Below are 72,089 nucleotides of genomic sequence, written 5' to 3'. Positions count from 1 at the left end.
AATTGCATAAATCCTTGGGTTTTTTCCCTAATGATTATGTATTTTGAGAGACAGTACATGCAAGTTGAGGAGGGGCAGAGAGAAAAGAGAGAGAGAATCCCATACAGGCTCCATGTCACCAGCGCAGAGCCCAATGCAGGGCTTGATCTCAGGAACCATGAGATCATGACCTGAGCCTAAATCAAGAGTTAGATACTTAACCCACTGAGCCACCCAGGCACCCCAGCCACCTTGATTTTTTAATATTGGAAATATTAAAGCAATTGTGCGTTTATTGTTTTATATCTCTAAAGGTGTTATATATACTTTACCTACTCCCTCTGTGCTAGAAAGCCATTTATTTGCTTTCAGCCTTCATGAAAGGATTTGCCTTTTATAGAATTTCATAAAAGTAGAATCAAATATTACATACATTTTTGGTTTGGTTTCTTTCACTCAGCATAATTATTTTCATATGTTTTGAGATTGGTGACTGAGTCCATAGTTCATTGCTTTTTATAACTGAGTAGTATTCCATTGTATGCAATTCTACAGTTTGTTATCCATTGACCTTTAGTTGGAGATAAGGATTGTTTCCAGTTTAGGATTATTACAAATTATATTTGTCAACAAGTCTAGATACATGCTTTCATTTTTATTCAGAGAATAGCTAGAAATGAAATGACTGGGTCATATGATAAAAGTATATTTAACTTCCTAAGGAAATAAAAACTTTTTTAAAGCAGTTGTTATATATGGTGTTTATGCCAGCAGTGAATGAGAGTTTCAGTTGTTATACATTCTCACCAACATTTTAACCCATCACTATTTTAATTTTAGACTTTCTAATAGGTGTGCAGTGTTATCTGGTTATTCTAATTTATATTTTTCCAGTGATTAACAATGTTGTCCATCTTTTCATGTACTTTTTACCATATGTATATATGTATATATATACATGGACATATATACATATTCTTTGATAAAGTGTCTATTCAACTCATTTGTTTTTTTTTAAATTTTTTAACAAGAAATCATTCACAAATTTGTGTGTCATCTTTGTGCAAGAACCATGCTAATCTACTCTGTATTGTTAGAATTTTAGTATATGTGCTACTTAAGCAAACACTCTTTCTTTCTTTCTTTCTGTCTGTCTGTCTGTCTGTCTTTATTTTATTTTGAGAGAGAAAGACAGAGTGTTAGCTGGGGAGGAAAAGAGAGAGAGGGAAACACAGAGCAAGCTCCAGGCTCTGAACTGTCAGCACAGAGCCTGACACGAGGCTCCAACCCACGGACTGTGAGATCATGATGTGAGCCAAAGTCAGATGTTTAACCAACTGAGCCACCCAGGTGCCCCCAAAACTCTTTCTTTTTAATTGGGTTATTTGCTGTTTCACTATTGAGTTTTGAGAGTTCTCTATGTATTCTGAATACAAGTTCTTTGCTAGAGGTGAGGTTTGTGAATAATTTCTCCCCATGTTTGGTTTCTGTTTTCATTTCCTTAACAGTGTTGTTCAAAGAGCCAAAGTTCTTAATGTTGATGATGTTCCATATATCAACTATTTCTTTGCTATATTGTGAATTTGGTGTTACATCTAAGAAAACTTTACCCAAAATCAAAAAGATTTTCTCTCACCTTTTCTTCTAGTGGTTTGTGAGTTTTGGTGTTCCCTTTAATTCTATAAACTATCTTGAATTTATTTTTGTATATAGAAAAAAATCAAGATTTTTAAAAAATAAATGGATACTCAATTATTCCAGAACAATGTAAGAATTCTATTTTGACTTTGTACCTTTTCTGAATTCATTTGACCACGTATGTGTATGTCCATTTCTGTAATTTCTATTATATTCCATCAATCCATTTGTTTACCCTACACCATGATCACACCGTATTGGACAGTGTAATTTTTTAATAAGTCTCAAAGTCAAATAGCCTTAATCTATGAGCAATAAAAAAAAAAAAAAAAACCCTGTTAAGATTTTGCCTGAGACTGCATTACATTTATAGTCCAATTTTAGGAAAATTGACATCTTAATATTATCTTGTGTTTCATTTCATAAATGAGGTATGTGTCTCCATTTATTTAAATTTCCTTCAAAAATTTGTCATCAGAATTTAAAAGTATTCGGTGTATAGGCCTTGTACATAGTTTTCAGATTTGTTAAGTACTTTATCTTTTAATGCTATTGTAAATACTATTTCTTTAAACTTAAATTTCCAATTTTATGTTGCTAGTATATATGATAAAATTAATTTTAGTATATACATCTGGTACTCTCCAATGTGTTAACTTCACCTAGTAGTTCCATTTTTTTAATTTTCCAATCTGGATGGCTTTCATTTATTCTTCTTGCCTTAGTGCACTGTCTATTGCATACAATGTTGAATAGAATTGGTGAAAGTGATCATTCTTCCCTTCTTACAAGTCTTAAGGGGAAAGTTATATCTATACATAATTATGTGAGAATAAATTACATAGTCCTTTGCCTCTAAATATGAAAATAAAGATGTAATCACAGTATAATTATCAATTTCATAAATTTACATTGATATAATATTTACATCTAATTTAGCATCAATACTCCAATTTTGTCAGTTCTAATAATTTCTTTTATACCATTTTCCTTCTTTAATAGAGACCAGATATGGTGCTATCTGCCATCTCTCTGTAGTTTCCTTTAATTTTTAATTTCCTTTAATTTTCCAGCAGTTTTCTTTTATCTTTTATGACATTGACATTTTGAAGAGTAAAGGCCCATTTTTAAAATTTAAATTTGAGTTAGTTAACATACAGTGCAGTATTGGTTTCAGGAGTAGAATTTAATGATTAATCACTTAACATATAACACCCAGTGCTCATCGTAAGTGCCCTGCTGAGTACTCATCCCTCATCTAGCCCGTTTCCCACACATCTCTCTCTGTCAACTCATAGTTTGTTCTCTATCATTGAGTCTCTTGTGGTTTGTTTCCCAATTTTGTTTTTGCCCCCACTTCCCAAATGTTCATCTGTTTTGTTTCTCAAATTTCACAGTGAGTGAAATCATATAGTATTTGTTTTTCTCTGATTGACATTTCACTTAGTGTAATACACTCTAGTTCCATCCATGTATTGCAAATGGCAAGATTTCATTCTTTTTGAAGGCTGAGGAATAGTCCATTATATAGATATAGACATAGACATAGACATAGACATAGATATAGAAATAGACATAGACATAGATATAGATGATATAGATATGTGCCACATTTTCTTTATCCATTCATCAGTCAGTGGACATTTGGGCTCTCTCCATAGTTTAGCTATTGTTGATAATGCTGTTATAAACATTGGGGTGCGTGTACTCCTTAGAATCTGCATTTTCATATCCTTTGGGTAAATACTTACTAGTAAAATTGCTGGATTGTACGATAGTTCTATTTTTAGTTTCTTGAGGAACCTCCATACCGTTCTTTAGAGTAGCTGCAGTAGTTTGCTTCCCAATAACAGTGCAAGAGAGTTTCCTTTTCTCTGCATCCTCAACAGCACCTGTTGTTTCTAGTGTTGCTAATTTTAGCCATTCTGACAAGTGTAAGATGGTATCTCATTGTAGTTTCGATTTGTATTTCTATGATGATGAGTGATGTTGAGCATCTTTTCATGGGTCGGTTAGACATCTGGGTGTCTTCTTTGGAAAATTAAGACCACTTTTTTAAGCCAAATGTTCCTCTTTTATGTTTGTCTGATGTTTTCTTATGATTAAGTTGATGTTATGTACACTGCATAGTCATGCTGTATCTTTCTAACTTATCACATCTGGAGACATATCATATCCATCTATCCTTTATTGGTGATGTCAATTTTGACCACCTCATCAAAAAGGTACCTAAATTTCCATTGTATAGTTACAAGTTTTTTTCCCTTGAAAAATCTGTGGAGAGACACTTTAAGACAATGCAAATATTTACTTATTAAAAATTTGTTTTAGGGGCACCTGTGTGGCTCAGTAGGTTGAATGTCCAACTTCAGTTCAGGTCACCACCTCACAGTTCGTGGGTCTGAGCCCTGCATCAGACTCTGTACTGACAGCTTGGAGCCTAGAGCCTGCTTCAGGTTCTGTGTCTCCCCATCTCTCTGACCCTTCCCTGCTCATGCTCTGTCTCTCTCTTTGAAAAATAAGTATTAAAAAAATATTTTTAAGTTTGTCATACATTCATAATTTTGCCCAATTCAATGTATAACATAATATTTATCAAATGATTATTTTCTAACTTTGACATTCCTTCCACATTGACCAGTTAGTCATCTGTATTGAAAGAAATCTCCTTTCTTCAATTATTCATTTCTCCATTTATTATCATTATAGACCCATTAATTCCCATTCATTTAGTGCATTATAATTCATTAAGGTGTATAATTATTTTGGTACTAAAATTGTCCTAGGTTTGGGCAGTAAGTATCTCTTCACACTGGTGGTTGTATCCTTATAACAAGTTTCCATCACTCTTTTTTTTTTCAGTACTTGTTTACTTTATGGCATAACAAGAAGTGTCAAAAGCATCTTGTACTTATTGTGCACAGACATGGTATCAGATTCTTCAGAGTGCCTTGGTTCATTTTAGGGAAGAGTGGTAACAGAGAAGAAGTTATGGCCACTAGGTGGTTTCACTACTACTGACGTGTCATTTCTTCTTGATCCTTATTGGACAGAGCTGAGCTAAGAAAAAATGCATATATATATATGTATATATATATGTATATGTATATATACACACACACATATATACATACATATATTTACACTTATCTAAACTATAGATACCCACATACATATGTACATGTATACATAAACATGCATATACATACATACTAATAAACATATGTAAGAATGCATAAGTTCACACTAGTATATCCAATTCCAATCCATACCTCTTGGGCTTATACTTGCCTTTCCACCATTCAATATATATTGTTTTTCCAAAGTGAAACATCAAACCATCTACCCATTTATTCAATTATTTAATGCATCTAAAACAGTTTCAGAATGCTTTGCCTACAGTAGTACAATCAATATGCCTGTTAAAAATACTTCAGGATTCGCCTGTGATTCTTCACACCATACTTTGCTCAAGACTGAGGGTATATAAACACTGTGCTCATAAATTATTTTGGTTAGTTTGTTATTTTTCCTGCAGCATGTTTATGGTAGTCAATGGAATTACAATTAGGACATTTATTTCAGTGTTCTTTCAAGTTTTGAGTTACCATTTATATTAATTTATATCTAAAAATAGGTAGAATGTTGTATGCTTTCAAATGTCAAAATTACCAAAAAGGGTACACAGAAAGTGCCTCTCTCTCTTCCTTATGTCTTCTACTTCATTCTCCTTTCAAGGTTTCCTACCATGTTTGTCTTTTCAAACTACCGTGAAACTGTGATTTATAAAGCAAGCCATGACAGCATTTGAACTTGGAGAAAATTCAACATTTATATATTAATTAATAATTTGACTTCCGCTCTTTTTCACTGTTCTCAACTCAATTACAATGGTTTTATTTGGCAACAAAAAGCTGCAAATACAAGCATAAATATAGAGACTAGTGTTTGGCACTACTTGATTGTAGAATTATTGTTCATATTATCCAGAGTATACATATGTGTGTGTGTGGGTGTGTGCTTCTCATCAAAATGAGAACACAATAATATAAAACCTCATAGGGAACACACCGACCTCTGAAAATTCAACTGCTCCAAGTACAAGCTGGATATGTTCTTTTCCAAATCTCTCTTTGTCAGGAATCACAGCATAATTCAGAAAAAGAAAAGAAAAATTGATGCCACCTTTAATAAGTCTATGTATAAGCCAGTTTTTTTTTTTTGCTCTGCAATTGCATACAGGTATATAAATAAGTTATATTTTGAAAAAATAAGTAAATGTTTAGGTTATATTAAATACAATGTGTATATGTTTTCCTAATGTTGTGACTGTGACTAAACATAAGGCAAAACCTGAACCTAACTTACAACCTTTTTAAAGGTTTATTTATTTTGAGAGAGAGAGAGAGACAGAGACAGAGACAAGTGGGGGAGGGCAGGGATGAAGGGAGACAGAGAGAATCCCAAGCATGTTTTGCTTTGTCAGCACAGAGCCAGACACAGGGCTCCAACTCACAAACCATGAGACCATGACCTGAGCCAAAGTTGGACACTTAACTGAGCCACTGAGGTGTCCCTTAACTGACTTTCTTCATGTGAATTTTGGTGGGAAAAGTACTCATTATACAGGGTTTTTTTTTAATTGACCAAAGAATAAATAGAGGTCCAACGATAGTAATCAAATTACAGGTGTAAAATAAAATAGAATTTATCCAACTACCTGTTTTCTTATATCTCTTCCCCCTGTCTTCACTTCTCATAAGCCAGCCGGCACTCGGGCTCCTACCTCACAAACTTCCTTAAGTATTTTTTCCATCTCAAAATCTCACTCCACTCAATTCCTTTTCCAAATTATATCAGATGTTAATTTCACATTCTTTCTTCTCACTGCTCAGATCTCACCTTAACATATCAAGACTTATTGATCACAAAATTCTAGAACTCACATTGCAGTAAATGGATAATTTTGTGATGAATTAATATCCAACATATTATCAGATCATACTAATAATTGCAAAAATAATAGAAAAAGCTACAGGATTACAGTATAACAGTGACAATATATGCCAGATATTTGGCTTTAAATGATAAAGTCTGATAAAATCTTATTTTCTTATATTAATATTTCATAATTGAAGTCCCGTTTCCCACGTTTTACTCTTTTATTCAGTTAGGAAATGATTACTATAGTCTTAGATATCTTATGTAAGCAGAACTTGAGAAAAAGTAGTGCACAATAATGTGAGTTGGGCATAAAAATTTAAGACTCAATAAAACAAATGAGGAATTGAACATTCCTATGTAATCTTTAGTTATTGTTGTTTCATTTTGTTTTGTTAGTGTGATATAATTTTGTCAGTTTGAAATGAAAGAGAATGTTCTATTTAATAATATATGGGAATCCCTCATCCGCATTCTTGTCTTAAGCATCAAGATGGAGCTTAGTTCTCTAATGACATCAGATGCTGTGCTATCCTTAACATGAGCTCATGGTCTGAGGAGAATTGTAACATGTGGCAGACTCGGCAAAGAGATGGATTCCAAATCCTTAACAGAGTTCTGAAAAATGGCAATAATATTTTGGCGAGAAGAAATCAATACACATGGCCTTGGCAGCAGTCCCAGACTCAGACTGCTTCCACACTTTTTCTTCACCTACATTTCCAACTTTGTTTCAGAATGGTTATTGTCACAGCTCTGAGAGGAGGGACGAACAAAAAGCCTCTAAATTGGGCTATACATTGGTGACGCCCACCCAGCCTTTCCTACAACACCATTTCCAGGTCTAGGCAGGTTGGTATTTGAAAGTGCTTGCCTCTGTATCCTTGAAAGACATGAGCGGATAAAAATTTTGATCAAAGTTGGAGGAAGTAAGAGGGAAGCTGATAATTTGGCGGTTTGGAGTTGTTCAAGACATCTGGAAATATTAGAGGTATTGTGGATTCTGCAAAGTTTTGAATAGGTAGTTTGACAACAATTGAGAACCTGTATTTAATACAAGGACTGACAAATGTGGAATTTGATTTCCCAGGAGTTGGTGACTCCTAAAGATAAAACCATTTTAATAGCAATTTTGAAGAAAATATAAATAATATATACATCTGGTTTAGAATTACTTGATTAAAAATCCATTATATTGAGGGCTCCTGGGTGGCTCAGTCAATTAAGTCTGGCTCTTGATTTTTGCTCAGGTCATGATCTTAGAGTTCGTGAGTTCAAACTCTTTATTGAGCTCTTTGCTGTACATGCAGAGTCTGTTTCAGATCCTCTTTCTCCCTCTCGGTGCCCCTTCCCCATTCTCATGCATGCAGACACACACACTTTCTTTCTTTCCCTCTCTCAAAAATAAATAAACATTTTTAAAAAATCCATCATACTGAGATGATCTCTGAGGTTCTCCCATTTATTTCTATCTATGGAGTCACCGTCTGAGTTATAGTGAACACTAAGTTGTGTGAACCATGTCCTAGCCTGGAGGGCATCTTGAACAATCTCACTGAAGTATAGTAAGTTTATTGAACAAACAATCTGTATATATTCATAAAAATACCTCTTATCTGGCTGTAAAGAAAAACAATCTTGTGAGTTATTTTCCAGATATAAATTTGGTATCTGTTAAGGCGTAGGGAGCTATTGGGTTATTAAAACAGTACAGTGGCTTAAAGAAAATTATTGAAATGTTTTCTGCTGGATTTTAGATGCAGTTTTATTATCCAATTAAAAAACCTTTAAAATAAAATTTATCACCATGGGTAATCTAAGCTTGTCTTCTTTTAATCATCCACTCTTACTCCTTCTTCAACTCTTTTAGTTTCAACAAATATCAAATGCATCCTATAAGCTAGGCACCATGCTAAACTCCAGGGACAGGGACGTGGGTGTGAGCAAAACAAACAAGATGACTTCCTTCATGGCCCCAGGAGAAGACACAAAAGAATAATCAACTTAAAGACTGTGTGTGTGTGAAGATTACTTTAAGATAGTGCAAGTGCTAAGTAGGTACTTACCAGGAAAAGCTGGCCTTTCTATGCTTCAGGGAAAGCTTCCCAGGACCAGACCATCTGACAATGAAGAACGAAGAAGAGTCAGTCTGATAATGTGAGCTGTGAGATGTGTGTGAAGCAGAATATATGCTGTGAAGGTTTGGAGGTAAAAGAGAAGGTGAGTGTGAGGAAATTAGTTTCAGATGGTCAGTGAAGACTGGAGTGTGGGCACTGAGACAAAGTGAGATGAGGAAAGCTGAGATGATTTTTTTATAAAGGTAGATTTTTCTTCTAACAGTGGTAAAATGCCACTGGCAAATTGTACATTGAGGAATGACAATTCAGCAGATTTCAGAATAATTTCTCAAGAAAGACATAGAGAATAAATGTGAGAAAAAAAATGAAAAGAAAGACTGGAAATAAGACTAGAAATTAGTTGCATCCAAACCCCGAGAAGAGATGGACTGCACTATCTCTAGGGTGGAGATGCATGGCCTTCAGGAAAGAGGTCAGAAGTGAAGTGAATGTTTAGGGTTTATTTATTCACTCACAAATTTTACATATATTTGTTGAGGATCTACCACATCCAGTACTTGGCACTTGAGTATTAGGTGTTAGCACTGCAGGAAAGAACAAAACGGACAGAAGTCCTTGTCTTCATGGAATTTAGAATCTGGCTTTAATGACCATAACAGAAAAATAAATAAGATATATATCAGAGGATCATAAGTGGTTAGAAAAAAATAATGTAGGAAAAAGAAGGCAGAGGGCTGGTAAGTTGTGAGAGTTTAAATGAGATAGTCAAAGAAGTACTTGCTGGGGTGAAATTTGAGGAAAGACCTGCAGAAGATCAGGAAGCAGATACGCGGATATGCAGATCCTGGGGTGGAGGGATCAGCAAGTGCAAAAATTGTAAATCAGGAGTATGCCTTGTGTCCATCAATCTATGTTGGAGTTTATAGCCATAAAATATACAAGAAATAAAAAGGAGGAGAAGGAGAAAGGGGATGCCATGATAGAAAGATGTCTAGGTACTCTAAATTACAGACATTTAGATAGAACTCTTTCTAACTACATCACAAAATTACCTAACGTGTAACATTTTTCTCTTAATGGTAAACATTATGGAGAGTACTATGGAATAAGGTTTCTTCATGGGCTAACTTTTTGTAGATTTATTTGCTCCTCCTCAGAATGTTTTGAGGTTATTGGGATTAATATCTGGAAAGTAAGAAAGAAAAAGAGATCTGACTTTTAGGTTTCTTCTATCTATCCTCTTCTCTATCTCCTAAACAGGCTATTGGGGTGTCCAACTTGAATGCAGCTCTCTTTGTTATGAAGGAGATGCAAGAAGTATTATGGAAGCTCTTTGATTCTCAGAATCTATCATTGCCCAATTTCACATTTGTAAGACTATTCTGGGTTGTTGAGGAAGTTAGAAATGATACCATGTTCAATCTTTTCCAGATAGTATAGGAGAGGCAGAAGGGTTGCAAGATCATTATAGAGCAGGTTAGGATTGGGATCTAGGTGTCAGTGGATGAATCTCTTTGTGTGAGATTGGTGAAAAATATGAGGTGTCATTTTCTACATTACTTCCTTTGGTAAACCTATCTTGAGCCCTATAGAGGGAATCATGTCCCCTTCTAATGTTTTGGTATCAACTTTATCATGGCATTAATCACCCTGAATAGAAACTGAAAGTTTCTTGTCAGCCCTCTGGACCAGATCGTAGACTCACTAATGACATGGATCAGGTCTGTTTCATCACTAAGCCCTGTATCTAGCATAATGCTAAGCACATAATAGGCACTCAATAAATGTAAGTTTGATTCATGAATGAGGGCATGGGCTAACTCAGCAGTCATATCTCCATGGTAGGATCAACTAACCTATCAAAATTTTTTTCCCACAACTACTACTATACAGCCATATTTCTCCTCACCGTATTATTGTGCAGTTTTTAATGCTTTTACATTAATCTCTTATATAGCTTGATTTAAGTTGATTTCAGTCCACCAATATTCTGACATTTTTATTTTAGTCATAATGCTATCATGCAATATGTAGTTTTGTGTCACAAATTTGATAAGAATTTCTGTGTTTATTAGTTATTATTTTATAGGAATATTAATTAAACTTATTTCACGTCTCCCATTTCAATATTATCCAACGAAGATGTCTTCACTTATCTGACAAAGTTATAGTATGAAAGACTTTGCCAAAATTCTCTAATGGGAACTCTGTAGTATACAGAAGAAAGCTGGCATCTCTAATTAGCCCCAAACATGTAGAACTGTTTAATCATAAGGTATTAAGAGATTTATGTTCTTTCCTTTTTAAGCATATTCACTCTTCTCTACACAAATAAGGGTTACATTATTGTCAGCACTTTCTCAGGCCAGAGTGAAGCATTTGATTAGAAATGCTTGAAGAATGCATGCATGCAAGAGCTTGAGCCTTCTATAGGGCAATATGAATCAGACTCAACTGCTAGGGCTGAAAAATACTACAATGTGACAGCCAGATGAAGACTATGTTTGTTCTAACTCAACACAGCAATCACGAATATGCTAAACACCCACCTCTGAATCATGGATAATAACAGCCCCAATATTTATTAAGTAGTTGATAATATTTTTAAAAACTGTACTTCTTTTGATGTGAATTTCTTTGATCTCTTTGTATAAGAAACATTATAGGTGGAATGAGAAGGTAAGCTTCCTCCTTTGCTTTTCTAAGCTTATTTCACTGAACTGTACACAATAGAAAAAAGTAGATGTTACCTACCATTTGTGAGAGATTCTAAGCTTATTGCATCATTATGAAGCCTCCCATTCAAAATTAAAACATTGATTAGTCAAGCTGCTCAAAACAAAAATGAACTCAATAATAAAAATACATAGTAACAGTACAGATCGTTCAAGAATTATGTATAATTCTCTATTTTAAAGTACAAAAAAATCTAGCATGGCCTTTAAGTGAAAAACATCCACATGTCAGCTCCAGAGAGAGCTTAAATAGCTTAACATCTGACACACACATGCACATACATACACACACACAAACACACACACACATACACACACACACCATGTTTGGATCTCTTTTTATTCTTTAAATTTGTTTATTTTTGTAGTAATCTCTATACCCAGTGTGGGGCTTGAACTTATGACCCTGATATCAAGAGTCATTTGCTCTTCCAATTGAGCCAGCTAGGTGTCCCAAAACATGTTTGGTTTTCTTTACCTGTATTTTACAGTAATGTGCTATTGGAACAAAGGATGATGTTCTGTTAAATCCAGAGAAGAGTTGCATCTATTTCTGTGGGAGCTATTTGTAAAATAGAAACTTGTCTATAAATACATATTTTGAGAGAAAGAAACAAATTTGAATAAATAATTATACCTCTTTTAAATTGGGGGGAAAGCATCCCATATGATTTTTCAAGAAAATTTTTGAATGTTTAAACTAGAATAAACGTCAGTCAAATCATGCTTAACCTTATCATTTCATAAATGAATTTATGCTGAGTGGCTTTATGTGACTTTATGCTAAGGCTTTACGTCTTAGGCTTCTACATTACTTTTTTCTGTTTATACCCTAACAAACTCAGTGTGGTGCCTTGTACACAATAGGTATTTGAGTATCATAATTAATTAAGCCAATGAAAATTGTTGGAACCATCAATTAGAAACCACTATTCACCTGAGGGCACTTGCATGAGTTGCTGGAAAGTAACATTTTTGGAGGCAAAAATGTAGAAAGTGAATGATGTCTTTGAAAATCCAAATTTACAGAGTGAAAGGAAATGGCACATCAATCAAATGATTAAAGTATAAAAACAAAATAAAATTTTAAAAAGAAATACAATAAACATTGGATTTGGTTAGCTGCTTTAATTTATTTGTTAATCCATAGTTGTCTCCCAGTTTGTTTTATGTATTCTTCATTTGCTTCTTGTCACTAAATAACATGTACATCAAAATAAAAATTTCTCTGATTAACAAATTTTCTTTGAAGAAATTGAAAATTAATCAACTCTTTTTTGAAAAAATGATCAAGAGAGAAAATGATAAAGAGAAGGTCAAGTTGAGAAATGTTGGAAAAGTCTAGGGAGTACTGTTGTAAAGTAAAACCTATGATCCTTTGGAAATATTTGTCTCAGTATGTCATTTTGGGACAGCGCCTGCCACGTGTGTAAGTTTTGCTGGAAACTATTCATTTCTGCACTGTCAGGATGGGATCATCTTGTACAGTGTACAACGTGGACAGAGCCTGAGGGGAGGGGAGGCCTAATTTTTCACTTTCTGGTTTTGCTTCTCCAATTCTAACTTAATATTGACTACAGTAAACTTGGACTATCCTTACAGATTCTGAGAAAAACATAAATAGGATTAAAAATATATTATTTTGTAGAGGAGTGAGACTCTTCTCACAACCAGACAGCTCATTATACAGATCTCTGCATTCCAAGGTATATTCACACCATCTCCATGCATAACAGTAGGTTCAAAGGACTCTTTCACTAACTTAAATTCCACAGAGTACTGAGACTTTTTTTTATCCTCTCTCTCTCTCTTTTTATTTTAACTAACACAACTGAAAGGAGACCTCTTAGACTATCTCCTCACATTATTTTTTAGAAAAAACACTTTTGGATCTATTCTATGGAATGGTGTTTTGAATCATTTTAGGAGACATGCAAGAAAAGTGGAACTATTACTTTATATTCACGTTAACTTTTTTTTAATGTTTATTTATTTTTGAGAGCCCATGAGCAGTGGAAGGAGCAGAGAGAGAGGGAGACACAGAACCTGAAGCAGGTTCCAGGCTCTTAGCTGTCAGCACAGAGACTGATGCAGGGCTTGAATTCATAAATCATGAGATCATGACCCTAGTGGAAGGCCAACGCTTAATGGACTGAGCCACCCAGGCACCCCTCACATTTTGCTTTTTGATGCAATTTCACTCAACTTGTTTATTCCTATTTACTTGTCAGAAATTGCAGCAAATTGTTTTGGGTAGTCTAAAAAAATAGAATAAAATAAATAAACCAAAATTAAGCCTGCCCTTCATGGATCCACCAATGGAAATATTCAAAATAATATATTTCAAACAAGAATGCAATTGAGAAAGCAAGCTGAACTAAGTATAGTTACCCAAAATATTTCATTGAGAAAATGCTCATTTAATGTTTCTGATTTCTTTCAAAGAAATTAATGCTACTCAATTCAACATACTATACGGGGATAAAAAGAATGCATTCCAGAACCAGACTTCCCAGGTTTGAATCTTGGCTTTGCATTCATTTTGCATTCACTGCCAAGGTGATCCTTTGCAGGCCATTGTACTCATCTGTAAAACAGGTATAAAAGTATAAGCCCAGAAGGTGGTAGTGAGGATTAAATGAAATACATATATAATATTTTTATATATTATATTTTAAATATATTGAATACAAATACAGTAAACCTCAGATTATGAGTAACTTGTTCTGTGAGTGTTCCACAAGATGAACAAACATTTCCAATAAATTTTAACTTGATGAATGAGTGATGTCTGGCAAAACGAGTAGTATGTGACGCCTAAAGGCACATGATCACAACTGAGCCAATGGTTCTTGAAATGCACTTTGATATACAAGTGTTTTAGATTGCAAACATGTTTCCATAATAAATTATCCTTGCAAACCAAGGTCTTACTGTATAAGAATTGCTATTACCATTATTAAGAAAGGCTTTGCTTATTGTTTTAATTACAATCATCCACAATTATTTTTCCATGACAATACCCTTCTCCATACTAATAAAATAAAAGCATGCAAACCTGCTTCATTAAACAGATATTTACTGAGCACTTTACATGCTAGGAGCCGCATTAAGCTTTAGATATTTGACAGTTTTCAGATTTTATTATGAGATGTTTGGAGCTCTCTGCTTAGCACTTTTTGGGACTAAGTGGTTAGATGACACAGGCAACAACAATTTCTGAGAATATTTTAATTGTGGAAGACTTCTTCTTCACTCAATCCCATTCCTTGCCTTTATCTGTGCAAACCAGCATCAATGGGCCAAGCTTTTTCTTATAAGGCTTTAAAAAAATTATCTCTTGGATATGGATCCAAAATAAACAGTTCAAATAAGATATGTTTGGGAAAATGTTAATAAACTTGCCTCCAGCAAATTATTTGAGTTTCCTTGCATTTCTTTCATTTGGCAGGGATTTTACTTGGGATTAAAAAAAAAAAAGAAATGAAGAAAACTGTCACTGGATTTTACAGATGGATACTTTTATTCTAAAGAGATGACTTTCTTATAAAGCCACTATTCAAGGTTGAGAATTGGGAGGTCTTTAAAATTTAAATTATATAAATTAGACTGGAAAAACAGTGAAATCACTAATGAACTTAGAGTCATTGGCTTTGGACTAGATTCTCAGCGTCTCCTCCGCTCACAGGTCCTTAGGGAGAGATTCTTCTTTGAGTCTGCGCACTAGGTGCTAGAGAAACGGTGACCACAAGAACAGGAGCAATCTGTTCTCCGTGGAGCTTGGTTTTGCAGGAAATATAAAATAATAACTATGAGTGATCAAATAAATTACCATAATAAATAAACAAATATCAGAAAACAAATTAAGCAGTTTGGGAATGTGGTCATTCAATATGGTGCATACCTCGGTGTTCTTTCTCAACGTCTCAGAATCCTGTATCTTACAATTTCTTTACCCCAAACTTTTGATGACGATTTCCCCTCAATTCTAAGCTGTTGAAAAGAGAAAATGAGAAGTGTTGCCCTTATCTTTTTTAGCCGAAGACCAAAAAATTTAACTGCACCAATGAAGTGCTAGGAAGAACAAGAAAGAAAGGGAACACCATGATGGGTACACAGAGACACTAGAGGTGGCTGTCCTGGCTGCTGTTGTTTCTTTCAGTTCATTTGTCACTCTTCCTTCTTGTGAACAGCAAGGAAGGATTTTGCTAACTAGTATTGGCCTCAATCGTTAACAATTTGGTGAAGTTCCAAAATCCACAGCCCCTAGAAATTTTCCTGGATCCCCTACTTGGAGAAGCACTGCAAGGGACTTACAGCACACTAAATCAGAAAGGTTGGCCTGGAAAACCATTTATGTAATTTCTCTGCCTTTGTTTTGGGGAATCTTCCAAAAGAAGTGTCTAGAGAATCAGATATAATTTTGAGCAGGGTATGCTAACGTGGCTTCAACAATGACTTTACTTTTCTTGTAATTTTGTACTCGACATCATTTTTTCCAGTGATGTGTCATGCTGTCCCAATTGACTGTCTGGCCATTTTTTGCTCCGTTGTTTGCTATAGCAAAAAGTGCAGATATAAAATTACCTTCTTCAACTTGATGTTAGTTTCAGTGAAATCTCCCAAGCTGTAACCTCTCCCCCTTTCCCCTACAAAATTTACATGATTTCAAAGAGTCCATCCATTCTTGATTATATCTTGAATAGGAAATAATAACTCTTTGGTATTTTAAAATAATCCAAGAGCCTTATTTTAGCTATGGATTTCTTCTTAATTAGCTAATCATCATAACTAGCAAACATATTTCTTTCTTTCGTCTTCCTTTCCTCTACATAAATGTATGTTGCTTACACCACTTCAAGTTGGGAGACCGGGAGAGTCCAGGAAGTGTCACACAATCCTACCCAGTTTAACCACATACTGCCTCAAGCTACTAACCTTTAGCTGCTGGCTTCCCATTGCTAGTCACACCCTAATTGGAGTTTTAGGAGCAACTGCTTTAGTTCATACCATCAAGAATGATACAACCCTGATGCTGAATCTAGGTCAGAGAAGCTGCCCACTTGTGAGTTAACCTTGCCCCTAACAACCAAAAACTGGAGTCCAATTCCTACACACAAGAGACCTCTTGAGAATACCGTTACCTGACTTCTATTTTTCGGCATGCTCAGCTAACCATGTTGAGGTTTCCACACTGCTCCATGGAATTTAAACCAATAGAGAAAGCAATATAAAACAAAGCATTAAACAGTTGTGTTACATTTTGTGTGGGTGTTTGGATTTGTGGAAGAGAAGGGAAATTTCAGTATTTTGATTTGCTATTTTACACTTTTTTTTTCCTTTTTAAAATTTCAATTGCAAGGAAATTGAGTCAAGTGAAGTAAAACAGTTCAAACAAAAACATGTGAGAACACATTTTTCAAGTATTTTGTTCTCATGATACACATTTATATGCCATTTTTTTGTTTTTACACCATCCTCCAATAAAACACACTAAAATTGTGGTGTATTTCTAGTTCAATTATTTAAATTCATTGTGAAATGACTTATGGCTTTTCTGTAATTTTCTCTTACAATACTTGGTAAATTACCTGTGTTTCTTTCCATTGTACAAATTACTTTTTTTTTTAGTGGTCTCTTACTTGTAATACTTGTGGTAAACACAGAGTTTGACTGCTTTCCATTTGTTTGCTAACCACTTCTATTGTTTATTTTTTCTTATTCTAGAAATAAATTCATAACATCTGGAAGTTTTAAAAATCCATTATAAACCCAAAGACTTCCTATGCTGGAAAGAGTGACCTTTCTTCTTACAGAGTGATAGAAATACTGGGAGTTATTAACTTTTTTGAAAATTACATGAATTCTAACGAATACAAAGAAAATAGATTACTGCGTATGTATTTTGTTGGATTAAGTGTTTCATATTTTAAATCACATGCCATTGGTATTTATTAATCACCTACTATATGCAAGGTCCTGTAACAACTACTGTGGGCTATAAAAAGATGAAAAAACCTAAATCTTACCTTAGAGTAACTTTCCTTTTAGTAAGGGAGATAAAAAGCTGTAAATCAAAAGAAACTGACAACCATGGGTAAAAGCAGGGAAGTTAGGGGAGGAGGAAAATATTTCAACAGGGTCAATCAGAGAGATTTCTTATATTAGGTGATCTGTGGGTTGAGTCTTAAAAATGCAGTAGAGGAAAGCTCATATAGAGATGCATCTACAGATATAGGAAAGGTCATGTCAGACAGAAAGGCAACACAAGGAAAAACGTGGAAACAAATAAATATAGGGTAGATATTAGAGAAAGAGAGCTATTGATTTAAGAATGTAGTGCCTAAGTCAGGATGAATTGCATATTGGGAATTATCTAAAAGTATTTTGCCTCTTGTAGGGGTGGGGATGGGAAGTGAAAAGGGTGGATAGGGACATGAAAGAACAGAAGTAAAGTAATATTAATCTATTCAGTATCACCATCCAGAGATTCGCACTTTGCTAATGCTAAGTGGCATAATTTTTATGTGGAAACATTTTACTTGGAGTGGTTATTTTCATTAGTCAGATGTTTTGACTTAATCACATCATGAAATGTATCTAACATCTGTAAAATGGTGAAGGGTGGAAGCAAATTCTTAGGATGATTCCTGTAAATTTTAAGAAATTCTTATATTATTAAACACCTAAAATTTTCCACACTTTTATTTATTTACTTTTCAGTAAGTTTAAATCCTTGAGGTCTATACCATCATATAGATTCTGTGTCCAATGACCTTAGCAGGAAGGTTTCCTCAGAATTGGGCAGGAACTGTGTCTTGTTTTCACTGGCACCTCTCCCCAGATTACTTTGATTTTGTTTGGTTGGCCACCAGGAGTCACTGTGTTGTCCTTTGTATGCCTAAGAACGTTTATTGCCCAAATAGAATTCCATTTTTATCTTAGGCATAAGTGCTTTCAATTTTAAGAGGAGCTACTTGCGTCCTCTGGTTCTGGAGGCCCCACTTAAGCAAACAAAAATGGTCTTGGACCACACTTTTGCAAAGATACCTTCATTTTAGAAATCCTGTTCCCAGCAGTCTTCCATAGGCCCCAAAATGGCAGAAAGAGAATGCTTAATAGTTTAAATACTCCATTCCAATCCCATAAATTTTTTTCACATTTCCAAAATCCTACTATGTTCAAGGGACTGTGCTGGTTGCAGTGCACGACTTCAAAAAGAGGATGAGGTGATAAATAAGAATGACATAAATAGGAATAAAATAAATACATGAATAAATATAAATATAAAGCTATTAAAATGGCATTGCCATATGAAAACTAATATTCCAGAGGGCTGCACTTGGATCCTTGGAAATAAAGGAGCCCATTTACCATAGCTCCATCCCACCCAAGAATTTAATGTTGATATTATTCCCTAGACCAATAACATACCTAAAGACAGAGCTTCTTAAAACTCAATTTAATGCAAAGTCAAAAATAGAGTCTTTAGAAAATTAAAACAGAATATTTTTTACATGAACACTAATGCTAACCTGAAGACAGTTTAGTTGTATAAAGTAATAGTCACAAAGTTAAACAAGGAAAGGCCACATATTCATTTATTTTGGGGAGAAGGAGGCAGATAGTTCAAAATTTCTGTGTCCTAAAGATCCAGATTTAGGATCTTTTTATGGAGGCACACATAACTCCCGCCCCCCAATGGACATATGAATATGAAAATATTGATAAGAATTAAAGTCAGTCTGCATTTGAAGCAGACAAATCCAACAAGCTCAGCTTCGGCCTATCTAATGCTTCTATCTGTAGATCATGATTTGGGCCTCCTTTTTTATCTGTAGACAGAGTTGGCTACATTTGAAAAGCTATTGCAGCTGTGTTGGATATTGCTGAAAATTCCTAAGTATGACTCAAATGACAAATTATATTTGATATAGAGTCTAGTGGGATTTGCAGAGAAGAGCTTCAATCCTGAGAATGAATAAGTTAACTGAAGACCCAACAGGGAACTCCTAAACTCCTACAAGATGTTGCATCCAAGCCTCCGTCACCTTTGTGGCAAAATTTATAAAGTAATCACACTGTTCAGGGATGAGTCAGTGTGTTAGGTAATGAGATGAATTTCAGTTTTCTATGAATTTTCAAGTATAATTACCATAATAATTATGATGGCAAGTGAATCATCACCGATTCATAAGTATATAAAGACTTCATTCAAGAGGACATACTGACAATGCTTCAGAAACTTTCACATAAATTCAAACATGTATATTAAGGCAACTTCCACGAAACTGTACTTGCTCAAATTTTTGTCAATCCTTAAAAGTACATATATACAAACATACACATAGACACACATGTAAACACATTCAAACACATATGTGAATTCTCCTGCATGCCCTAAGATCTGACACCATCATTCAGTATGATAGGGTTATACTGAATACAGTATACAGTACTTACTCAAAAAATTTTTAATTAGAGCAATACTGGAAATTTTATAAAATTACATAAAAATTAATGAGAAGCCAGAAATCAGAAGAATAGCCATTTTTAAATTGGCTGTTAACTCTGCAACTTTATTCTTTCTCTTCTTTCCATCCTTTTACAATCCTCCCTTAGAAGATATACTAAATTAAGTGCCAAATTTGTGTTCACCCAATTCTTAAATTGCATAAAAATATCTTTACCACAATCAGTGACTAATCCAAGTGGAAAACATTTGAAAAAAAAATTGGAAACTGTGCTATTTAATTCCAATCCCAGTGAGTAATTTTGAGAGTCATGTAACCTCTTTGAACTTGGTGTAATTTTCAGTCGAAAAACACAAAGATAGAAATGCAGAACCTCAGTCGTACCAGCAAAGGATATAAAAAGAATAGATGGGAATAAAGCTATTTAGTGTTTACAAAATGAGTATGTGGTAGCACACTTCATTTTACTGAATGGCAAGGAAATGTGAGTCTTGTCCATAAGTAAAACTTCTAGGCTAGAAAGAACTAGTTATCCATATAGTTCTATGGGAACAAGAATAAGAAGACAAATAATCTGTCATAGTAAATCACTCAAATATTTGCCTATCATGTCCACTACCGATGTCATTGCTTCAATCTTGGATTTATCTATGGTTATATATGCCAAGTTCTTTATCTACACCATGACATTTTTTAAAAATGTTTATTTGTTTTTGAGAGAGAGAGAGAAAGATAGAAAGGCAGAGTGTGAGTGGTGTGAGTGGGGGAGGGCAGAGAGGGCGGGAGACACAGAATCGAAAGCAGATTCCAGGCTAAGAGCTATCGGCAAAGAGCCCGCCATGGGGCTCGAACTCACAAACTGTGAGACCATGACCTGAGCAGAAGTCAGTTGCTTAACCGACTGCCACCCACCCACCCTACACCCAACCACCCTACAACGCGACATTTTTCAACCATATTTCTAGCTCAACTACACACATAGTGGTATTTGTCCAAATTCTTTTAAAGGGAACACAACTCTCCAAATGTGTTTTCACACATGTAAACTAAATGAACTGATCCATCTCTCCACAAATAGCAAAGAAAATCTGCATTGTGTTTTACAATTGGATGACAAATTCCCCTATTTTAGGGTGCAATTCTGCTATGGGTTTGGTATATTTTTAGGTGAATCCTGTCATAGATACATTTTAAAGGGCTTTCCAGTGATTTGAAAACATATAGAAAATGTCCATAAAAATCATGTATCTCCTTGGCTTAGAAAAAGAAATCACACAATGAAGCAGTACAAGGAGACAGTTCTCTTCCATGTGTTTCTCATGATGGAGATAATTGATTTTCTTATTGCAATTGTAGGGAGCACTGCTGACATTCACTGGTCTACTGAGTTCATCACAGCTGTGCTGATGCGTCTCTCCCAGGCTGCGTTTTCCACTGAACTGGAAGAGATTTGAATTTTTGGTTGATAACTTGCCACACCCTCATTTTGCCTCATCTTTCCAATCTCTTTGTTCAAGGAGAGCCAGATTCATCAGTGCTTTCATGGGTGCTGGTGTTTAGATTTGTGTTAAAGCTCCAAATGTAATCCAGAGAGCAAAATGACATGTCTGTGGGAGCTGGTTAATATCAGTGGAGTCACGGATGTATGGAAAAGAATAACAAAATGCAATTGAAAGGGTGTATGTAATGTCTGAAATAAAGCATAGAAAACATTATTTAAAAATAATAGATGTAATTTTTCACACTGCAAAATGATTTTAGTGAAGAAATTCAACAAATTTCAACTTTTATTGACCATCTAAAGCAATAAAATAATAAATATAGATACACAAATTTTTTATGCAACTGTCAAAGACACCTAGAGAAAAATGAATCACATTTCTGGCTTAGTTTGAATGCAAGATCTTTTTTTGTTTGTTTGTTTTGGTTTGGTTTTTGTTTCTAAGTATAGGATGAAGGTTATTAGAAGACACAAAGATGTATGTAACAGTCTTTTCCCCAACATCTTCACTGTGATCCAGTAAAACAACTTGCTTTTTTCCCTGTTACTTTTCTTTTCCCCTCAAGTGATGATTCTCCAATCTAAAACCAGAAGACTTGCAAGAGATTGGTCCAACCAGTTCTCTTTTCCTGTCATCAGATGATGTCATCTACACTGGGACATCTCTGTGCTTTTTGTAACTGGGCCTGGGAGGCAAGCGTACCACTCTCCATCCTTACAGAATAGATATATACCTGATAATATACACAGAACATGTAAATTGAGTAAACATTGAGGAACATGAATTGAGAGAAAGAGAGAAATGAAGGCAAGTTTAAAGAAGGACAGTTTTGAGCTGGGTCTTAGAGAAGTGACTTCCATGAATTGGTGTGAGGTGGAGAGAATTTTCTGGGCACATGGACACATGCAAGGGGCCACAGCTGAGTTAACATGGAAAAAATAAAATAAATACAGATGACCTTGACCAGCATTGAAGAGCCCAGGTAGAATATACAGGTGACTGGTGACTAAGGTATAAAGAAATATCCTCCTTACTAAAAATATCTTGATACTGCAGACAAGCATGCTTTTCTGGAAAAGATTTATCAAAGACTTACAGATGGTATTTGCCCCTCTTTCAAATATGACCCAGAAATTACTCTTTAGACCCAGAACTACACTGAAAGCTGTGTTAACGTGGCCTGGAAATTATACATATGAACATCTAAATTTGGAAATATTTATATCAATCTAGATAAAATGAAAACTTCTACTGGTACTCTTTTGATATTCCATGAGATAAACCCTTTCCCTTCTTGTTTCTTACAAAGTCAAAACATGAAAAAGCTAAATGTTTCTCTAGAAAACTCTCTTCTGGCTTTCACAAGCAGCATGAACATTTGAAATCTCACAAGAAATCGCTCTTTGCCTTGCCAAAGACATTTATGAAAAATAGAAACAGCTACTGATAAGTATCTAACTTTTAAGATGCCATGCAAACATAGCTCAGATACTTAGTCTTTTGACATTCGCCTGAAACTGACTTCTAGGACCCAGAGCGGGTGGATGAGAAAGGACAAACAGAGGCTTTTCTTTCAGTTAATCTCTTACAGTTCCCTATTTAAAATGAGTGAGGGTGGATTCTGGCAAAATCCCAATATAAAAAAGTTCTAGGAAGATAAGATTTGCAAATTAACCATGCCCAAGAAAAGGGCATCAGGCAATTTCTCCAAATCAAGCAGTTGTTAATGTTGTCAAGCAGTTGTTAATTGTCAGGCTAAATGAAAAATATATACATTTAATTCTTTCATCAAAACACAGGGCAGAGCATTTGGGCATATATTCTTTAAGTTATATAAACATGTATGTATATGAATAAAATATGTAGCAAACTTGTACACAAACTGATGCACACAAACTCCAGATGTATTCTTTTTCTTACTTTGTGGGTTGTGTCTTCTATAAGGGGAAAAAGACATATTAATCACTTCTTTTACTGCTAGGGGATGGGTGCTGCTCTCATATTTCAGAAAGGGGCTGGAAAGTGAGGGAAGCCAAACTTTTTCCTATTTAAGGCCAAAGCAAAGGAATCTCAGTGGCTGAGTTTTATGACGGGCCCGGTGCTGAAGGGCAGGGAACATCTGATGGTGCTACTTTGAACTGCTTTTCTTTTCTCCTTTTTGCACAAAGAGTCTCATGTCTGATATTTAGACATGATGAGCTTTGTGCAAAAGGGGACCTGGTTACTTCTTGCTCTGCTTCATCCCACTGTTATTTTGGCACAACAAGAAGGTGAGTAGGTACCGCTTTCAAGAAACTTTATGGGGTTTTTGTTTTTACTTCTCCTTACAAATAGGTATAAGGGGGAAATTAGTCTCTGAGAAGCGAATTGCATCTGTAAGCTCCCAACTGGGAACGTAAAACTGACCGTGATGGTGCTTTTTACACTTGCTTAGAAAGAATGTTGTCATTTTTGTATTTAAAAGTTTTCTGGCTGTCTAAGATAAAGATGTTCTTGTCCTAACTCATTTTCATGTCAGCGGCACTGGAAACTTTTTAAATGGCTTAAAAAAAAGTTCCCCTTCTGGATTGTTAACATCTTGGAATGCTTCCTTAGGCAGTCTGGAAGTTATTGGTCTCTTGTAACACTTTTACACTCTTTTGTATGCTGGATTCTTTGTAAGGATAGAATACCGAGCATTGTTTTCTCAATAAGATAGTACATTTTAAAGACAGCATGCATTAAGAATAATCTAAAGGAAAATAGACACTATTATTGTTATTGAATAGATTTCTATAAAATGGCAACAAGCAAGTATCTTCAGTGTTCTTTAAATGGATTCAAACTGCTAAAAATGTTTCATCACTCCTATATTTATTCTGTTTCAAGCACTTACATGGCTGATTCATACATGTTTTCTAATAACTTATTGCTAAGGATCTAGTGTTTTCCACACATCCTATATTTTAACTGCATTTGCATTAATGAGGATAATATTTAAAAAATGTTTTCAAAAAAGTGTTTTCAACAGGAATATTTGACTTTTCTGCAAACAAGGTAAAAAGATACTGGTGCTGTTTGACTTCAAAAAGTTGATGTATTTTCTAATAACTGCAAACATTGGTTTTCCTGCTCTAATTTCCCCCAAACCACATTTGTTTTCATTATTTGATTATGTGAAAATATTTCTTTCAATTCATATGTTTCTCATAGTCATGAAAATGGTGGGTGCGCTGGGATACAAACTTTCACAGACATAAATACTTAATTGCTAAATTTAAAGATGTCAGAAGAAATCATTGCACATCAATTTCTATTTGCACATAATCAGAAAGATTTCCATATCAATCTAATGTTTGCAAACATGTGTCTGAAAAGAGTTTTTGTGTTGAATTTCAAATCTTTGATGTCCTTGAAAGTCATATATAAGTGGGGGAGGGGGCCGAGGGTACACGGAATGACATCTCTTCATTTGTGATCAGCCTGTGGCCACCAAAGAAAAGAAACATCGATATTGCTTGCTCCTCTCATTTCCTCTCCCCTTTATTCCTCTTTTCCCTTTCCATCCCCTCCTTTATCTCCCCACCCAGTTGGCTCTTTTGAACCTCCTCCCCCTTTTCATTCCTTCACTGGTCACCAGCCTCCCCTTCCTAGGCAAGCCCATGTTTCCTCATGTTTCCTGCTTCTCTTCCTTGACCACGCCCTCCCTGGTCCCCATGTGTCCTCCCTGCGCCTCCGTCTCTTTTCTTTCTTCTTTCCTCTTGCCTCCTCCCACTTTCTTTCCCTAGGACTCTTAATCTTCCTTCCTTTTTCACTCTTCTCTCCTTCCTCTTCCCATTTTGTCCTTCCCAGAACCTGTTACAGCTCTTAGTCCTTGGCAAGTGTACCAAATGCCTACCACATCCCCAGCTCAATAAAGACATTTACCTCTTTTAAAACTCTTAAGTTCTCCTGATTTCCCGGCGGGGAGGGGGAGGGGGTGGAGAATCACAGAGTTGTTGCCATTTATTGGAAAGACTACAAACTTTTGGTGTTTCGTTCAAAAGATTGACAAAATGTTTGCAGTTGATGCAAAGTGATGACAATCTTTTATTAGCACCATGTCTGTTTTACTACTCCATCCAACTTTAGAGGGGGAAAAAAGTGTTTAATACCTTCATTATCTCTACATCACACAATTTCTTTTAATTTTTCCGTTTCTCTTTAGCTACAGCAAATAACCAATTGTTATGAAATTTTGCCATTACATTTGTGTGCTTTTGAGCTCAAAAGTTGAGAGGGACTTTGGTCAGCTAATGATTTTTGTTTGTCATGAGAAAAAGTTTAAGTATTTTAAGATAGTAAGTACTTCTTGTGTTCCCTATAAATTTAACAAGAAAATTCTGCTGGTGGATTAGCTTTGCGGAGGTTACAGAAGGCGGCTGAGTATACAGCATACTGAGAATAGTAAAATATAGTTCTGGGATATGGGTTTCTTATATCTGTCCTGAGAATCTCAAAGAGAAATAGCCCAACGCTGAAGAATACTAACTTCTAGTCTACTCACACAAGTTTTCTGGAGCATAAAACACGTCCCTACCAAAGAATTTTGGTCCTTTGACAAATTTATAAAGTTCTATTTAATTCATGTATTTTATTCCACCAATGGAGAAATGTGGTCTGTTTTATATTTCCTGTAGTTTATAAAGATGCCAAATTTTAAGCTCAAAGACTCGCCACCTAGCGGCTGACAGTGTTACCATTTACACGACCAATGCCAACATAAATGTTACCCAGCTGGATTCCATATTTTAGAATGAGATTTAAAAACATTACATGTGTGAATTTTAAATATGAAACATTACTTTCCTAAGGAAGTAAGTGTATTACTGATAAAATACTGCCAAACACGCATACAAACACATGGTAGCAATATTCAAAGACTGGAAATGAGTTAGAATGTTATGGCCATTTTCAAAATTCCACATTTTGAAATAATAGATATTATTAAGTAATAATGCTTCATTAGGGTAAGGAGATAAACTTTATTTTAATTAAAAATGTTCTAATGAAATAGCTTATATTTTGCTACCATGACAATTCCACTGTAATAATGAACTGTGGGACTATAATTGTTTTAGGATTACAAAATAAATGGATTTAAGAGAATCAGTTCCCCATTACAGGTTATGAGAGTATTTTCCATTATGCTTAAGGAGAGAGTTTGTAACCCATCAAGTAGCAATCAATTTTTCTGGTTTGTGTTGCCCCCCAAATTAAACCTATCTAATGAAGAAAATATGGCGTAACATCATGAGAAACAATTCTCCTTCAAGAGGAGAGAATGCATTATCACTCATGTATTTCAGAGTCAGTAATCCTACATGGGTTTAGTGCGTTCGTTGAGATTCTACAACCAGGAAATGACAGGGTTAAGACAAGAACCAAAATCTGTTAAATGTTAGGCAATTAGAGAACACAGAACATACATTAAATCTAGAGTATCTGACTTTGCTCATTCTTGTAACTTTGTCGTTGAAAGGGAATACTAAAAAATTGCATACTATCCTAGAAAATATATGAACGAATGCATTTCTAAATTCTAAAGGGGAAAAAAGTTAGATTTTTCTCTGCTTAACACTCTACTTTGAAATGGTAAATCTATTTTTAAACAAGAGAAACAGAAGTCTCAGTTACGATTTAACCAGAAATTATCTTCAGTTCTGTACTCATAAACATTTTAAGTAAATAAAGTATCGATACAAAGTTTTGTGTTTTTCATTCATGACACCTTGCATTTTTTACCATCCACAGAGTATTCAACATCAGATGATCTAAAGACACATAGGTAATTAGATCTTCTGATTAAATTCTGGAATTAAACATCTCACTATCATAAGTGGAAAGAGTAAAGTCACTGAAACATTTCTGGGAAAGAAGGAAAGACTGGGATAATGTGCCTTTTGACTAATTCAGTTTCCTGGGATTGATATCTTATCTCCAGGCTTATATTAAAAGGTTAAGAATGGTTGGCTGTGAGTTTTCCAGGAGTAGAATCAAGTAAGAGAAAAGCCTCTGTTTTCTACCTACAGAGTCACTTGCCAGACCTTGAGTGGTCACTCAGAGAAGAGTGCCATCTACTGAAACCTCATGGTTTTCATTGCAGATGACTCTGGTGCAAACTTCCAGAGGTTTTGTAGCCCAGTCTTTTATTTTGTAACATCAAATGATATCACCGCCTTGAAGTCATTAAAGTGGATTGCTTAAGAGTTAAAGTTTTAAAGATGAAAGATGTTATTGCCTTTGCTGGACATGAAGAACATTTGTAAAGTTTCCAGGTCTGCAATAACTTTCTGGAAATGTCTCAGTGTACTGTTTCTTGTAAAACAGTTTTCCCTGGAAAAAAGCTCAGTTCCATTGTTTTCCACACTCAAAAAAAAAAGAAGAAGAAGAAGAAGAAGGAGAAGAGGTGTAGTGCAAAAAAATCCAGCATTGTCAAAGGGGGAACTTTGCCTGTTTCATATCAAAATGACAACGGAAAAAATGAGATAGCTACTCTTACACAAATCATTTGTTAACTGCAGCTTGAGGAGTTACATGAACCACTAGAATGTCTGTCTGTGTCTAATGAAAACACAGCAGAAGTGAATTCCTTTCAGATTAACTAATAAAACCCTTGTATTTTCCATGACTGGGGTCAAGGACTGCCATTTAAAATGTAAATTAATGAACAAAATGAAAAGTTCAAAGAAGAGGGCCCAAGTTAAAATGCCCAAAAGATCTAAAAATCAAAGACAAAGGATCCAGAACCTATTAAAAGTTAAATTTGCTTTGAAAACTTGCAGTGAGAAATTCCTGTTACAGTGAAATGGCATTTATTTTCCTGAACCTATGCTTTCTATCATATTTAGTGTGGAGGATGACAAAAGTGAACATGTTTCTCAAGGGAATTAAAATCAGAGTAACACTCTTTGGAGCTGCAGAGTATGTTCATAATGTTCAAACTTAGAAGGGAAGCTCTAATGAAGTTAGGAGTTGATCAATATGAAATATTTAGAAAAATAGATTTTCAGAATCAGTATCTTGGTGAGACACCCTAATTATGTTTTGGGGGTTTTTGTTTTCGTTTTTCACACTGGATACCTAAACCTTATCTGTTTGTCCTGTTGCTGTGAGAATCAGCCTTCTCTGTATACTGTAAAATGTATGCTGGGCTTCCCAGTCACACGTTAATCATGTTGGGGGTCTGTATCCCATTAGGGGAGCCTTGGAGACATATATCTCTGTTTCATAAGGTCAGGAGAAAATAAACAACAGAATTGAACTCCAGATGCTATCTTCTTGTTTTGAAACCAGATAGAAAAATATTCTGGAGAAGAATGTTATCCCTTAAAAAAAGAAAAGAAAACAACCCACTGTCATGTTTAACTCTGATTTTAAGCTTGCAGGGCTTAGAAATCATAATGGGATAAGGTTTTGAAGTTGCCCTTGAAACTGCAGGAAGAGAATACAATATAGGAGTTAAGAGTATCAAATTTAGAGATAACTTTCCCAGGTTCAACTCTTAGCTTTGCTTCTACCACGTAACCTTGGTAAAATTACTAAACTTCTCTGTGTCTCAGATCACTCAGCTTTAAAATGAAGATTATGACAGCACTCACCACAGGGCCTTTGGGAAGATTAAGTGAAACAGATGTTCAAAGCATTCAGAACAGTGCCTACCACATAGGCAATTATACCAGCTCTGCCTAGTATTAGTTTTACTGGCAGCGCAAAATAAAATTACCATAGGGAATTAAAGCACTTAGTGGCTTAGTGATAAGGAAAGTAAGATGTAAAATCTTGGTGATGAGATGTAAAATTTGAAAATGTTTGCCAATTTTAATAAAATAAGTAGAATATATTTTCTTCAGTCTTGCTATAATTTACTAATCAGTTTATATTATAATGCCATTGCTGATTGTCAGATGCTTTGAATTCTAACACTCTAATTATTTTTATTTTTCACAGGACAAAATGTTAATCACCTTAAAGGAAATTACTAATGGGAGACATAAAAATCATATATCTATAAAGAATAAAACAAGGAAACATCTAGAAATGATGATTCATTAAGCTTTTTGTTTTGTGGTTTTTCTGGTGGGGACAAGAATAATCAGGATCCACCTTGGCCATGTAAAACATTGTGAAATTGAAGTTATCCACCTAGATAGGATGTATAGATATTTCCTTGAATTTCTTTTTGTTAACTCATCTAACATATTTTAAAATGCTCTGGTAGATATAAGCAGCAGAAATATATTTAATAAAAATGTATGTTTTCCAAAAAGTATCATTTAAAAGCAAAACATATTTCAGTTGGGAACTATATAAAGTCTACATATTCATACTTACAAATATTCAACTTTCTCAAATAACAGGGAAAGAATGTTATGATAATTTGCATATCACATCTGTTATTTTTAATTTTCAGATTAAAGAACACCTTTTCCCAGAAAAGAATTCAGTAAGAAGAGAAGAGGAAAAAAAAAAAAAAAAAAAGAAACCTATCATTCAGGCTAAATTAACAATTTGATTGGATGCTTTGGGACATATTACTTTTACTCCAAAAATGGAATTAAGACAAACATAATTTACATTATTTTTTAGTCACAACAATAAAACTTTAGCAAATCAGCATAAATTAACATTTAAAGAATGGAAACAAAAACAATAAAAAGGAAAGTGTTATGCATATCTAAAAATACTAGATTATGTTACTTGGTTTTCTTTCTCTGGAGTTTTGAAACACAGCTAAGCAATAAAAGAAGCTAAGAGTGGATTATGTCATTTACTAACTTCATTTTGTTTTATAATTTTGATGCCAATAAGGAGATGATTTAGTCTAATGCATTGTGTGTGTGGCCACAAATAAATTTGAGGACTGTGTTTTGTAATAAGGAACAAAAACATCAAATGACGTGAGAGGTGGAGTTTAAAATTAATTACATATTGGAACAGGGAGACTTAGTTTAAGCAATAACAGTAAAGGAAGTAATTGGAAAATCTATTACTTGTCCAATAGAAAAATGAGATTATTTGTCTTTGATTTACCATTTTGAATTTCTTAATCCCATTTTCTAAATGCTACAAGTGACAAACTAGAATATTTTATTCCTCTTGAAAACAAAACATTCTTTCTCCTGACTCTCCCATGCTTTTCCCACACACTATTAGACAGAGGTACTAAACCAGAGGGCCCTGAGACATCTGTGTAAGAGGTTTAGCTTCTTGCACAAAACAAGAAATTAGAGGAAACTGCATGAAAGTCTCCATTCTTTCAACAAAGGTGACTGAGATAGAGCAACAGAGAAAAGTCTGACTTCCAAGCACGTTTCTATGGAAACTGACTTCAGGAGAGCCACATTTCTTTTAAACATGTGAAATAAGTATGGCAATAAACAAACTGCATTAATTCTTATTTTTCAAACATCCCAACTTTCTTCTTTATCCTTAGAACAATATCACTTATGAAAACAGAGATGTACACTAAGGTAACTCAGCCTTTATATTGAGACCTCTGTGTTTTTAAAAGCATAATACACATGGTTAATAATAAGATTTGGAAACAAGAGGCGAAGTAGTCATTTTCATTTAGATAACATTGGGTTTAACCCAATTCTAGCAAATTCATTTCTACAATTTTAAAGAGTCAAAGATTGTGCTTCCTTAATAGTTTACTGAGCAAATGGAAAACACTATTTTAGTGATGTGATGATTCTTTGAATGAGACATAGACACAGGAAGATGAATATACAAGGAAACTTTATGTTAATTTTAGGGCAGATTAAGAACTTAAGAAAAGATATTTACTATATGAGATGCTTGACTCTTACTTTAACTGTTACTATCATTTGTTTTTCATAAATCATTAGTATTCAATATCTAAGTTTTGTAACATAGGTCCTGTGTTAATGTAGAAAGATATTCCTGATCCAGAGACAAAGACCTGAAAGAATCATTAGTATAAACTAGTAGGTTTTTTTTTCCTTTTTTTCCTCTCCTTAGCTTTACTGAAGTATTACTGACAAATAAAATTGTTATGTTTTTAAAGTGTACAACATGATGATTTGATAAAAACATACACTGTGAAAAATTACCACAAATGAGTTAGCTAATAGTCACCCCGCATAGGTTCCTTTTGTGGGTGGGGGTGTGTGTAAACACTTAAAATCTCTCTTAGCAAGTTTTGAGTATACAATACACTATTATTACCTGTAGTCAACATGCTGTGCACCAGTGGTATTTTCGAGAAGGCTGGGGAGCCTGAAATCCACATTATGAATGGGGAAATCTTGAGCTAAAACTAATCTTTGGGAATGTGACATGTAATGTTAATTTAGAGAAAGTTTTAAAATGATTCATTTTAAGAATGAAGCCAATGCTAAAACTGAAGAATGTGTTTCATGAAATTTTACTAAACAATCTTCCATCTCATTAAAACATTCAGACTTTTTGTGAAAAACAGTGTACTTAGGTCCTAAATATAAAATATCAGTTCCACTTAGAGAAAAATGAATTTGATGCCTCTACCCTCTCTTATTATTTTTGTTCATAATAATATGAAAAAAATTATGCTTTTCTTAAGCATGTCTTTCATAACACCATTTAAATAGACCTACTTCATTTGCATTAGGTAAGCATTTTGGCATTCAGCTTTTAGGCTCACTCAGTAGAAAAGAATGCTCCTCCAAAGTCTTGGATGATATTTGTTTCCAAAATTCTCATTTATCTGCTTCAAACATGGAGGAAGAACTAGAAGAACTTTTTTAAATAAACAGATTCTTGCCTTCTTAAAATTGCAATTAAACAAACAAACTTTCTTTTATTAGTTGTAGACCACACTGGATAATTGTAACACAGTGAGAACAGATTTTACACTTCCTAAATTGATCAAGAATATTGCGCTAGATCATGAAGGTTGTATCTGTACACAAAAATGGAAAGGAGGAATGGAGGCAATTTCAGTATGCTGTAGAATCTATAGGTTCTGCAAATACCTTTTTGTGTGTGAACTTTTGCTAAACTGGCAAAACCTTTGAGCCGAAAGTATTTAGCATGAACTTAAATCATTATTACTTCAGATATGAGAGTATGTAGAAATGGGACCTTATCAAGGTGATCTTCATGGTTGTAGGCAATATCCAGATGGAAAAACTTCAGGACCCCCTCAAAGACATCTTGGCCACAAGGCAGCAAAAATATGGTTGTTAAACCACTTGCTTCCTCCCGAGCAGGCCTCTTTCAGCAGACATTTTAAAGATCTTGGCTCTTAGAAAATAAAATTCCACTGTTTCCCAAAAATATAAATCCTGAACAGTACATCATTTGTTGTTTGTAAAAATTTTTGCAGATGTTTAGAAACTTCTTACTTATTTACTCAAGTACTGGCAAGCTATCATAGTAATCCTCAAGAACTAAAGTTGTATTTAACCACAATCCACAGCTAATGCTCTAAGAATTGAGTGCAGGTTTTGTTTTGGCAATCCCTGAGCTGATTCATTGTTAATGGCTGCTGAAATGTGGGTACCTTACATATAATTAGGAAAGAAGTTTAAAACTTTGGTTGAAGCAAATTTTTGACCATTTTAAGTCACAAATGCACATGGTCATGATTCATATATTTCCTTTTTATTTTTACTTATCCCTTGCCCATATTTATTTTTAAAAAAACACTATTTATTTTTAGTGATTTGGAAATCCTTTTACATCTATACAGGACATACCATATATTATGTCATATCACGTTCACCTACTAATGCCCAATGGAGCAGAATGATATTCTGCATACGTACAATAAGCATGGCTAATGCTTTCTCAAGAATTTGGAAGAGTTTTATGCAACCAGGAGTATCTGTTTTCCACTGAATTTCTTAATTAGCTTAATAATATCCAGAAAGTTTTCAGAGTTAGTGACAAAATCATCATTATAGTTTAATACTCTTATCTACTGTTAAAGCAAAGGATGGTGATGGCTAGAAAGGCTTGTTTTCAATTACACAATGAATCAATACACGCTTAAGTGGTTGGTATTAAATTCTTACTATAATTTAAATTAAAACATTTACTGGCCTTAAGGAAAATTCACTATGACGTGCCATTTTGAAGTTTATCAACAGATTTCGTATTTTAAGCAATCTCTTACCAGTTAGCAAATTCTGAGGAGAGAATGTGATGTGCTTGGTAATTTAATGTGTGGATTCTTTTTTTTTTTTTTTGGCAAAAGCATGCTTATAAGAACATACAAGTTAGTTTACTAAAAGGAAGACATTTTTTGTTTCAAACTAGCTCCACTTTGGTTATTGGAAAATCGTGATAGCGTGACAAAAATCCTATTTCACCAAAACATAAGATAACCTCACACCCTATCTAACTTATTTTCCAGCTGTTGATGGAGGATGTTCCCACCTTGGTCAGTCCTATGCGGATAGGGATGTCTGGAAGCCAGAACCTTGCCAAATATGCGTCTGTGACTCAGGATCCGTTCTCTGCGATGACATAATATGTGACGAACAAGAATTAGACTGTCCCAACCCAGAGATCCCGTTTGGAGAATGTTGTGCAGTTTGTCCACAGCCTCCAGCAGCTGTGAGTTTACAAAAAATCTGTACATCTTCAAGAGTCATGTTGTAACACATGAATAGTTCCTATATCATAGAAGCCTGAAAGGAAAAGAAAGTAATGTCTGCCAAACAATCGTGTTGGTATTGCAAGTAAAAGGTGAACATTCTGGCTTAAAACTAGGGATTGGCTATGATTTGGGATAAGAAATAAATATGCAAATTGGGACACACTTCATGGGAAAGATGTTCTTATGTCTTATTTAATCTGTACCTTTTCCATTTATTAGCCTTCTCGCCCTCCTAATGGTCATGGACCTCAAGGCCCTAAGGGAGATCCAGTAAGTAAACATTCTTCAGTGGGTTGAACTGAGTTCCTTTAGTAGTTTGCTTTTTTCCTTCTTCCAACAGCCTTTTCATATTTGAGTTTTCATCATTCAGATACTTCTTTTACTACTATATATTTAAATAATGACACAAAAGAACTCAAACTGAGAATCCATAATTGTACATGTGAATATTTAAATTTCCCAAACTTTAATAATATCTTCACTTCCAATATCAATTTGAGAAGTAAAATATAGGTCAATATACAATACAATAAATCCCACTGAAATTATTCACGTGATTTCGATAAAAGTGTATGAATTCTCGAGAAAATATATATCACATATATTGATTCCTCATCTTACAGGGCAGAGAAGCTCCAATTCGGTAATGATTCTGAATCACTAGGATTTTACACTGTTTTATGAATTTTTGTCTCTGATTCTTTTAGGGCCCTCCTGGTATTCCTGGGAGAAATGGTGATCCTGGTATTCCAGGACAGCCAGGTTCCCCTGGTTCTCCCGGCCCCCCTGGAATCTGTGAATCATGCCCTACTGGTCCTCAGGTAATAAATTCCTGGACAAAAACATCCTCCCCACCCCCTTTAAAACTACCTACTTCGTTTTCTTTAGCCTATGTTACATCTCACTTTTGTGGATTCCTTACATCTATTCTCTGACTTTATGTATTTAACAAATTCTTATTTAGTGATTCTAAGTGAGGAGCAGTAATTTAAGTGCTTTATAGATTTCACTTTTTCTCAAAATGTCAGTGCTGCTACTATTATCTCAGCAAAATTTCCCAACTTCTCAGCAGGCATAAAATATATCACTATGGTGGTGAAATGAACCATTAACTTCCCAAATAATTAACCTGGAGTATTCAGGAATTGCTGCAACTGTGCCTTATTCTATTCATAACCTTAATGGTGAAGCCTCTGAAAGTCTGGACAAAAAGCAGCTGAAGAGCTGCTAACACTCCTTGTTGACTTCAAGTCAACAGGATTATTCAAGCCTATGTAGCTACTCTTGCCAAGCCTTCAGAGCACATCCTGCTCCTCCTAAAAAACATGGTAACCAACTAACTCTGCATGTAAAGCAGCTAACCAAAACAAATAAATAAGATAAAATGTCTGCTACATGGGGTTAGGAGAATAAGAAACCACATATGCACAAATCACTCTGAGTGTAAAAAAAAAAATGCTGTTCAAAATTCAATTCAACAGAAAGCAAAGCATATCATCTAACTTATTCTTATCCTGGTACCAGACATAACTCATTTGTATTCCTGAAATTCAAAACAAAATAATCTGCAAAGAAATCCAATAAGCAAATGAACTTTTCTCATATTCTTGTGCCTATTTTCTATGGGGATGTTTACTTTGGGAGGAGGTAATTTGATAGGCATGTAAACCAGAAGCCAGGGGACACAAATTTTACTTGCATCATTAAATGTTGGTAATGTAATTTGACCTCTTCATTTTTTCTGCTCAAAATGAGAAGATCAGACTATATGATCTCAAGGCTCTTTCAAGTAGTATATGATCAAATAGTATATGATCTTATATTTCTAATGCTGCGGACATAACTTAGAAATAATAATTTGAGTGAGATCATATAGGAACAAATTATTTGAGATTAACATTGCATAGACTTAGTTGAAAGATCTGTGCATCTCATAAGGAAGTATTTCTGTAGGGTAGCTACTCTCCGAAGCTACAGACAGATCACATACTCTGACATGCAGAAACTTTTTAGCAGTGAATCATAGATGTTACATGCACCTCTTCTAAATGCTTTTGGAAGGGACTATGATCTGCATATCAAAATGATCATATCTATCTGTTCTCTTTGCTGCAGAACTATTCTCCTCAGTTTGAATCATATGACGTCAAGTCCGGAGTAGTAGGAGGAGGACTTACAGGCTACCCCGGGCCAGCGGTATGAACAAATGTTTCTCAGCATTTTAGAGCTTTATTTAGCTTCCAGTCTGTTCATTCTTGAGTGGTTGTTTTTCTAGTAATACAGTATTACTGCATACTTGTACAAAATAGCTTATTTTCCATTAAGGCTGGGAATACACACGGTAGGATTCTCATGATCCTTCTATCCGAAATCATTTTTTCCTCACCCCCTTTCGTCTCATGCCTGTTTTGTCACCCCTTCCTTCTTTACAGAAACACCCCTACCAGGGGCCCATCTGCCTTCATGGTTAGGTCTCACACTCATATATTCCCTACTTTTAACCAAATTTTGTTATTTTGCAATTTAATTTCCCCTTTTTCTCCCTAAGTTATTCAGAATCTTCTTTTTATGAGCTTTCATCAATTAACTGCTCCCTTCTAGATGATAATCTGAGTGAGAAATTGTCCAGTACTACAATCTGCCTCACCTAAAACCCTAAAGTCGAATACAAATATTTCCAGAATTTATTAAATCTTTAAGTTCTTCTATTACAATTGGTAGCTATTTGCATTTTACTCAAAGGATTTCCTTGAATGTAAATGACCTGGGGTTTTAATAGAAGAAAATCATTGAAACCTGGGCACCTTGAGATGATGCATGGTGTCCCGGGCAAATGATCCTTACTGTAGGACAGGTTGTCAGGAAAAGTAACGTGAGGAAAATTATGCCTTCCCTGCCAGTAACAGGTGTGTAAATATAAATGAAACATGACACTGGATTCTAAGGATTATAGACAATTGCCCCCCAGATCATTAGACACCACATCTGTGACTTCCAAAACTAGAGAAGACAAAATGTTAACGAATATATCCAAATGGCCACTTTGGAAAGACCCTTAAAATTGATATAAATTATAAAAAGAGAACTTTACAAATCTCTAAAGTTTTGGGGGATGTGATTTTTTTTTTTTTTTTGGTTTTTTGCTTTTGTTTTCAAAGCCAGAAGGAGGCCTATATTTTTTAAGTTTTTATTTATCTATTTTTGAAAAAGGGAGAAAGAGAGAAACAACACAAGTGGGAGAGGGACAGAGAGAGAAAGAGAGAGAGAGAGAGAGAGACACAGAATCCAAAGTAAGCTCCAGGCTCTGAGGTGACAGCAGAAAGCCCAATGTGGGGCTTGAACTCACAAATCATGAGATCATGACCTGAGCCGAAATTGTACGCTTAACCAACTGAGTCACCCAGATGCCCCAAGATGGAGAACTGTATTAACAATATAAATATCTGGTCTTACTCAGCTTAAATCAAATTATGAATCCTAATTTTTAATCCTATACATAGTTTTTACTAAAAACAACCCAAAAACTAAAAAGAAAACACTTTTTATTAACGTTCCAGAAAAGAAATTATACGAGAAAATGTAATTATAACCTGTATGTTTGTATCTTTATTGTCAGTATTTAGAAATAGCATGCTACAAAACTGAAGGTTTTCTAGTTTAATCTGTACTCTGAGCAATGATAAATCAATTGGTTATTATTGTAATGTGTCATTGTTCCATGTATGATGATTCTCATATGGACATCTAGACCTGCATGTCAGCATAATTCAGTGATGTAGTTAAGAACTTCTGGGTTGATTTACATCATTATTTTTAGAAACTTGGATTTGCAGTTTGCAGATAAATATTTTTCTACAGGGAGTTGGGCTGGCAGGCAAATAAAAGAAAATGCTTCTTTCACCAGTACCAGTTTCATCCTAATATTACAGGGACTCTTTTAGCATTTTGCATGGATTTTTCCAGATTTTGAATTCCTTTTGGGGGGATTATTAATAATTTTACCAATAATTTTTAATAATTCTGTAGAAATTCCACTTAGAGTGATGCTTTTAGTGATATCTTCACTGTATACCTAATAAAATTAGTCATATCCATGAATAGTTACCATATAACAAGGTATGCTTTTCTTATTGCTTTAAAATATTTTTAATGTTTTTATTTATTATTGAGAGACAGTGGAGACATAGTATGAGCATGGGAAGTGAGAGAGAGGAGGAGACACAGAATCCAAAAGAGGCTCCAGGCTCTGATCTGTCAGCACAGAGCCCAACATGGAGCTCAAACTCACAAACCGTGAAATCATGACCTGAGGTGAATTCGGTTGCTTAACCGACCGAGCTACCCAGCTGGCCCAAATTCTCATTGTTCTGAATGTAGTCATTTCTAAACAGAGGTTTTTCTTTGATGCCTGAATAAAGTGTATTTCAGCTGCATTTATTTTGTATTTATTCTACAAATTTACATTCCAGGGTCCCCCTGGCCCTCCTGGTCCCCCTGGTACATCTGGTCATCCCGGCGCCCCGGTAAGTAGAGCCATTGGTGGTGCTTTCTTTTTTCATGCATATTATATAAATCAAGGTAACATGGATCTTGCTCTAATTTCGCCATTCCAGCATGCATAATCACAATTCAGTAGAGAAACCACAAACAAAAACTATCATTTCTTCAAAGATGTGGGGCTTTCATATGTAATTCCTTTCTACCAATAACTATGATCAATTAAAACCTTGGTAAAATTAAGCCATGGGCTTTTCAAAGCCAGAAGGAGAACTATATATTTTTTAAGTTTATTTATTTATTTAGTTTTGAGAGAGAGAGAGAGAGAGAGAGAGAGAGAGAGCGCACGCACAAGTGGGAAAGGGACAGAGAGAGAGAAATACAGAATCCAAAGCCATAGGCTTAATGTGCATGTAATATGGCTCCCTGTTCAAAAAAGATTCAATTTCATTGGAATGGAGTGAATAGAATGGAATAAATTTGCTTTATTCTGATCTGCACATTTTTTATTTCCGTATTTATAAATTGGAATAAAATTCACTCACTGCCTTCATGAATCCTGATTTCCTACTGTCTTCATGATATAAATGCCTGATATGAATATTACATTACTTTTAAAATATTTGCACATTATTCTACCCACTAGGGTTCTCCAGGATACCAAGGTCCTCCTGGTGAACCTGGGCAAGCTGGTCCTGCAGTAAGTAACAATTATATCTATATTTAAGAAATTGACATATAAAAACCACTTTCATTTTCTAAAACATAATCACAAGTTCTAAAATGTATAGGTTAAATTTAAGCTCAAATTTTAAAGTTATAACTGATTTTTTTTATGATAGTTGAACTAGTTTCAAAGATCTTTTGGACTCATTTAATGGTTTAGATTTCTTAGAGACATTTGCTATTTAATCTAGGAATTTATTGGCTAATTAGCCACCATAATAGTTTACCTCCTAGCGTGGATGCAAATCTTCTTTCCCTTAAATATAGATTTAATTTTCCTGTAGCCAGTCAGTTCATCTTCCTATCTACTCTTCTGACATATAATTTTTAAAACTTAATTTAACAGAAATAAACATAATTTAATAGAGCCTTCCAAAAAAACATGCTGTATAAACAAGCAAGTGAGGTGAAGTTAGTTTAATATTTCAAAATATTTGGAAATACCTAGATATCAAAGATTCAATATCTTACAAAATATAAAAGTCCATATTGGTTTATAAATACACACACGTGATATAAAACGTGGATACATTAAAGAGTAAAAACTTGATATAATATAGGCATAATATTAACTCAAAGTGTCATTTTCAAAATGAAAAATGTTGAGAGTATTTTCTAAAAGGAGGTTTCTTTGAGGAAAGCACATAATATAATACCATCAAATGTTGTAACGGAAGAACCTACAGATATATTTGTATTTTATTTCCTTATTTTCAGGGTCCCCCAGGACCCCCTGGTGCTATAGGCCCATCTGGTCCTGCTGGAAAAGATGTAAGTTTTTAAAGATTGAATGGGGATATGTCAAAATTCAGGTTGGAATATCGGAAGTGGCATATATTGTATACTAAACTCAGAAAGCCCTCACTCAAAAAATTGTGGCTTATCCTAATGACATTTTAGCTCATATTAATTTTTGAACATGTAGTATTTGTATAGCTATATATACATTATTTTTTGAATTCCAAACTAACAGAACCCCTACATGTGCTTCTTCAGTGTCAAGAAGACCCATCCAGTGAATATATCACTTAACTGAAGGAGAAACAAGTATCTTCTCTCTGCCTCTTGTAATGGACAAATTGATATCAATACTTTATGAATGCGGAAACTTAAAAGCACCTTCAATATTGTGCCATTCTTCCTCTCCCATTTAATTTCCAATGGCAAATTTTTCTCAGTGGATTGAGAGATAGTCATACTATTTCAAGGAAGAGTAATGCCTGCATTATTCACAAGTTCATATGGAGATGGGAGAGGCCCTCCCCGTTCCTTCTACAAGGAAAGCTGTCCTAACAACTATAGGCTTAGCTTCACTTTCATGAGGCTTTGGGGAGAAAAAAAACTAAGTAATTAGTTGGCTAATTGGCTACAATGTGTTTACTCTTACACAAGCATCTATGTGTTTTTTATTTCTCCATCTAGGGGGAATCAGGAAGACCTGGGCGACCTGGAGAGCGAGGGTTGCCCGGACCTCCAGTAAGTCCAGTTTCTAACGAACTAGTTGGAGTAATCACAATGATCTTAGCTTGAAAATGATCATATAATTAAATGGGATTAAACTTAAAAATAGAAGACATTTTACTGTTGCATTGTGATTCTATTTGAAAGTTCCTTAATATCTTTTCTCTTCCTTATTTTTAGGGTATGAAAGGTCCAGCTGGCATGCCTGGGTTTCCTGGTATGAAAGGACATAGAGTAAGTAGAGTTTCTAAACTGACTATAAGCTGTTTCATTTAGTTACTTTTACTTGCCTAACCAATTTTATTGGGTAATTGAGTATGTGTCAAAAATATACGTATATATTTTTTGACAGCCAGTTGATTTGGTTTTTTATCTATCAACTTTGTTGACCAAACCAACTAATTATTTTACAGATAGATTAAACCGATTTTAAATGTATGAAAAGGCTTGGGAGAGAAATATTTAATTTTCTTATCACCACTTTCAGAAAAAAATGAAAATATATTATTGAGAACTAGACGTTATTCATGGACCTAGTCAATGTGATTTCCAATTGAATCAAGCAACTTTATTCTATGCAAACATTAGGTAGATTCAACCAACTGACTCCCAAATCTAACAACTTAATAGAAATAAAATCTATGAAGCTGATATTTGCTATAGTTAAGGCAATAGTTCCTAGTTGAACTGAATTATACTTGCTAATTAGTTAAGATTTTTTACCATAAAATCAAAGTCAAATGTCTTCAATTCATTTAAAAGAGCCTTAAATTGTTTATGTCAATGTTGAAAATAGTGCTGTGTGGTAAAAACTAGTTATGAAAAATTCAATGTAAACTTTTCAGCCATTCTGGATAGTTAATAGATCTTAATATTTTTACTACTTTTATACATTTTCTAGGGCTTTGATGGACGAAATGGAGAAAAGGGTGAAACAGGTGCCCCAGGATTAAAGGTAAATCAAAAGAAAATCACACTTTCATAGGTAAATTCATTTAGATGTTATAGCTATAATTAAGATTTATATTTTGGGGCTAACTTTTTTCTGAAATTTACCTGAATTTTGTACTTTGGGAGATAAACAATAGTGACTAGTTCAGATGGTCTATTCAAGCTTCTATGAAAGCTGATGCCTTGAACTGTCTCGATTGGAAATGATTGTGCATCTCTGAGTAACTCCTTGATACCTTCTGTAAGTAGTAAGATTACATCCTCAAGTTTTCAAAATGCAGATTGAGATTTATGATACATAAAATGCTAACAAAAATTTGATGCTGCTAAAACATACATCTTTTTCTTAGGTTCTGTAATATTCTTCATAATATGCTGTGCTTAAAAAACTATAAATTGCCCTCCCCGTTCTACAAAATGTAACACATTTTACATGTTTCTAGGGTGAAAATGGCCTGCCTGGTGAAAACGGAGCTCCTGGACCCATGGTAATTCCATTTCTCATGTAATTTTCAGTTTTATTTTCTTAGACTCCATCTAAAACAAAACTTGCCTTGCTCTTTCCCCAGCTGTTCTTACCCAGGTCAGGTTTAAAGAACGACCATTCTTTCCATTTTATTCTGTAGGGTCCAAGGGGAGCTCCTGGTGAGAGAGGACGGCCAGGACTTCCTGGAGCCGCTGTGAGTTCAGCAACCCGCACTGTACAGCTCCCGCCCACAGTCACGGATAAGGGTCTCAGCCAAGTTTTCAGGCTGTGACAATCTTCTAGAAAATCTTCTCTATAAAATAGCATTTAAAGAAACCTCCATAAAATTTTAGCCTTAATGGTAGAGAAACAAACAAGGGTTTTATAGATATTATCTTTTTTTAAAAACAATTTTAAGTGTTAATTTGCATACGTTGTTAGAACCATATTCACATTCAGTTCTGTTAAATGCAGAATCCAGTTCTTCCATATCAGATCATTTCCACGTACATCAGAATTTTAATAATTTGACTCTAAAAATATATACTTGATAAGCAGATTTGAATACACTGGAGGAAAAGTCAACTAACTCAGTGGAATCAGAATTTTAGTCAGAACATTACTTGTGACTAGCTCTTCATAATTAAGAAGATATTTGAGACAAAATTCTCTTTTTAGGGGGCTCGAGGTAATGATGGTGCTCGCGGAAGTGATGGACAACCAGTAAGTAACTTTTGATCTAACCCTAAGTGGCTTCAGGGTAGTGACTGATTACACGGTATGGAATGTTGGAATGATGTGAATGTATAGTGCTTACAGTGTCTGTTAATAGGGCTTGACAATTAAGAGGGCCCTGCAAAATAGATAATAATGTCACCTCTATTTTATAAACAAAAGTATGAGAGCTCAGGGATATGTAAATTGCACAAAGTCACAGAATATGTGGCAGAAGCATTTTACTCTCTCTTTATTTTATCACAGTGTTTCTCCACATAACACTCATCCATGAATGATAAATACTATTTTATCTGCATAATAGTCTTGTATTGTGTATGCCTACACAATACACAATACCCGAATTGTGTATGCGCGAACTTATTATTTAGTAGTTTGTGTAGTGTTTGCTCTTGTTATACTTAAGAGCTCTTGAAATTATATTTAATTTTTTCAGGGCCCCCCTGGTCCCCCTGGAACTGCAGGATTCCCTGGTTCCCCTGGTGCTAAGGTAAGCATGTGTGTCTATAATGGGATATAAAATAGATCTTGGGGAGTACAACAGAAAATCATTGGATTGCTTCTTGAAAATAATTTTCTCTTTGTTACCCATCAAGTACATGTATTTTTCCTACTCAACTTTTTAAAGCCTCGTTTTTTTATTCCCAAATGGGTTACCCCTGGCATTCAACTATTCTGATATTTCTTCATATGCCTTTTCTCTTTCCCCAATCTCTTTCTAAAGAGCAGATAACATAGTCTCACACATAGTTACCATTTTTTCTGCCTTTGTGATTAAGGATTCTTTGCTTTTGATAGAATATACAGTCCTACTACTTCAGCCTTTGGGAGATGGGTTCGAACTAGCTTAATGATTAGAAATGGCAAAAGAAACTGACTACTCAGGGTTTTATCCCTTAGGGTGAAGTTGGACCTGCGGGATCTCCTGGTTCAAGTGGCTCCCCTGGACAAAGAGGAGAACCAGGACCTCAGGGACATGCTGGTGCTCCAGGTCCTCCTGTAAGTAACAAATACAGCCATTGTGAACTGTTGCTACACTTATTTCATGAAACCATGAAACGTTGCTATCGATTAAAATATGTTTTTGAAAAAATGTTGCTTGGTTTTCAGAAATGACTTTACTGTGGTAAAAATTGATTAGATCAGTGCTAAAAATCATGTTTTTGAGGTTTATGCTCTTCTAGATTTATGAATTATTCATTTATATGACCAAGTGAAGTTGAGGATGTCTAGTTATCAGATACTTCAAAGAATGTGCTCCAACTAATCACCAATTACAGTAATTCAGAGAAGAAGCAGTATTAAAAACCTCTTCTATTCATTATTGAATAAGTTAGACCAAGTGCATATGATCTTTAATTTATTCAGATAATGATAATTCTTTGCCTACATTTTATGTGTTGCTCTGTAGTTGGAAGAATCACCGAATCTCTATAAAGCGCAACACCCACCACTATATTTACAAATATACTCTACCACTATATTTACAAACGCATATTTGCTATTTGTGTTGTTTTCAATATGCTCTTTTTCCCCCTCTAGGGCCCTCCTGGGACCAATGGTAGTCCTGGTGGTAAAGGTGAAATGGTAAGACGCCCTCACCCCTCACTCTCATTTCACCCACACACGTTATTGACTTCCCTTGCATTGTTCATGACAAGACATTTGTGATGTTCAAGTGAGTTATTCAGAAATGAAAGTTCATGCTTGACTAATATGAGTGTCCCTGGGCTACTTTTAGGGTCCCGCTGGCATCCCTGGAGCTCCCGGACTGATAGGAGCCCGGGGTCCCCCTGGGCCATCTGGTACCAACGGTGCTCCTGGACAGAGAGGTGCTGCAGTAAGTTGCCCATTTTTCCTTTGTTGCCTGACAGGTGTGGCTTAATTCCCTCACCAAAAATATAAACAACAGACTTTTTGTACTCGTTCAGCTGAATTTAGGGCTGGTTTCATTCTGGTTTTATAATTGGATCAGCTGTTGCTGCTACTGATTTTGTTCGTCTATTCTCCCTGTTTTTACACCAAGATTTTGTGTCATTTAGGGTGAACCCGGTAAAAATGGTGCCAAGGGAGAGCCAGGGCCACGTGGTGAACGTGTAAGTATTTCCTCAACAGAATTGGTTATTTCTCATTTCGGGTGAAAATTGTGCAACCAAGTCATTCCTTTGTTGACGACCTTTCTCAGGGTGAAGCTGGTTCTCCAGGCATCCCAGGGCCTAAAGGTGAAGACGGCAAAGACGGTTCTCCCGGAGAACCTGGTGCAAATGGACTTCCAGGAGCTGCAGGAGAAAGAGTATGTTTCCCATGAACATCAGTCACATCACTATCACCCACATAGAACGTCACCTTCATGGGGAGACAACCGTGATGTTCCATCCCAAATACTGGTTTTGAAGCATTGTATAATATGGGAACATATTGCTTCTCAAAAATTATGAAAGAGTTTTAATGCTTTGGGCTGATACATTTGCCTTTCACTATTCCCAGGGAGCTCCTGGGTTCCGAGGACCTGCTGGAGCAAACGGCCTTCCAGGAGAAAAGGTAGCTAATTTATTTTCTATTTTGTAAACGCTGTTCCTACAACTGGTTATATTCTTCTGTACAGGTCCCCATTAACTGAAACCTAAATATCTGAAAGAAATATACTGGAGTTTAAAAATAATAACAATTCCCAGTATAAAACAATGATTCCAGCCCCTGCTCCATCATTCTCCTAGCTTTTAACTAAAGCAAATCACTTAACTTCTATGAGAATTCTTGAGCTTACCTGAGAGTTATTTATTTCAGTATAATTGTAAGAATAAGATAAATTAAAATGCCTGAGGGTTCTTTGAAAACCATAAAGTCCTATAGAAATATGATTTCATAGCATCAAATTTGTATTTATATGCACAGATTTATATGCACAAATTTATATGCACAAATGTGTATTTATACACATAACAATATACATTATTATGCCCACTGAATATTGCTGGCATGTGATGTTCATCAAAGTTGCCTCAGAAGATTCCCAATATGATCATCCAAGCTAATAGATAACAGTGATTTTATACAGGGCATGTGAGCAACACACCAACTCTCTTTAAGAGACAAAAGGAAGTTTTCTAGTTCTAACCTAAATATTATCAATGTCGAGGTCAATGAAGTTTCTTTTACATATTTGCTGGTTGATTTCACCTCGTAGGGCCCCGCTGGGGATCGTGGTGGTCCAGGCCCTGCAGGGCCGAGAGGAGCTCCCGGAGAACCAGGCCGAGATGGTGTCCCCGGAGGTCCAGGAATAAGGGTACAGAGAAACGCTCGTTTGATTGACACTGCCATTTAGCGAGAAGAAAGGCAAATAAAGGATTAAAGGCAAATTAAAGCAGACTATACTTTCATAGCCTCCAAACAAAACAAAATACTCTTAAGATAACTTAGGGTTAGGGGCGCCTGGGTGGCTCAGTCGGTTAAGCGTCCGACTTCAGCTCAGGTCATGATCTCATGGTTCGTGGGTTCGAGCCCCGGGGCAGGCTATGTGCTGACAGCTCAGAGCCTGGAGCCTGCTTCAGGGTCTGTGTCTCCCTCTCTCTCTGCCCCATCCATGTTCATACTCTGTCTCTCTCTGTCTCAAAAATAAATAAAACATAAAAATTTAAAAAAAGATAACTTAGGGTTAGAATTGACTGAAGAAAACCAGAAAATAGAATATTTGACTGAGAGACTTTACATGCAGAAAAATGTGTGGAAATAGAAGGCTATCCATGAAACCTCAGAATTTTACAGATGGCTATGTATTTTTTAATTATCCTTTTAAAATCACCTGACTGGCTGACCTCTTCAATTCAGGGCATGCCCGGAAGCCCAGGAGGACCAGGCAGTGATGGGAAACCAGGACCTCCCGTATGTACATTTTAACATCTCATTTTATAAGCCCAGTGAATAATGGAATGCACAGTGTGGCCTAGCCTTGATATATATTGAATAGCCTTGATATGTGTATTGTATATTTTGATGAGATCTTTATCAAACCTGTATCAATATAATGTTTTTCTCATTAGGGAAGTCAAGGAGAAAGTGGTCGACCAGGTCCTCCAGGCCCATCTGGTCCCCGAGGTCAGCCTGGCGTCATGGGTTTCCCTGGTCCTAAAGGAAATGATGTGAGTTCCTTCCTTTATTTTTTCAATAAATATTTGACAGAAGGCTTTTACTTTCCATATGGAAGTGTGGAGATGGCCAAAATCTGATCTTCACTTCAAAGCACAGAAGAATATATGAAAATCAAAATACCATGTGGGACAGGGAGCTTTTTTTTTTCTTTTCCTTTTTTTTTGAGTTCTGGGGAAAGAGTGGCAAAGTTTATGGAAATCTAGTTCTGGAAAGTTGTTTTGGGTTGTGGATGTGTGTGTGTGTGTGTGTGTGCGTGTGTGTGTAAGAGGCAGATCAAAAATAAAAGGGGACAAGACAATGAATGATTTTCTTTTGAGAATTAGTAATAACTGGCCACTTCTTTAGGGTGCACCAGGCAAGAATGGAGAACGAGGTGGTCCTGGAGGTCCTGGCCCTCAGGTATGTAGCTTTCATTAACTTCTTTCCAACTTTCTATAGATGCATTCATTTCCAACCTATGAGTTCTATTATCTCTGTTACCTCTTCCCTAACTGCTTTATTTTTTTAGGGTCCTGCTGGGAAAAATGGTGAAACTGGACCTCAGGGCCCCCCAGGACCTACTGTAAGTTCACTCGCAGAAGATGAAGAAGAAAGTGAGGGGGAGTGGGGCGGGGAAAAGGCCGCGGGAATTGCATCATCTTTGACACTACATCATTCTAATTCACCAGAGCAGTTACGGGGCTTGGTTGCTTTGCTAACTGAATGCTGTATGACTAGAAGCAGAGATTAGATCGCATGTCTCCCTTGCATCAGTTCCGTTAATTCGTTTTTAAATTAAGTAATGAGCCTGTTGAAAGGAAAACTGTGTCCACTAAATATGAAAGGCTATTTTGCAATAGAACTTCTCATTGTATCTTTCTACATTAGGGGCCAGCTGGTGACAAAGGAGATGCAGGACCCCCTGGTCCACAAGGATTACAAGTAAGAACTTGTTATTTAAACTGGACTCCTGCTTCAACCAGACAATTCAGTACTTTCCCTCAAGAGCTGTATCTTTGTTGAGCTAATTGACAGTTCATTTTTTTTTGTGACACTTCTAGATTATAATACATCTGAAGCAAATATGTGTGGGTCTGTCTTCCACCTTGAAATAAAATGACAGGCAATGTTAAGAGACAGGCAAAACTTCCACATCTATTCCAGAATTAATTTTTTAAATTAAGTGTGCATAATTATTTTTTTAATGTTTATTTATTTTTGAGACAGAGAAAGACATGGTGTGAGTGGGGGAGGGGCAGAGAGAGAGGGAGACACAGAATCTGAAGCAGGCTCCAGGCTCCGAGCTGTCAGCACAGAGCCTGATGCAGGTCTTGAACTCACAAACTGTGAGATTATGACCTGAGCCGAAGATGGACGTAAAACTGACTGAGCCACCCAGGCGCCCCCTAAGTGTGCATAATTCTCTATGCTTCTACTTAATTTTATTATAATTTAAGTTCACATAGCTACATCCATTTTACCATACTTATTAATTCATTTTTATATACAGGGAAAATTAGAGGCAGATAAACATAAGTTTGGAAGAGATGATTGTCACAACTCTGTCATTCAATTTTGAAAGCCACACGTTTCCTAGCCTTAAAAAGACTGCTAAAACCATTCCGAATACCTTGCAGAAGCCTACATAGGAGAAGCTTTACTGTAAGCAGTGTTTGCCATGATCCCACAATGCAAATATGATCCTTCGTAGGGCTTACCTGGAACCAGTGGGCCTCCAGGAGAAAATGGAAAACCTGGGGAACCGGTAAGTCGCATGCCTTTTTTCCAAAACTCAGAAACCAAAAGCATACATCCTAATTGTGCCACACCATGGTTTCTGAGTTTAAACATTTAGCTTTTAAACATTATCAATTGAATATTATTTAATCATTGCAATCCCATGGAAAGTTTCAATTTTACCATAAAGTAAAAGAAAGCATACGTAGCTCAAGATTTAACAAACTGTACAAAATGCAAGCAAATCAAATGTGTATTTTGCCTGTATTTGTGTAACATGCATTCTGATATAGGCCTAATCATATGATGACAATCTTCTAGGGTCCGAAGGGTGAAGCTGGCTCACCTGGGACTCCAGGAGGCAAGGTAAATATTTCAATTTATTTTCTAATTTCTTCAGCCTGTTATAGAACAATTGATTAGTGATTCATGTTTAGTATACCAAACCAAATGGTCTTTTTTTTTTTTTTTTGGAAGCACAACATTTCAAATATTTGGTGACTACATTCAGGGTAACTCAAGACATTTCCAGTATATTTGCTTCATCTGGAAAATCAATTTTTCTGACTATAGAAGCAACTAAGAAATTGCAAAGGAAAAAATCTTTCCAGTGCATTGATTCTGCATGAAAACCGTTTCGGTGGAAAAACTTTAAATATTTGCCTTTGTGAATAAAATAATAACAATAAGAAACTATTCATCAGAATAGGGTTCAAAGCTACCTCCTTTACACCGACTCTTTTTTGGTTTCCGTTTCTCATTCTTTTGATAACTATAAAATTTTCCAAATTGTTCAAAAATATAACTTAAAAAAACCAGCGATGTGCATCAGAATAGTACAATTTAGGGTGTTTCTGTTTTATTTTTAGCGTTGAGCTTTCTAACAGAGCTGTTCCATTTTCTGCCCCCAGGGGGATTCCGGTGCCCCCGGTGAACGTGGGCCCCCCGGCGCCCTCGGGCCCGCTGGACCGAGAGGCGGAGCTGGCCCTCCTGGTCCCGAAGGAGGAAAGGTAACTCCACGTCATTCAATTTTCCCAGATTTCACCAAATGCACCCAATCTGCTTCTTGCAGTTGACTATTTCTCCTCTAATTTCAGGGGCCTGCCGGTCCCCCTGGGCCACCTGGCGCTGCTGGTACTCCTGGTCTGCAAGGGATGCCTGGAGAGAGAGGAGGCCCTGGAGCCCCCGGCCCCAAGGGTGACAAGGTACCACTTATCTGCTGTTAATTATGTCGTAAAACAGACTCTGTAGTTGAAGGGAAAGAAACATTGCTGTAAAGTAACTTCTTTTCGAAATTAATGTCATCATTTTAATAGTAAATGAAATTTGAGACTTATTGCTAAGGCAACTATCAGAACACCTACCTTGCATCACAGCAGACCGTTAGGGTTGCTCTTCTTCTTGGCAGATTTTCATTGAGGATGCTTCTAATCAGATGCCATTGGCTTTCATTTGACAGGGTGAACCGGGCGGCTCAGGAGCTGATGGTGCTCCAGGGAAAGATGGTCCAAGAGTGAGTATTCGCACGGGGGAAAACCAGGACCTATCTGTACATGATGTGGAATAATTCCTCCCCTCAACTTCTATTTGCTCTAAAAACGCATCACGATACCTTAGACCATATTTTCCAATTTTCTGGCCATTAAGAATGCCCAAAGGACTTGATTGTTAAAATTCCTGATTTATATCAATCATTACCTGATAGCTCAATGGTGACCTGAGAATAGAAAAATCTCAAAAGTATGAGAAAGGTTATTTACAAATTAGAGCCAGAATGAGTCGCTAAAATCCAATCTAATCAATACTGCTCATGAAGAAAGTTTTTGATTTTATAAACAGTACAATTCTGTGGTACAATCCTACCCTGGAATACTACTTAGCAATAAAAAGGAATGAACTAGTCATCCGTGCAACAATTTACACAGACCTCAAGGACACCAGCGTGAGTGAAAAAAAGTCAACCTCAAAAGAATACACGCTGCCTGATTCCATCCATGTAGCACTTGTGAAATAACATAATTAGTGATTGCCAGCAGTTAAGAATAGGGGAGAGGAAGATGAGTGTGACTAAAAGGGGTGATGCGAAGGAGTCTTGAGGTGATGGCACATTTGAGTATCACGATTATGGTGGTAAGCATGTAAGGCTGCACTTCCTAAGGTTGTATAGAACTTATGCACACCACCCTCACAAGTGAGTGCAGATGTAACTGCTGAAACCTGATTAAGCTCTACAGATCAGACCAATGTCAGTTGCTTGGTTTTGATATTCTTTGATAGTTGTGTATGATATTAACATGGAGTGATGCTGGGAGAGAGGTGCACAGGGTTTTCCTGGAAACTCCTTTGCAACCTCCTGGGAATCTATAACTACTTTAAAATAGTGGTTAAAAACAAGCAAAATGAAAAAAAAAACCATTACCATTAATTCTATTCACATTAGCAAACACTCTAGATATGACTGCAGCAAGTAAGCACGATAAGTCATTAGACAGAGTTACACTTACTATAGTCGCCTTAAAGAAATTCATAAATTCACTTTTGACAGACTCGATGGGTAAGCCATCAACCAATTAAAAACACCTAATATCTCATTTATGTAATATAGGTAAAACTTTCATATTTAAAAATGTCACTCTGAAAACTTCAGTGTGTGTATTTATACTCCGAGTAGTTCAATTAAACATTTTGGATTATCAAGCAGTTGGACAAGGCAATGTACCTTAATTTTTAAAAAGAGATTACTGTAAGATCTCACAGCACATCATTTATCTTCTGCAGCAGAAAGAGAAATGAATCAATAAATTGTCACCGAATCTTACGGTCCTTTAGAAACATCTGCCGAGAATCTTATATTTATTAAGCTCTGCAGGATTCACACTCTAAGTGAAGCATATCATTGGAGTCGTAAAAGAAATCCTCTTATCTAGTTGAGTAGATGAATGTTGTGTCTATATTCCCTGTTTGATTAATAGGGAAAAGGATACTTTTTATCTTTAAAATTAAGAATGTATTTCTATTTTCTCCAGGGTCCGACTGGTCCCATTGGTCCCCCTGGCCCAGCTGGTCAGCCTGGAGATAAGGTAACACTTAATACTCCTTAGAAACAAAAAGAAAATGTCCTTGGCTTTTTGGATGCAGGACGATATATTTTTCGTCTTTTTTTTTTTAGGGTGAAGGTGGTGCCCCTGGACTTCCGGGTATAGCTGGTCCTCGTGGAGGCCCTGTAAGTGTTAAAAAACCCATCCTCAGTGTGCTTGTTAACCCCATGCGGGCAGCGGCTACATGCATTTACTTCTTGGGCAATTCTGCCCCAGGGCTCTGAGTATCAACGGTGGGATACCGTTTGCTTAGGAATCATACAACATGTAAAGGAAGGCCAAAGTCCTTAAATCTACGTTTCACAAGAGACCATTTTAAATCATATCTTCTCTCCTAAAAAATTCTGGAAAAAATATAAAAAAGCACACAAGTATATATATTTTGTCGATTAATATTTCTCAAACCTACAGGATCTTTGCCTGAGGCACCTTCAAGACCTAAAATCCTCTACCTTCAGGGTTTGCAACTCAGGACAGATAGACAGTAATTGGTTTTAATTCATGAATTGATTTCTCAGTGAACTCTTTTACTCCATTTTTAAATACTTCCGTTGTTTAGAAGTTACGTGGTTACACTTCAAAATTCTCAGTTATGTTTCTTGTAAATAATAGAACCACCAGAGGCAGAAAGAATCCAGGGTTCTGGTGTTGTCCACTCCTGACATTGTTGAGAAATGGAAAAGTCTGCAGAAGGCAAACCGTGTCAGTTAGCTTGGCGTGCTCCCCGCTTAAAGGAAAGATAAGATAATACAGAGGGTGATATGTCATTGTCCCTTTGGGAAGATGTCTTCACTGTGCAACGAGAATATTTTTCACTTCAGGGTGAGAGAGGTGAACATGGGCCTCCGGGACCTGCTGGCTTTCCTGGTGCTCCCGTAAGTATGAACCCATACGTGTCATGCAGCCCACAATCACTGTCTCGCTGAAAAATAACACGTTTGAATCTGGATTCCAATCAAGCCTCAGCTGGTCCTTCCCCGTAGGGTTGTTTTACCCACTGCTTTTTGTTTTTTACTTCATTCACACTCTTTAAGAGATGGAGATAAAAATACCTTCCCTGCCTTTATGCCTCATCAAGGAGGCTCACGAGATACGCTAGATTTTAAAACACTCTGAGAATTTTAGAAGTTATTCCATTATAAATGATACTACTTCAAATGTGCTCCAAACCTCATCTTTCTCAAACGAATCCATGGGTGCTTATTTGCAAAGCATAATCCTTGGAGAGATTTTCTCCCTTAGGACAAATAACACGCATTTTAACATTTTCTCTACTTTTCTTGTATCACTGAAGTATTTTGATGGGCTTCCTTTTGCCATGCCTTCAGAAAACCTTCTCTTCCGATTTTGTCTCAACACCTCACCACCTGAAGAATTCTAGTTTCCAAAGAAAGAGTAGGATCGGCCACGTGTATTCTGAAGGGTGTCAGCTCACGGGTGCTTCTCATTTCTGAATGTAGGGACAGAATGGTGAGCCCGGTGCTAAAGGAGAAAGAGGTGCTCCTGGTGAGAAAGGTGAAGGAGGCCCCCCTGGAGTCGCAGGACCCCCTGGAGGTTCCGGGCCCGCTGTGAGTAATCTCCTTCAGGAAGCTTTTGAACAGAAGCACTCACGGTTCTGGATAGTCTGGTACTTCATACTGAGGGAGGTCGTCATGGTGATGAGCTTAGAGTCTTCCAATAGTCTCAATCAAGTTGCTTTACCCACGTTGTGGTTACTTTTTGTTGATTCTTGTTTGTTTGTTCATTTGCCGGCCTGTGTAGCTTTTCCCCCGGTTTCATTAAGATGTAATTGACAAGTAGTAGGGTACAAGTTTAAGGTGTTCAACATAATGATTTGATTTGGGTTCACATCACAAAATGATTATCATTGTAAGTTGAGTTACTGGTTTGCAAAGACTTAATGCTTCTCTCAGATTTTGATTTTGGTGGTGTTCTGATAAACCGTTTCTACGTCCATTCCATATAGGGTCCCCCTGGTCCCCAAGGTGTCAAAGGTGAACGTGGCAGCCCTGGTGGTCCTGTAAGTCTTGATTCTCTTAAACTAGCATTCGCTAAACCATTATTGAAAAGCATGAATTAATATCAATCTGTATAAAAACTGCTTTGAAAGCACTAGATCCCTATAGAGAGTATACAAACTATAATCCCTTAATCATATACGTTACAGGTAAATTCTAAGAGGGAAAAACAAACCAGAAGTGATTCCAGAGTAGAATGCAGACCCTGGCACATTTCTCACATTGGCTATTTGTTTTTAGCAGTTTGTTAGTCATTCTGCTTAACTTCCGAAATTCAAAAACATTCTCATTTCACAGGGTGCTGCTGGCTTCCCCGGTGGTCGTGGTCTTCCTGGTCCTCCTGGTAATAATGTAAGTATTTTTAAAAATATTTTTTCTACGGGCCACCTGGGTGGCTCAGTTGGTTAAGTGTCTGACTTCGGCTCAGGTCATGATCTCACGGTTTGTGAGCTCCAGCCCCACGTCGGGCTCTGTGCTGACAGCTCAGAGCCTGGAGCCTGCTTCAGATTCTGTGTCTCCCTCTCTCTCTGCCCCTCCTCCACACTCGCTTGCTCTCTCTCTCTTTCTTCCTCTCTCTCAAAAAATAAATAAACATAAAATAAAATAAAATATTTTTTCTTTATCCCACAAAGAACATTCATATATGCCTAAAATGAGAAACCTACCTTTGCTACTTTTCTTTGTATTAAATCTCATATAAAATGTGAGTAAAAGAGGGAAGACAATTCACTTTTTCATTATAAAATACTCAAGTTTCAAAAATTTCTTTGTAGGGAAACCCAGGCCCCCCAGGCCCCAGTGGTGTTCCAGGCAAGGATGGGCCCCCTGGCCCGCCTGGTAGCAATGGTGCTCCTGGAAACCCCGGAGTGTCTGGACCTAAAGGTGATGCTGGCCAGCCTGGCGAGAAGGGACCTCCCGGAGCCCAGGGCCCCCCCGTGAGTGGTTTCATTGCTTTATTGATTGACAGTACTGTTTAATTTGTAATTTCAAATTCAATAGAGGAAAACATGGGCATATAAAGAAGAGCTAAGGCTTTATTATTTGTTCGACAGGGAGCTCCAGGCCCACTTGGACTTGCCGGGATCACAGGAGCGAGGGGTCTTGCAGGACCACCAGGCATACCAGGCCCCAGGGGAAACCCAGGCCCGCAGGGCGTCAAGGTGAGTGTGGCCGGCTCTCACTGGACCCTTGTTTCCTTGGGTAGCCTTTGGAGATCTCTTAACCATACAAGTATGTGATGAACAAGTTTTCCTGTAATCGATGCAAATTCTTGATACTTTCATTTTTTCATATTATGAAGAGGCTGCGGAACACAAAAACAGTGCACATCACAAGACAGCCTCGAACGTAAACACAAATAAATTGGTATCAGAGAACATACCTGGCCATCTTAAATACCTCTATTAGGAGACTTGTGAGCATCCTTCAGTTTGTTGACTGTCAGTTTTGAAGAGGGAAGTAGTTTATAAATCTATGAAAGCCTTTAATTAATGCCAGTTGTCCATTAATTCAATTTATTTTGCACTCCGAATTTTCTTTCATTACTATTACTGTAACATCCTAGTGCTTGGAATCTTAAGTATCCATTTAGCAAACGGGATAATATAATTCTGTATTATTAAGGCCCACATTTTGACACTTTGAGTACCTCTTTAAATAAAATGTCATATAATATTGTAATGAAGTTAAGATACAGTATTTAAGTGGATTCAATTTATATGAACATACTTGATAAATGTATATTCTTTATATAGAGCCAAATGTCGAAAGTAACCTAATTCTGATGGTCGTTATAAACCTATAATTTCATAATGGTTAATCATTTTTTGTTTCCTACAATGGTTATGTCTATTTATACATCTTACATTAGAATGTATTCTGAATAATATGACCATGTAATTACTCGGCTGTTTGGTATCCAGAGTCACCAGGCAAGGTGGAAAGTACAAACAACTTACTTCCCCATAGCTTTTCCTCAGTGGTGGGGATAGTTTTAGCGAAAAAAAAATCAATAGAATTTTAATAAAACAAAGTTTTTCCTTAAAAAATAAGGACATCTCATAATGTTACGTTAATTGATTGCTTAAAATAAACTAGGAAAATAAAACGTCTTTGATTTCTTTGTGCACAGGGTGAAAGTGGGAAACCAGGACCTAGCGGTCACAATGGAGAACGTGGTCCTCCTGGACCCCAGGGTCTTCCTGGTCTAGCTGGTGCAGCTGGTGAACCTGGAAGGGATGTAAGTACTAGCTCTTAGGAAATATCCTATTATCCAGGTAGTATTTGGTAGTTTATTTAAGCAAGGGTTAAACTGTGCCTTGATGTCTAAGAGTGTAAATATTGCCAAATGCCAGAGTTCCCCTTCTTGCCTTAATAACATATATCCTTTCTATTACAATGTAGAATAATCTTAAATGTTCAAGTTCATTAATATTTACCTGATGAATGACCATTAGTGGAGAAGCATATGAATGCTATCTAAATAGAGAAACAAGTTGGGGATGGGAACACCCCAATTTATAGCATCCCTCCTGTGTGAAAATGTGCTGTGTGTTATCCATGATTAAGGTTTTTCTTAAATTGTGGATTTCCATTATCAGCTTAAATTACTATTTCCCAAGCTTTTAAAAGAAATTATTTATTTACTTATTTTGAGAGAGATACAGAGAAAGAGAGAGAGAGAGGAGAGAGAATGTCAAGGTGGAAAGACAGAGAGAGAAGGTGATAGAGAGAATTCCAAGCAAGCTCTGCACATGTCAGCACAGAGCCTGATGTAGGGCTCGAACTCACAAACCATGGGATCATGACCTGAGTTGAAATCAAGAGTCAGATACCTAACCAACTGAGCCACCCAGGTGCACCCGTTTTTCAAGCTTTTCTCTATTATCTCTTTCCTAGGAATTCCTTTTAAACATTTTTTTCCCCTAATCATTCTCCCCCTCTCATCTGTGAAATTTTAGTGCTATAGGCATACTGCTTATCTATTTACATATTGTGACCCTTTGAAGGGTCATAGCCATTGTAATATCTAAGATTTTTCAGTCCTAAGAACCAGGTGTTCTTTTGTTTTTTATTTTAACACTTATTCAGTTTTCAGAGACAGAGAGAGTGAGGGAGGGGCAGAGAGAGAGAGGGAGACACAGAATCTCAAGCAGTTTCTGAGATGTGGGGCTCGAACTGTCAGCACAGAACCTGATGTGGGGCTGGAACTCATGGACCTTGAGATCATGACCTGAGCCGAAATGGGCCACTTAACCCACTGAGCCACCCAGGTGCCCTACTGAGAACCAGTTTTTATGCTCTTTGGATGCTATTGCTACCATTGAGAATACATGGCTTGGATAGTATTTGAACGGTTCCAAAGAGTTTGATTTCTTTTCTCCTTTTTTTTTTTTTTTTTTTTTTTAACCAGGGAAACCCAGGATCAGATGGTCTGCCAGGCCGCGATGGAGCTCCTGGTGGCAAGGTATAATAAACCCATAATCCAGGTCTGTGCACTAAAAACAGTAACTATTGATCATATTTATTTTGGATCTGTGAATGTGTCCTCAGGGCGACCGTGGAGAAAACGGCTCTCCTGGTGCTCCCGGTGCCCCTGGTCATCCAGGCCCACCTGGTCCCGTCGGTCCAGCTGGGAAGAGCGGTGACAGAGGAGAAACCGTGAGTCCTAATGAGCACTCTTTCTTTGTTTACCTCTTTTCCTCCAGATCTGCCAACCAAATGATCTACTATCATTTGTTTTAGTTTTTATGCTAGTCGTTCCTTAGGTAACTGTGGTAATAGGGGGTCTGATAAGTTTCTGGCAGGAATCAGTGAGGAATTCATTAGTAAATTCAAAGCAGCATTAACCAGACCAATTGTATATTCACTGGGTTCATACAAGGCTGAACTAACAAGGCTGCTTGGCTTTCCTGTTTAGATCTCTTGGTAAGGATGTGCACAGGGAACGCTCTTTGAAGGAGAAAATAGCACTAACTTTCAATGCTAGTGTGCATCGCATTCTTCCATCACCATGAAATGATTCACTCTTAAAGAAAACAAACCAGATCAATCAGTAAACAACTCCCTGTTGTTTGTTTTTATTTCAGGGCCCTGCTGGTCCTGCTGGGGCTCCAGGTCCTGCTGGCTCCCGAGGTGCTCCTGTGAGTTGTTTTTGTTTTTGTTTTAACTCATTCCACGGTATAAGACATGTTCTATTGACTGGCCTGTTGGGGAAAAGGAGATGACAAAAGACACGTCTATGGAACAGAATTTTAACTTTCCTTTGATGATACAGAAAGCAGTTCAGGATCTAGAAGTTTCTTGGGGCCAAGGGCTTATATATCAGACACTGGGGTTTTATGCCATGATCCGTCCAAAAATCATAATGACAAGAACAATCTTTAGTGTTGCATGTATGCAGTGTCGATGGGATTTGTAGCTAACAGAATGTCATCAAATGGACTTAATTGCTATAAATGGTTCTGTTTTGCCAATACATATGTGTGTTTAAGACCTTACCTTGAAATGTGTTTGTAAAGGGTCCCCAAGGCCCACGTGGTGACAAAGGTGAAACAGGTGAACGTGGTTCTACTGGCATCAAAGGACATCGAGGATTCCCTGGTAATCCAGGCGCCCCAGGTGCACCAGTAAGTACATCCCTTTTGTTAGAAAATTCCCTTCGGTGTGTGTTAACTGAGGAGATAGGCAAATCATAGAGGCCAAAGAAAAATGCTCATCTTTAAAAGAATATGCTAACAGAGGTGAGAAAGGGATTCAAGGGCTTATTTGAAATAGTAGTTGGCATGAGACAATGGGGAGATTAAGGGAGGGGGAAATCATACTCCGTAACGATCCCCATGTTTCTTGATTTGATCTTGAATGTACAGTTTCATAAACCCTTCAAAAGTCTTCATTCATATTCACACTTCTCTTCCTTGCAGGGTCCTGCTGGTCACCAAGGTGCAGTTGGTAGTCCAGGACCCGCGGGCCCCAGAGTAAGTGCCACAGAACGATATGGGAAGATCGGTGTTTTTAAAATGTTAGCGCGGGAGAAAGATACTCTAGCATTGTGATATCATGACACTTTTAGGGACCTGTTGGACCCAGCGGGCCCCCCGGCAAAGATGGAACGAGTGGACATCCAGGTCCCATTGGACCCCCAGGGCCTCGAGGTAACAGAGGTGAAAGAGGATCCGAGGTAAGACATCACTTGCAAATATGTGTATTTAATCTGCTACAAATCTTCACATTTTCAGAAACACTTTGCAAGAAACTGAGATAGTGAGTTAAACACAACGTAAGCATCCAACTTAATTTAGAAAATGAACAATGACTTTAAGACGTTCTCTACCACGTTAAGACTTTCTCCGGCACACTATAACCACAAGAGAAAAAACCTTTTTACAGTTGGATCAGAGAGCAGTTATATCAGAATAAAGGCAAGAGCCCAATTAACCAAATGAACTCTGCCAGCGTTGATCTCACACTAGAGATCTCACACTTATGATAATCCTTATAATTTGCAAGCATGTGGTACATCTCACTTCTCAAACAGCTTCCGTGACTCCTGTTTCGTTACTGATACCATCACTCCTACTACCTTCCTCTCCCATGTCTTTGGCATGAATGGAATGAAATTATTATCTGCCCCAAGTTACATATGTGATAATTGAAATGCAATTCAGTGATCACCCAAAGACACAAAGTTAATGGCAATTCTGGGGTCAGGATCTAGGTTTCTGATCACATTCCGTCTGTCACATAAGAATTAGAATTGTTTACATCATTTATTCAGAAGGAAACGTGAAAGAGTAAAGTTTGTGCTCTAACTCTACTGATTCATATACAGGGGAGCACAATACATTTTATGGTAACGAATTTATTATAAATTGGTTATCATTTGATTATAAAACAACTCAAATAAATCTTTCTTAATGTAATTTGATGACATAACATGACTATTTTTAATGCATTTTATTGGCCTAGCAACATATTCTTTCTGCGAAGACCAAGTACACCTCACTGATGCCTGTTCTTACCCATCCTAGGGCTCCCCAGGCCACCCAGGACAACCGGGTCCTCCCGGACCCCCTGGTGCCCCTGGTCCATGCTGTGGTGGTGCTGGTGGCGGCGCTGCCTTTGCTGGTCTTGGAGCTGAAAAAGCTGGTGGATTTGCCCCATATTATGGAGATGAACCAATGGATTTCAAAATCAATACTGAGGAGATTATGACCTCACTCAAATCAGTCAATGGACAGATAGAAAGCCTCATTAGTCCTGATGGGTCCCGGAAACACCCCGCTCGGAACTGCAGAGACCTGAAGTTCTGCCATCCTGAACTCCAGAGTGGTATGTTGGGGAGTCTTTCGCACTCATGGCAACAGGACCCCAGAGAAAGCTGCTTATATTAGAATTTGGGGAAGAAAAAACCTTCACTGAGAATAGAAAAACTTTTATAGCCAAAACAGTACTTAAAGAACGCTAGTTGAATTGAAACTGCTTGATACTTTAAGAAAATATAAACTGTAGGTGTACCTTAGCTGTAGCATAAACGCCTTGAAAATATTCCAAATGTAGAAAAATTTAAAGACAGGATTTTGTGGAAATTTTAATATAAATCATAGTTTGGTATGTTTCTGCATATCTTTCCAAAGTTCTTTTGAGTGATAAAGCAACATATATCACGGTGTTTACAGGATAAAATTTATATAATCTGATAACAGACATCATCTGCAGTTTAACTCTTGCAATATTTATTTAATGCAATTAATTTTTAAATAAGTCTAATTATTAGATTTTTCATATTAAGAAACAATTAAATGAAAAATCCCAAATTTATATAAAATAAAATCCAGTACTGTAATATTGTAAGGTTTTGCATATATTGGGTTAATTCTTTCTGAAAGGCAAAGATTATTTCAGGCTTTCAAGTATCTTGGCAATGCAACATTGCCTTTGTTAGGAGTCATTTCTGAAAATTACTTAAAATAGAGACTAATCATCAGTCACAGGGACTTTGAGTTAAACCAACTGGCATAGCTCTAAATTAGACAAAAAACATACGTTATTTAGTAAATCCACATTAAATAGATACTTATCTTAAAAAAAGAGAGAGATTTCAATAAATACAAAATACCAATCAAAATGCCTTGGCTTAGTATGTCATTATTGTTCAATATCAGGAAGCTATATTTTACTCCCATGCTTTCTAATTAACAAACTAACCCTTTTTACCTCAAGAATTTCAATCTAAAAGTTTCTGTATTATATTGTATTATAAAATACAAATGCATTAGCAGGTGGCATTTTGTATACTTTACCAGGTAAACAAACAACATCATTCTGGCCCAAACTTAATTACTGGATTTTATAACCAATTTCCATTCTTTTTTGTGTGTGTGACTCTTCAGGAGAATACTGGGTTGATCCTAACCAAGGCTGCAAGTTGGATGCTATTAAAGTTTTCTGTAATATGGAAACTGGGGAAACATGCATAAATGCCAGTCCTCTGAGTATTCCACGTAAGAACTGGTGGATAGATTCTGGTGCCGAGAAGAAATATGTTTGGTTTGGAGAATCCATGGATGGTGGTTTTCAGGTATAAAGGACATATTTTTTTTAAACTAAATCATTCTTATTTACCTGACTTTTCTTGTTTCCACCCAATTTTTTATCACAAACAAGTTAGTTAATAAATAGAAGAGCCCAAATGATTTTATGTATTCAGGTGACTAATTTTATAACTTATAACTTCTCTCCCAAAGCCAGGTTAGATTGATTTATTCTTCTAGGCAACCACCTCTCCTTCAATTCTTAACACCTTTTTTTTACTCTATGCACTTCATGTTATACATGTAATAAAAACGTATATATTTAATTATATAGACTATTCATGTATGAAACCTACATTATAATGACCATACTATACTGCATGAATCCCCTAGGACATATGGTTGCAACTAAGACATTCAAGCAGTCCTGTTTGTTCCCTTCCACAGTTTAGCTATGGCAACCCCGAACTTCCTGAAGATGTCCTCGATGTCCAGCTGGCATTCCTCCGACTTCTCTCCAGTCGGGCCTCCCAGAACATCACATATCACTGCAAGAATAGCATTGCATACATGGATCAGGCCAGTGGAAATGTAAAGAAAGCCCTGAGGCTGATGGGGTCAAATGAAGGTGAATTCAAGGCTGAAGGGAATAGCAAATTCACATACACAGTTCTGGAGGATGGTTGCACTGTAAGTAATAACATTTTTAAAAGCAAGGGTCACAATGATCTCAGCATTTCTAGTTTAATTGTGCTATTTTGAAAAGCAGAAAGGAAAATAATGATGGTGAACACAAGATGGCATTTGGTGCAAGTTACACAGAATCTACTGATTCGTTGCAAAAAATATATCTTCTCAACTTCCAGGTGAAACCAGTTGAAATGAAAGCAATTAAAATTTAAATCCATAATATAAACTTTATCAGATAATCTGGGTGGTTACTATACATTCTGCATAATAGCCATCATATGGACTCAAATCTAAAATCTCTGCTTTCTTTTCAATTTTCAAGGTTAACTTTATATCTGTTCTTTGTTATTATCACTTACAACCAAAGGGAGAAAATACTTCTAATATCACAAATTCCATTATGAGAGATCTATTCACTTTTTAGTAAACCTACCGTATACCCAGTAGCAGTGACCAGACAGAATCAGGCCTCCTGAGAATGTGCTGGCCTAATAGTGATCTCTCTGCTGGGTTTACTTTGAAGCTCTGTAAGGCTTTTGTTGAACAATATGGCTTATTATCTGGGATGATTATAGCTTTAAAATGGAACAGATGCATGGAAGATAACGTGGCAAGTTGGCAATTCCCTTAGAGCAAACTATTTTTTTTGCAATTTGGTCAGTCGGAGGAAGTTTTAAATAATTGTAATGTCATGATCACTTACATTGTTTTGCTTTTTTTTACAGAAACACACTGGGGAATGGGGCAAGACGGTCTTCGAATACCGAACACGCAAGGCTGTGAGATTACCTATTGTAGATATTGCGCCCTATGATATTGGTGGTCCTGATCAAGAATTTGGTGTGGACATTGGCCCCGTTTGCTTTTTATAAACCAAACTCTATCTGAAACCCCAGCAAAAAATTTCACACTCCATATGTGTTCCTCTCGTTCTAACCTTGTCAACCAGTACAAGTGACCAACTCAATTCCAGTTATTTATTTCCAAAAGTTTTGGAAAAATTATAATTTGGCAAAAAAGGATACTTTTTTTTGCTCTTACACCAAATACAGTTCAAATGCTTTTTGTTCTATTTTTTTACCAATTCCAATTTCAAAATGTCTCAATGGTGCTATAATAAATAAACTTCAACACTCTTAAAATAACACTGTGTTATATTCTTTGAATCCTAGCCCATTTGCAGAGCAATGACTAGGCTTACCATTAAAAGATAACCTTTCTTTCTGAAATAGTCAAATATGAAATTAGGAAAGACCTCCCTGTTTCAACTACCTCAACCTGGTCAGAAATACAGTTGAACTATAGAAGTCCAAGAAGATGAGAAAAATTATATAAACTAGCAAAACTTATGAATTTCACTCATTCACTTCCCAAAACATTGGTAAAAAAAAACAGTATAGTACAAGAATTTAAGGAAATATTTTAAAATCTACAATTATTTGAATCTTGGCTATCTACTGCTTTTAAAGGTGCTTTTCTCTTTTCTTGTCATTGCTCAAATGATCAAGATTACCGATATTTGGGAAGGCTTTAAAGACACATATATGGTGCTAATGTACTTTCACTTTAAAAACTCTAGGTCAGAATTGTTGCCTTGCCTTCAAAACATAATTGCACACCATCTGTACCTGTCTCCTGTCAAAATGATTTATTGGCGTGTCACTTCAGAGGACTCTGTCCCTTGATTCTGTAAAAGTCAACAACAACAAGAAACAAATGGGGCTGCTGTTGTCACAGTAACACAGAGAATGTGTTGAAATTTAACTTTGTAAGCTTGTATGTGGTTGTTGATCTTTTTTTCTTACAGACACCCATAATAAAATATCATAATAAAACACTCCTGGTTTTTGTCACTTTTCATAGCTATAAGAAATGGATGTGTACACTCAAGAACCCTGGAGCATATTGAATTCTTCAAGCATACTTGAAAAAAGCATGTTGAATTCTAACTCTCTAGCTTAATAATGCAACGACCTCAGGAATATGAGATAATAATCTCTGAGCAGAAGAGAGATAATGCTCAGTGGGGAATCTCGCTTATTTTTACATCAGATTTAGTGAAACTCTGGGGCATACTGAAAACTGAGGACATTCTATTTGAGTCAATCCCTGGAAATAATAACATTGTAAATTCGGTGGTCTCCAAAGTGGGAGTAATCAAGGAAGAGGATGCTGGTAATTTACTGGAAGTAAGTAGGGTCTGGGAAAACAAACATTAGTATTAAGAATAATTGCAAGTTGAGGCTTTTCTATCACCACTGCACACTGTCTCATTGCCCTCTTGAGTCAGGCCCTTGTCTACCATCAAATTCTTTTAGTTACTATAAGTATAGTCTTGCACATTTGACTTTATAGTTTGAAGTTTGCTTACTCTATGTGATTTATTTATTTAAAAAATGTTTTTAAAATTTTCAATGTTATTTATTTTCGAGAGAGTGAGAGAGCATGAGCTGGGGAGGATCAGAAAGAGAGAGGGGAGACACAGAATTGGAGGTAGACCCCAGGCTCCAAGCTGTCAGCACAGAGTCCAACGCAGGGCTCGAACCCACGAACTGTGAGATCATGACCTGAGCTGAAGTCAGACACTTGACTGACTGAGCCACCGGGTGCTCCTAAAATTTTTTTTTAATGTTTATGTTTATTTATTTATTTATTTTGAGAGAGAGCAGGGGAGGGACAGAGAAAAAGGGAGACAGAATCCCAAGCAAGCTCTGCACTGTCAGTGAGAGGCCCAACATGGGGCTCAAACCCACAAACTGTGCTGATACATATATGTGTGTATATATCTCTTTCTCGTGTAGAGAAAAGAGAGAGACAGAGACAGAGAGACAGAGAAAAAGCCACTTTACATTACACATTAAAATTAAATGATGTGAAGTTTTAAATTTAGGCATCTTCAAAGCCAGAAATATTTGGCTAAATCTTCCTCACATTGCATCACTCTAACATTGACTCTCCTCTCTCTTTTATTTATAAGAATTCTTTTTTTTTCTTTTTAATTTCTGAGAGAGAGCTAGAGAGAGACAGCGTGAGCAGGGGAGGGTCACAGAGAGAGGGAGACACAGAATCCAAAGCAGGCTCCAGGCTTTGAGCTAGTTGCCAGCATAGAGCCCGATGCGGGGCTCAAACCCACGAACCGTGAGATCATGACCTGAGCCAAAGTCGGACACTTAACCGACCGAGCCACCCAGTTGCCCCATCAGAATTCTTATAATTACATTGCGTGGAACTTTGACCATTTCTGATAATCTCCCCATCTCAAGGTCAGTTGATTAGCAATCTTAATTCTATCTGCAGCCTTATGCCCAAAATAGCATCTAATGTTCAGTGCTATGAAGGTTTCACCAAACTGCTTTTGGGGTATGATTTTGAATATGGCTCTGAATGTCAGCATTCTCTTCATTTCTGCTGATTTATGAGCCTGGGTTCTATAACTTTCTCTGAATTTCCTCGAACATTAGACAAAATCTATATGTTACATTTCTACTTAAAACAGCCTAAGTTGATTTAGGTTGTTTGTAAAAAAGAACCCCAACTAGGCAGCAATTGGTAACATCAGTGATGGCAGTTAACAGATAATCAGGAAAATGGAAAAACTCTGGTATCAAATGTTTATGCTGGTTAGGGGTAAATATACGAAAATACAATTTGTATGCAGAAATGAGAATTTGGCAGCCTATGGAGATAAGACTCACATCTGTGATCACCCAGGATGATTTGCACTTTGAAGCTAAGGCTGAAGAGGATGAGTGACATCTGCTACACAGCAGGATATTTAAATTTCATGAGAAATTGCAGGACTGCATGTGAGTGTGTCTGCTTCATTGGTGATGCACAGGAAGAGAATGACAAGTTCATATCCCTAACTTCTTGGCTCAAGGTGCAGGAAGAAAGTTATGGCCTTTCTCTAACTGTGCTAAAATAAAATAAAAATAAATATATAAATATAAAAAAACACATTTTAAAACACATGTATTTACACATGTTTGAGATAACCAAAAAGCAAATATAAACCTTAATTTTGCAGATCAGCAAAATCCAACATAAATCTAAATGGGCTTTCAAATTCCTTGTATAACTAATATGTAAGTAGGAAATAATAGGACCCACAAGTCTGCATGAGATTTTTGAAAGAATCCTCTTCAAATATTCCTATTTCACATTAAATTACTCTAGCTATGTAAAATAATACCCTTTATTTCCTTCCTGGTAATATCTCTGCCTTTCTTGAAATGAAAATATGTCTATAATAGAACGATTCTCCTCATGTTTTGCTCCCACCACTGCTTATTGTCTCCAGATTTATAAGTAGAGTCAGAACACATTGAAGGACAAATGTACAATTAAAAAGTCAATCGCAGGAGGAGACTTAAGAATAAAAAGAAAGAAAAAAATAAACAATATGTTCTAAATCTAGATAATATGTGTGGAAGTGGGTTTTGAGGTACCAGACAAAGAAGAATTGTGCAATTCAGATCAGACAAAATGTACCAATATGTGAAAGTTAACAGAAAAACCTAGGTTATAATTATTAACATGGTTGATTGACTGAACCAGCCCTCTAAGGCAGCCCAAATTGAACAAAATGATTTGAGACATCACAAAATTCCTTCCAGCTGGAGAATTAAATAACTTAAGATAGAAATGTTTGAATGGCTTACCTATGTGAGACATGACATACTTTCTAACCATATTCTCAGGATGGACCACCAAGGGCTCAAGAGATACAGAGTGAAGTGTTGCCAGTGCTTTGGAAAACCTCCGCATAAGTGTGTTTTTAGTCTGGAGATGGAAGTGGAAAAAAGACCAGCTGAAATAAACTCCTTGGTTCAAAGAAGATGACAGGAGTGAGCAGAGGCCGAAGTGCATTTCTAGATCACCAGGTCACCAGAAACAAAGTGAGAATAACAGTTCAAAGTTGTTAAGAGACAATAAGGCTAGAATGGTAAAAAAAAAAAAAAAAAAAAAAAAAAAAATAATATAATATCTTTGGTGGTGGGTAATTGAATNGCATAAGTGTGTTTTTAGTCTGGAGATGGAAGTGGAAAAAAGACCAGCTGAAATAAACTCCTTGGTTCAAAGAAGATGACAGGAGTGAGCAGAGGCCGAAGTGCATTTCTAAAAAAAAAGGTCACCAAAAACAAAGTGAGAATAACAGTTCAAAGTTGTAAAAAAAAAAAAAAAAAAAAAAAAAACCTGCATAATATAATATCTTTGGTGGTGGGTAATTGATAAAGTTCCTATTATTTGCATCCTATTTGATGGGCTGACTGTGAGAGTTGGACATAGTTTTTTCTAAACAATTATAACAGAAAATTTCATTGCGCATAGAAAGAGAGCTTGGGTGAACAATCATGCAAGACATGACTTTCCACCCAGTTTCCCGACTATGAGACAATTCATAGAGCCAGCGCCCTGAATTAAATAGAAGTTCAGAGCTTTGGAGGACGTCTCCTATGATAACAACATAACTACTGAGCCAAGCATCATGAATATGGCTAAGCATTGTTCTAGTCACTTTAAATTTATTAATTAATGTACAATTCACTCCAATCCGATGAGTACTATTATCTTCATTTTATTTTATTTTTTTTAAAGTAAAAAATCATGAAAAATTAGGCAAATTGCTAATTGTCACTTAGCTAGTAAGAGGTTAAGGTCTGGAGTTAAGATTTTAACCCAAGCAATCTAATACTACAAGCCATGACCACAGCCTAAAAGTTACCGTGCTAGTGGTGCACTGGAGAAAGGGTAAATGCAGGTATTGGGGGAAATTCCTTCTCCATCTCCATCATCTTTGTCTCATCAGTCATTAGAGTGCCATTATTCTCTCTAATGTCTCCCCTGCACAATCTTATCTATGCCTAAAACTTTAGTCAGGACTTTCACTGAAGATAACTCACAAATTTACATCTGCATTTAGTAGAACAAATGAGCCATGTATTCAATGGCTTAAATGAAATCCCCACTAAAATTTCCAAATATCTTTCATGGAGCAAGCAAGATGGATACCTTGAAGAAGATCACTTCAGAGAGAGAGAATAGCAATTGCAAAGGTCTTGAGAGTAGGATGTTCTCGATGTGTTCGAGGGACAGGAAAGGGAGCATAGTTGGAGCAGTTAGCATGTGGGAGAGTAATATGAGAAAAGACCAAAGAAATAGACAGGAGACAGATAGTATGGAGTCTTAGAGGAAGGATGACCATAGGCCCAGCTTTTCCTCAGAAAGCACTGTCTGTGAGCATTTTCTTGATGTCTCATGACATTCAGCATCTTAGAACTCTTGTAAGTATTCTGATTTGATTATATTATATGGCCACCTACTTTTATTCAGCCACTGCAAGGATCTTGGCCTTTGCCCTCTGTAAGATAAGAAGTCATTGAGTAAATGGACAGCATGATCTGACTTACAGTTTTAGAGTGTTGCTGTAGTTGCTCTTTTGAGATAATAGTGTGTTGGAGCAGAATCAAAGAGAATGATAAGGAGTACATCACAATAATCTGGGCCAAGGATCATGGTAGCTTTCACCAGGATGGAAACAGTGGAAGTGATGAAAAGTAGTTGGGTTCTAGATATATGCTGAATATGAAGACAACAGGAATAGTTAATAACTTGGTTTTGTGATCTAAGAAGAAAGGAGATGTCAAGCATGAATCCAAAGCTTTTGGCCTGAGTAACTGGAAGAAGAGAGTTGCCAATAGCTGAGGTAGAGTATACTGTCAAGGTTAATGATTTGAGGGGTTCAAGATTCTAGGCTGGGTAGGTTATATTTTGAATGCCTATCAGTTATCTAAATAGACTTGCTGAGTTGATGGTTAGACAAATTTGGAGGTCAGAGGGGAGGTCCAGCATAGAGAAACACACTTAGGAGTTTCAGCATATGTATGGCCTTTACATTCATGGACACAGATGTGATCATCAAGTAATTGAGTATATTTTTTAAATTAAAAAAATTTTTTTTTTAATTTATTTCTAGGAGAGAGAGAGAGAGACAGTGTGAGCAGGGGAGGGTGAGAGAGAGAGGGAGTCACAGACTGAAACAGGCTCCAGGCTCTGAGCTGGCTGTCAGCACAGAGCCTGATGCGGGGCCGAACCCACAAACCGCGAGATCATGACCTAAGCGAAAGTTGGACGCTTAACCGACTAAGCCACCCAGGCTCCCCATCAAGTAATTGAGTATAGGAAGATAACACAAAGTGAATAAAAACTGAACTGGGGTATTCCAATATTTACAGGCTGGAGAAATGAAGAGGAAATGAAGAGCAAAGAAGATGAAGAAGTAATGAAAGTAAACCAGGAAAGTACAGTGACCTAGTCAGCAAGTTGAAAAAAAGTTTGTGGTTTCAATTTTAAAATCATACCATACTATGAGGATGAGTGAGCTTAGAACTGATATATTCCAAACTCACTAATCACAGATTTTTAAAAGTGAAATCAAGTGAGGTTATATCAGCTTTCCTGTGTCTTATAGATTACAGTGATGTGATGCAATTCCCCAATCATGTTATCACTTTAAAACCTTATTATCACTTTATTATCTCTTACTTGTTGGAGGATTGAAGACAGCTCTCTTTACCTTCAAGTGGCATTTAACAATAACTTCTTCATATGAAGTAAAATTCATTTTGTAAGTCTTGAGAATGAAATTTATAGTCATTGTAACATATTTGGAAAATGCAGTCAAATAAGAAGGAAAATTGATTACTCTTGTCCCACATCAGTGGATATTCCCTTAAAGTATTCCATGTATATTCTAACATAACTGTGACAATACCACAGAGGCAATTTTGTGTGCCACTTATTTCATTCAACAGGATACCTCTTTATATAAAAATATTTTTTGATTTGGGGAGTAATTAGGAAAAACACAGAGGAAATTATTTTTAATAAGTAATGGCTTCAAAGTTAAAAATCACACCAAAAATGTCTTTACTTTTATCTAGTTTATGTTAAAATTTTACTTGTCTGGGTTCTATCTTAGAGGAATGTGCTTATTTTTAAAAGTGAGTCATAAACTGTGAAAAATGTTTTCCGTTCAGACATAATTCTCCATTGAGTCATAACTCACTAAGTGAGTTTGATATAATATTAATGAAACATTCTATATGACAGAGCATAGACAAAAGCTCTCACCAAATTTTTGTGTTCCCCAGTCTGCCACACTACGGTTTTCACAGCCCTTACAAGAAAATCACTTGTTGAGTTTGTATCATAAAGAAAAAATATATATCATCCATGGCCAAAATTTTTTAAACAAATTCTTCTTTGATGATAATTTTGCTTCTCCTTTTTCTCTTCACCTCTTTAAACATTGCTCTAAAAACACATTTCCCTTTAAAACTACTAATGTTTTAGTAAAATGCAGTAACAGAATTACTTGGCATCTTTTAATAATATCTGATATGATTCTTATTAACAAAAGTCAGACTATCCTTTGTGGTCTATAAAATTTATAAATGGCAATTACTATATTTCACATCTGTTTAATGATGATGTGAAAACAGTGATCTGCTTGTTGCAATGTTGAAAATGAGATGCTTCATAATTAAATAGGAGGAGGAAACCCCCCCCCAAAAAAAAAGATTTAAGCTGTCTTAGATTGAGTTTTCTGGAAACAGACTCTAAAGTGGCAAAATGTGAGCAGATTTATTAAGGAATCATTTCAGGAGATACAGAAAAGCAGGTTAGGACAGAAGAAGCTGACCCACGTGCAACTGACACTGTTTCAGACAGTCCTACAATAAGTTCTGGAACTGAGATGTCCTTTCAGAGTTCACAGTAAGACGGATGAGTTTGTGCATCCTTGACTTAGTCATTGACAGAACCTGGAAGGAATGGAATGGAATTTACCTTCAGTAAGGCAGTCTTGGTGACTAAAGACAATTCTCAATGAGGGGAATAGTTGTGAATTCTCAGTAACAGATGTCGATGCTTTGGCTTTGAAGAGAAAATGAGTGGAGCAACATATTATCTACAATCAGCTCCTACTCTATGCTCAGCATTCTGCTAAACACTATAGGGGAATATAACATATAATTGCTCCTCCTTAGGAACATGTTGTCTAGAATTGATAGTTGAATCCATATGGAATAATACAAAAGCCTTCATGCTGGTGAACAGTTAAGTGCCAAATTGTGCAGGCTAAAGTAAGGAGATACAGATACTAATGAGAAAAAAAGTGATCAGTGATAATTATATTGTCAGTACAGTCTTCAAGAAGAAAATCTTGAGTTGTGCAATAAAGAAGGAGTATAATTTGAGCAAATGGTGGAGAAAAAGGAAGCCATTTCAGACTAAGAAACAAAAGAAGGAAAATAGAGACAGGAACAATTATTCTATGCCCATGGAATAGTGAAGAATTCAGACTACCTAAATCCATTCAATTCAATTCAACAACATTATTGAGAAATTATTAAATGGAAGGCCTGGAACTAAATGCTCAAGAAGATTCAAGGAGAATAAGACACCATGAAAGTTAGAAAATAACAGGTCACAAGACTCAATATCATAAGTTGTGTTAGAGAGACATAAGGTATTAGAAAGGCACAATGACAGAACAATCATGTCCACTTAGAGGAGCTCATGAAAGGCTATATACAGAGGGTGGCCTTTGAGGCAGACTTCAAATAACACAATGTTTTCAGGGAGAGAAAGAAAAGAAGTTCACAGAGAATACTGTAAAGAAAGAGATGCAGAGTTATGGGGTATATTTACTGTTTAAATTCACCTAGTTTCAGATGGAGCATGGGTTTCTTGTGGTGTTGTAATAAGATTAAGGCTGGAACTATAGTCTGGAATAAAGAACTTAGAATAATAAGGTGGCTTTTTTTTGTTTTTGTATTTGCTTTTTATCTGATTCTCAATGTAGAGCCATGTAAAGGTTTTAATTACTGGAAGATGATTGCCTGAAGAGAGTACAAGACTGAGGGAGGTGTGGGGGGACAGGATCAGATTTACAGGCAAAAAAGAGATATAAGAATAATGAATCACCATTTTAGGGAAGAAGTGGATAAGATTTTTAAAAACTCCACAAGAATTCAGGGTATTTTTTTTTCAGAGACTAGACTAAGGAGTC

General features: G+C 36.2%; 1 protein-coding gene and 1 non-coding gene across 2 annotated transcripts; one reads left to right on the top strand and one right to left on the bottom strand.

The window, feature by feature from the left end:
• Positions 1-1,001: 1,001 nt before the first annotated feature.
• On the bottom strand, positions 1,002-1,108 carry LOC120241471. The gene has a single exon (XR_005530888.1). It is a non-coding gene; the product is annotated as a U6 spliceosomal RNA (small nuclear RNA).
• A 22,307-nt stretch (positions 1,109-23,415) lies between these two features.
• On the top strand, positions 23,416-63,851 carry COL3A1 (collagen type III alpha 1 chain). Its single transcript, XM_039246568.1, has 51 exons — positions 23,416-23,617; positions 33,730-33,932; positions 34,195-34,245; positions 34,683-34,796; positions 36,091-36,171; positions 38,445-38,498; positions 39,119-39,172; positions 39,916-39,969; positions 40,621-40,674; positions 40,840-40,893; positions 41,561-41,614; positions 42,054-42,098; positions 42,237-42,290; positions 42,755-42,799; positions 43,248-43,301; positions 43,712-43,810; positions 44,354-44,398; positions 44,553-44,651; positions 44,854-44,907; positions 44,997-45,104; positions 45,299-45,352; positions 45,999-46,097; positions 46,640-46,693; positions 46,852-46,950; positions 47,306-47,359; positions 47,469-47,522; positions 47,828-47,881; positions 48,651-48,704; positions 48,998-49,042; positions 49,588-49,686; positions 49,774-49,881; positions 50,136-50,189; positions 51,703-51,756; positions 51,846-51,899; positions 52,596-52,649; positions 53,235-53,342; positions 53,741-53,794; positions 54,090-54,143; positions 54,566-54,727; positions 54,845-54,952; positions 55,924-56,031; positions 57,205-57,258; positions 57,345-57,452; positions 57,881-57,934; positions 58,313-58,420; positions 58,715-58,768; positions 58,864-58,971; positions 59,822-60,122; positions 61,184-61,371; positions 61,772-62,014; positions 62,740-63,851. The coding sequence occupies exons 1-51, from the start codon at positions 23,539-23,541 to the stop codon at positions 62,884-62,886; spliced, it is 4,404 nt and encodes a 1,467-aa protein (XP_039102499.1). The 5' UTR covers positions 23,416-23,538; the 3' UTR covers positions 62,887-63,851.
• Positions 63,852-72,089: the final 8,238 nt, after the last annotated feature.

This window comes from Hyaena hyaena, unplaced genomic scaffold, assembly GCF_003009895.1.
Source record: "Hyaena hyaena isolate Hyena2069 unplaced genomic scaffold, ASM300989v1 scaffold_283, whole genome shotgun sequence".
NCBI lineage: Eukaryota > Metazoa > Chordata > Mammalia > Carnivora > Hyaenidae > Hyaena > Hyaena hyaena.
The sequence above is the reverse complement of the archived record's forward strand: the minus strand, read 5'-3'. Positions and strand labels throughout refer to the sequence as shown.

Coding starts and splice junctions, on each gene's coding strand:
- COL3A1 (XM_039246568.1), top strand. CDS start 23,539: ATGATGAGCTTTGTGCAAAAGGGGACCTGGTTACTTCTTGCTCTGCTT. Junction 49,687..49,773: donor CTGGTCCCGAAGGAGGAAAG/GTAACTCCACGT, acceptor CTCTAATTTCAG/GGGCCTGCCGGTCCCCCTGG. Junction 52,650..53,234: donor CTGGCTTTCCTGGTGCTCCC/GTAAGTATGAAC, acceptor TTCTGAATGTAG/GGACAGAATGGTGAGCCCGG.